General features: G+C 47.2%; 1 protein-coding gene, 1 long non-coding RNA gene and 1 pseudogene across 2 annotated transcripts in view; 1 reads left to right on the forward strand and 2 right to left on the reverse strand.

Annotated features, from left to right (window-relative positions):
- LOC143386336 (pleckstrin homology domain-containing family N member 1-like) overlaps positions 1 to 5676 on the reverse strand; it is a 7056-nt gene extending 1380 nt beyond the window's left edge. Inside the window, exons 1-13 of the mRNA XM_076841502.1 lie at positions 5668 to 5676; positions 3140 to 3286; positions 2974 to 3054; positions 2827 to 2899; positions 2549 to 2676; positions 2345 to 2440; positions 2177 to 2257; positions 1532 to 1601; positions 1243 to 1391; positions 975 to 1130; positions 621 to 764; positions 324 to 464; positions 1 to 152 (exon numbers count right to left, since the gene is read on the reverse strand). The exon at positions 1 to 152 is cut by the window's left edge and continues 76 nt beyond it. Coding sequence (XP_076697617.1) covers positions 1 to 152; positions 324 to 464; positions 621 to 764; positions 975 to 1130; positions 1243 to 1391; positions 1532 to 1601; positions 2177 to 2257; positions 2345 to 2440; positions 2549 to 2676; positions 2827 to 2899; positions 2974 to 3054; positions 3140 to 3286; positions 5668 to 5676 — 1427 coding nt within the window. The remainder of the gene's footprint in view (positions 153 to 323; positions 465 to 620; positions 765 to 974; positions 1131 to 1242; positions 1392 to 1531; positions 1602 to 2176; positions 2258 to 2344; positions 2441 to 2548; positions 2677 to 2826; positions 2900 to 2973; positions 3055 to 3139; positions 3287 to 5667) is intronic.
- Positions 5677 to 5759: 83 nt separating this feature from the next.
- Positions 5760 to 9024, reverse strand: LOC143386353 (kelch-like protein 17; annotated as a pseudogene).
- A 2329-nt stretch (positions 9025 to 11353) lies between these two features.
- On the forward strand, positions 11354 to 60500 carry LOC143386361 (uncharacterized). Its single transcript, XR_013089572.1, has 7 exons — positions 11354 to 11464; positions 31289 to 31536; positions 38053 to 38090; positions 39805 to 39940; positions 46878 to 46952; positions 49601 to 49680; positions 60382 to 60500. It is a non-coding gene; the product is annotated as an uncharacterized LOC143386361 (long non-coding RNA).
- The last annotated feature ends 448 nt before the right edge of the window (positions 60501 to 60948 follow it).

The raw sequence follows: 60948 nt of genomic DNA on the forward strand, positions 1-60948 counted from the left end.
AGGGCTCCTTTCATGGAGACCAAATGGGGAGCTGGGGGGCCAGGAGAGCTGGAGAGTCCAGAGCAGGGACCAGTGACAGGCACAGACACAGGGACCAAGGGGAATGGGCTGCAAGGCTCTGGTCCAGGTGAGCTTCGCACTGCACTGAGGAACTGCCAGGAGAATGGGGGTAATGTGAGGCCCTGGGTGAGGGCCACCAGGGAGCACAGGGGTTCCCGCCCCGGGCACCCCCTTAGCCTCCCATCATAGCAAACCTCAGGGTTTGGCCTCTCCCTGACTTCAGGCTGTGGCACATTCAGCCCTGTCACCAGCAGGCAACTGACCTCATCCAGGCCCCTGAGATCTGCGATCCTGCGATGGGAAGTGGCAGGTGGGTTGTAGGGATCAGCATACAGCGGGGAGTGTGGTGCCTCCAGGGGCTGCTCTGGGGCCTCTGGGCCACACTCCAGGCCCAGCCTGCCCACCTGAACGAAGGTGTAGAAGAGACAGTCCTTGAGTTAGAAGTAGCAGAACCTCTCTCTGCATGAAAGAGGCCTCGGGACCTGCAGGCCCAGCCAGGCTGAGAGACCAGGCCAGGGAGGCAGGGCAGGAGGGAAAGCCACCCTGCAGGGCTGGGCCACCTTGGTCAGGTGCAGATGCATGTGTGGTGGTACGGCAGGACCAGGCAGCTCCCCTCGGGCCTGGCCCCTGGACCGGCTGCTGCGCTTCAGATCTGCTCTCCATTGGACAATGCTGGCACAGTCAGTTTCAGAATTGGGCTGGCCCTGTGGGGGACCAAAACCTTCCAGAAAGTTCTCTTGGCCCTTCCCACTCAATTCTCTGAGGCCCCATGGCACTCCCTCCAGTCTAAGTCCCCCCAACCCAGGAACCAGGGTCCAGGCTCAGGTTGACGAGGCGTGGGAACCAGTCTCCCAGGCACACAGAAGCCTCATGCTTCCTACCCCTCTTCCTCAGCCATTCCCCCAGGTACTCACAGGTGCAGGCTGGGTAGGAGCAGGGCAGCCTGCAGTGGACAGCACTGAGGACTCAGGGAGGGAGTGGCTGGTGTGCTTGGAGGTGGGCACTGGGCACCCTGAATCCCAGCTGGTCCGTCCATCAGAGGAAAGTGAGCCTCGGACACCACCTGTGACCTGGGCAGTCAGGGGATGAGCTGGGTGGCCAATCCCTCTCCCCACCCACCTATGTCTGGACCCACCCCTCTATCCCCAGGGCCTGAGCCAAGGTCCTTCTGCTGCCCCTCACCTGTGTGGGCCCCTGCAGGCCTGGGAAGCTCTCAGGGTTAAGCAGCAGGGGGCCCCCATCCTGTCTGGAAACCGTCTGGAGGCAGAGCAGCCAGTGGCGGTAATCTTCATGACTGGCACACACCACCCGGATGGTATGGATGAATCGGCCTGTACACAGACTCCATGAGGTGGGGCCTGGCAGCACAGGTGTACCCCACAGAGTCCCCATAAAGAGCTGGGCTGGCCACCAGGCTCACTCCCCTTCCCCCTGGTGCCAAGGCAGGGGCGGAGTCTGGGTCAGAACGGACCTGAGATCAGGAACGAGCAGGTCTGCTTCTCTTCCAGGTTGATGTGGATGGCAGTGAGTGGCAACTCCCCCTGTGGGCAGTGAGTGAGGCCTATGCCTTCCTGGGAGCAGCTCCAGCCCCTGCCTGGCCCCATCCCCCAGTCTTCCAGAGCTGGGCTGGGCACCCAGACAGTCCAGCACCAAGGCCAGTTCCCTGAGGAAGTAGGGCAGCTAAAGTCTCTCCTGGGGACATCATCACCCAGGTCTGCTCACCAACTCACATAGCAGATGGGGAATGACCCCCAGGCAGGGAAGCCCCTGTGTGTCTCCTAAGTGTACACCAGTGACGTGCTCACTGGCATGTATGCACACTCCCATCAGGCAGCAGGAGCACATACCAATGACTCCCAGGAGGGTCCCACCTCATGCCACCTGCCCAAGGGCGATGATCTGGCTGGTGGCTGAGGGCCCTTCAGGATGAGGAAGGTGCTCCAGGGAGGAACTCTTTCACCTCAGAGCTGAGATCAGGCTGACCAGGCAGTGAGCCAGATGGGTGGAGCCCTGTGCTCTGTCCCAACAGGCCTTGATATACAGGTTCTCCCTGAGTTGCCGCCCCCACTACACACAGCATGCCTCCCTGGGCAGGTCCACCCTGGGGAGGGCCCACCTTAAAGGCAATCCCATCTGGTTCCTCAGAGAAGATGGCCAGGGATGTTGGGTACAGGACCAGGAGCCAATCCCATTGCTCCTGCAAGGGGTCAAAAGATAGCATGGGTAGGGCTGGGCACCATGGGCTGTCCCACCTCCCCCTTTACCCTGCCCACATCCTCTCCACCTGTGAAGGCAGGTGCTGCAGCTTGACCCTTGAGGCACAGATGGCACTGCCCACAGATTCACGCCCAGATGCCCTCCACAGCCAGGTCAGACGGCACTGCAGGGACCAGGGGAGCTCATCCCCTGAGGGGCCCTGTGGAGGAGGCCATCAGGGTAGGCTGGCAGAGAACGAGGGGGGAGGGGCTTGCAGGTTCCTGACACTGACCTGTGGGGGCACAGAGTGGCAGTGCCGCAGTCCCCCGACAAGGGCCATCTGCTTTTCCAAGTGGTAGAGCCAGCAGCGGAGCTCATCTTCACTGGGACAGAGAACGAGGAGTGGGGCGGGCAGTGGTCCTGGGGGTGGAGGAGCAGTGTGGGCTGAGGTGGGCCCAAGCTTGGAGCCCCAGAGTCCAAGCACAGGCCCCTCTCCAAGGGATCTGTGCAGATTGATCCATGGCCCTGGCTGGGAGGCACCCTTCTAGGAGGCCAGTGTCCTTCACATACCTGTGATCTGGAAGCCATGCTCTCCAGTCTCCTCAAGGGGGCAGATGCTCAACTCCACCAGCGGCAACAGCCCCTGCCAGAGAACAGGTAGTAGCAGTTGCAGAAACTCTCAGGGGCCTTTCCCCCACCCTTGCCCAGGCCCCTTACCTGGAATGTGAGTCCTGCAGAACTGTGAGCCTGGAAGTAGAGGTGGGAAGGGAACAGCTCCAGGTAGCAGTCATTGGTATCCTGGGGAGAGCAGATGCCCATCTGAGGGACTGGGGCAGACAGGATGGTGGGGTATGGGTCCCTGAGCATGCCCCCCAGCCCCCACCTGGCTGTGCTGGAACCACAGCTGGACCTTGGCATAGTGTACCACCTTGCCCAGGTTCCTCACGGGCACCTTCCGCCGCCCCTTCTTGAACACACTCAGGATGGGCTGCTCCAAGTTCTCCGGCTGATTCTCCAGGCCTGGAAAGTCCTAGGGGAGTAGGGCTTGGGGACTGGCCAGATAGGGCCAGCAACCCCAATCCATTACTCAGCCACCCATATAGTCCTGATCTGTCCATGCCAGGCCACACAACACACACAGGCAGATGCACACAGCCTGTATACATGGAATGGTGGCAGAATACACAATATGCACACAATACAGCTCCCCAGTCCATGCTACCTGGTCTAGCAGTGACAGAGAAGTTGGGACTTGGTGGAGTCAACCCTTAGCTTCACCACCTCCTGGTTCTGCAGCTCTATTTTGTTTGTTCAATCTCCCCAGACTTTTCAAAGGAGTTTTGGGGTGTCTGGGTGAGATAGTGCATAAAACCCTGCCTTTTACCAGTAAACTGGTAAATGTTTAACACCTGATTCTATAAGCAAAAACAGACAAAAAAAAAAAAGCAAAAACCCGAGCCCTAATCTGTAATATACACCAATTTCCTTGGTGTAATATTCGCACTGCAGCCTGCCTGGATACCAACATGGGTTCTGGGTGCTCAAGTGCTAGTTGCTCTAGCATACCGAGCATGGGCCTCAGTCTCTCACACAAAAACGGCAATGACTAAGGGTTCTCTGCGACCTGCCCCTCCACTCTTCCTCCCTCTCTTTCTCTCAAATCAGGCACATGTCTGAATCGGGCTGTTCCCTTGGCTGGGGCCACTCAGCACTGACTCTCCACATCACAACCTTGGGGCCTTTGCTCAGCTCTCACCTTCTCCCTGGCTGCACACTCTTCTAAAATTCCAGCCTTTCCTGTTCTAGTTGGCTGCCTTACCACAGTCGACTTACTCTATTTCTACTTAGTCATCCTGTCTATCTGCCACTGCTGAGTCTCCAGGGCCTGGAACGTGCTGCGGGGGGGGGGGGGTCAATGTATTATGCTGAAGGGAAGGAAGAAGGGCCAATGTCTACACAGCACTTAGGTAGTCCTGGCAGAGAGTTTGTTCTCTACCAATGGGGGCTTTGATATCAGAGCCAGGGTCAGATAGGAGTCAGGTGCTAAGGGACTGGAGAGGACTGTGACCTACTAGCTTAGGGGCAAATTCTGTTGGGGGTCACATTTGGGTCACCTGCAGGGCTGCTGTGTCCTGGCCAAGCCAAGCTGCCCCTTGGGCAAGCCTAGGAATGTGAACAGACAGATCAGAGTTCCCCCGCTTCTCTGCCTCTGGGTGGGGCCTTCTGCACCCACACCCAGTGTGGGAAGATTCCAGATGACACTCTCGAAAAAATAGACCATGAATCCGTAAGGGCTATGCCACTGGTCCTGGGGCCTAGGTCAGCCTTGGGGCCCGGGCAGGACAGTTAGGAACTGCAGTAGGGATGGAAGCATGGATGCTGTCCAAGCCTGGCCAGGGCCCTCCCTGGCCCCTATCTCCCAAGGCTCAAGGGGTCTTGACCCTTTTCCAAGGGAGGACCACTAGAGGCACCATGCCTCATGGGACTCCCTCCAGGGTCACACTGCCTATCCTGGGCTGAACAGAGAGAGTCAGGGTCTGAGATGTAGCCCCTTCTCTGAGGCAGCATACTTTCTGAAGCCAGCAGCTGACTACAAGAGCCCTGAGACCTTAGACAGGGGACAGGGGATGACACGGGGTCCCAGCCTGGTGGGACAGTGAGAAAGGTAGGCTCTGGGAGCCCATGCCAGCTGCTTCAGTCCTGACCCAGAGTCCGCGCCCCCACTTCCAGCATAAGATCCGTGGGCAGGGTCCCACAGGAGGGAGCTTCAGTCTAGGTTCTGCCCAAACCAGTGCCAGCTGTTGGGGAAAGAGGCTAGGTCTCCTCTACTCAGGCAGTCCATCGTCCCACAGGGGCACCCTCAGTTCCTTCAGGAGAAGTAGCCTAACAAGTGCTTAGTGGTCACTTCCTTTCTGTGCTGGGGCAGGAGGCACCAGCATAGGTAGGATTGCAGTGGGCAGTGGATATCTGGGAGCACTTTCCTGCGAGACCCTGAAGGAGAAACTAAGGCCTGCAGTAGGTGACCAGCTGGCTCTCTGTCGCCTGAAACCCTTAACTTTCTCAAGCGACATCACCCAAAGAACTGCAACATAGATGCAACCAGTTAGCTGGAGATCTAACCTGGCACCGCCTACCCCTGAGAAGCGTGTCGAAGCTTCAGAGGCCTCGCCCAAAGGCCAGGCGCAGGGCTCACCACTGACTCAGTCCCAGTCTGGGTTTCGTTCTAGGCCAGACTTTCAGCGGATGAGCTGCCTGGTTGGGTATTCCTGGGCAAGTGTCCCCTTTGGGCCCAGCCCTAGACTGGAGGAGAGGACCCCAGGAAGGAAAAGGGATGGGGAGAGACCAGGCCTAAGAACTGCTTGGCCTAGGTAAAGAGGCTTTGGGGACTCTGATGGCCTGGACAGGCAGTACCTTTGCCATCCCCCATCAGACACAACTTGGTACAGCCTCACCTCCTGCTGCCGAGCCACCCTGCAGGGTCATGGGGGCCTCAACCCCAGCTACTACCTGCTGAGACAGGAAGCCCCATCATAGCCGCCATCTGCGTACAGGAGCCCGTGCAGGGCAGCTATGCCCAGGCAGCTGCGCCGCGTGCCCATGGACACCTCAGGTTGCCATGTGTTGGTCACAGGGTCATACGATTCCACAGTAGCCAGGTCTGAGGTCCTATCATAGCTAGGAGAGGGGTCCACTACTGGTCAAGGAAGGCCTAGCAAGCATGTGCCAAGCCCCGGACCCAAGCCTGGCCTCTATGCTTACCCGCCCACAGCATACAGCCGGATTCCTACAGCAGCCACTCCCACTTGGGCCCGGCGTGTGGACATGGAAGCTACTACGTGCCAGCGGTCAGTTCGAGTGTCATATGCTTCACAGTTGCCATGGATGGCAAAAAGACTCCCGCCACCTAGGAAAGGGGAGGTGACAGGATAGGAGGAGAGGCACTGGGAGGCAACCAGTGGGAGTCTAGCATAGCCTGAGAGCAAGAGTATTGGGACTCTGGGGGTGGATCACACTCCACAGGGCCTGGAGAGACCCTGGATGGAGGAGGAGGGAGCAGGTCAAGACCTGACCAATGTGGTGGGCTGGGCTTGTGTTGGGTATGGCCAGGGCAGGGGTGTCAGAGGAAGGGGCCGGATGGGCATACCCACGGCAAAGAGCACAGGGCCGGCATCCTCACAGTGCTGGGGCCGTGTGCGGCTGGTACCCAGTACACCTCTCTGCTCAGGCAGCAGGTGGAACTTGAGGGCCTCAATGAGCAGATCCTTGCAGTCAGGGTGATGCCTCACCAGGTTCTCAGCATCCATGTGGCCCAGCAGGAAGTCGCGGCTCATCAAGGGCAGTCGCACACACTTCATCAGCTGGGGCAGGAGTGCCAAGGTCAGGGGACCCTCAGGCACACTTGCCTCAGGGCTGAGACCCTGGCTCAGATGCCTGTACCACCTGTACGATGGGTTCTTGAGACAGATGCCTGCACTGCCCCCATGGTGTCCCTGAACGGGAGAGGCCAGGGACTCCATGAGGCACACCCAGGCTTCAGCCACCATGGTCCCTCCCCAACACCACAAGGGGTCCCGAGGCCTGGCCTTACTCTTGGAACGTGCTGCCTCCGAGTGTCCACGTCATGTTTGACCCAGCTCAGGACAGCACGGTAGACATCTTCTTCTGAAGGTACATTCAGGCTGTCACTAGAGACAAATTCCAGCACCTGGGGATAGGGGTCCTCAGGCATGAGATCTGGGGAGGGTCCTGCGAGACCAGGGAGCCCCCTGAAGGTATCTGGGAGGGAGGGTCTGGAGGTGGTGGTGGGGTCAGTGTTTCTACAGGAAGGGGCCCAGCAGGGTCAGGAGCTGTGGATTGGTTCCTGGGGGCCTAGATCCCAAATAGTCTTGGGGACATGGAACCAGGACTGGGGTTTAGGAGCAGAGGCTGTTAAGGATGAGATGAGATGAAGAGTCCAAGGCAAAGACCTGGGTAGAGCCAGGAGATGGGAACAGGGTTGGGGGTGCCCAGGCGACAGGTCACAGGGTGGGCATGGGTCAGAAGCTTGGAATGAGGCCTGGGGAACAGAGAGCAAAGGGTGAAGGAGGGTGCTGGGGTGGGAAGGGGCAGGGTGTGGGTTGGGCCCTGTGGGCAGGTTACCTGCTTCAGCGGCAACAGCATGAACTCCTCGGTCTTGGCCACGTCCACAAAGTGCAGCACATACCTGTGTGCTGCATTGAGCAGGTCACTGCAGGAGTGCGTATCGGCAAAGCCCCGGATGCCCAGGCAGTTGGAGGGGTCCAGCTGACTCAGCAGGAACTTGCAGCAGGCATCCCGGACGCCGTTCAGCTGCAGCAGGCTGGCAGCTGGGAGCAACGTCTGTGGAACATGGAGATGGGGTCTGGTGGGAGGTGCCCAGGCTGTGAAAGTAACTGGAGGGTTTGGGGAGAGGCCTGTGAGGGGCCAGGGCATGGGGAGACCTGGCAGGAGGCACACTGCCTCACCTGTACGTTGCCCTCGCCTACTACAATCTCAGCCGTATATGCAAACTGCACCAGTTGGTCCAAGGCCTGAGGGTCAATGTCATTCAGTGTCACATGAGTCTGGCGGCTCTCACTCATCTCATCTGTGGGGACAGTAGTCAGGCTGGTACCTGTCCCGGGAGAGCTGCAGAGAGCCCCCAAGTGCCACCCAGACTGTGGTACTTGCTTGTGAACATGGCATGGAAGTAGGGGCTACAGGAGGCCAGCAGCACCTTGTGTGCACGGATCTCCTTGGCGGCCACATGCAGGATGATGTCACATAGGAGGCCACGCTGCCGCATTGGGCTCATGGCTACGAAGGCATCATGGTAGTGCAGCTTGGAGTTGTGGGCCACACTGTGGCCCTCGCGGCTCAGTAGCTGCATGGCACCTTCCATGGGGGCCTGCCTGGGCCAAGCTCGCTCTGCCTCTGGGCTGCAGGTGGGCAGGGCCAGGTCAGGGTTAGCCCTGTAGGGGGCTGCTCACCCACCTCCTCTGTACCACCAGACTTCTGGGTATGGCCAGGGCAGCCAAGTCAGCCATCTGTCCAGCAGTCCAGTGGCCATAACGTCTGCATCAAGGCCCACCTAGTAATGCTGCCCGCCTGGAGCAAGACCTCCCCTCCTGTACAGGGAGCTACCCTGGAGCCAGACCAGACTCTCTTCTAAGCCTACTCCCACTGGGGGATCATCCAGACACTGCTGCCCTGACTGTCCAGCTTCCTCTGCCCACCTCCCTTCTCAGCTACTAAGTTCACCCATCTCTTGTTCCCCTTGAGAGACAGGTATCCTCGACCCTTCTAAGGATAGGGCTCCTGCCTTGCCAGCCACCCTTCCCATCCCTCAGCAGTACTGGGAATGTGGGAGGTGTACGCAGGGAACCGGCCAATGCCTGCTTTAAAGCAGACCCCTGGCCCCCGGTACAGCAGGTGGACCTCCCGTTGTGGAGGAATTCAAGGGCAGGCAAGGGGCTTAGGGCCTCTCTTTCCTGCCCCCCCCCCCCCCCGCAGGACTCAGGAGTTCCCAGAACCGCTGCCGTGGCCGAAGGACCGAGGGGCTCGGACTTCACACGACCCAGGCCTGTGGCAGCCTCTCGGGCAACGCCGTTCTCCCGAGTCCCCCGGTCCCTCCATCGGTCCTCGGCGCCGCCCGCTCTCCGCCCTACTCACGCCGGCGGCTGCGGCGGTGGCGCCTCGGGCCCGGGGCCCCGGGCTGCCGTTCTCCGGGCTCTGCGTCCTGCCGGCTGGGTGCTCGCCGCGCGGCTGCATCAGCTCAACCACCGAACTGCCGCTGTGAAGGGCGCAGGACAAACGAGAGCGACTGCTGGAAGGAGGCTCAGCAGCGGTGGCCCCTCAGCGTCGCGCGCCTCCCCGGCTGCAGACAAGGTTTCTCGGCGCCGCCCGCCCCATCTCTCGCGCTCCCACCTGAAGCCATGAGGGTGCGAACGCGCCCTCCCGCCTGGAAGCCACCGGCTACGCAGCGGAGAATCGCAGAGCCAGCCACAGGGCGGGGCTCGGCCGGGGGCGGGGCCGACCCGGAAGTAGTGCTGTAGCGCACGGCTTTCTGGGGCCGGAAGTGTGGCGCTCGCGGCGGGCTCGGCGTCATGGCGGAGGCGAGGAGCCGCAGGAGGTAAGTCTGCCGTGTTCCTTGCGGGAGCCTATGCTCTGGCTTGTCCTCACCTCTTTCGAAGGCTGGGGCTAGTGGGCTGGTGCCTTGTGACCCTCCATGACCCGCAGGCGCCTGGCGGAGCTGACGGTGGACGAATTCCTGGCCTCAGGCTTGGACTCTGAGTCCGAGTCCGAGTCCGAGGGCTCCCCGGAGGCGGCGACGCGGGAGCGGGAGTCACGCGGATGTGGAGCTGCGCGGTGTCTGGAGCCCGTCAGGGTCCCCGCGGCACGGTAAGCCGGCGCGCCTGGGTGGCTTGCTGTGTCAGCCTTCCTCCGGGTGGGGCAGGCGTTGGCGGGTGACACAGAGTTGCGTTTCTGACCCAGTAGAGTTCGGTGTGGGGCGGACCCTTCTGTAGCGCGCAGGGGGCGGTCAGGAACCACGCGAGGGGCCGGAGGGAGGTTGAGCGGAGAGCCGGGCCGGCTCCGTGCCTGCAGACCCAGCCACTGGGAAGGCTGAGGCAGGAGAGCCCAAGTTTGAGGCCAGCCTGGGCAATTTATCAACACCCTGTCTCAAAGCAGAAAGGGCTGGGGATGTAGCTCCGAAGAAGAGCGCTTACCTAGCGCTTGAGGAGCCCTGGAGTCAGTCTCCAGTGTCCTAACTACAGTAACAAAGTGGATGCCAAGTGGCCAAACTTGGGAGGGCGACAGCCTGAGTTTTGAGTGACAGCCCGAAGGGGTAGGCTGTGTGGACCGTACAGCAGGAACGGAGAAGGTCTTGAAGTGGGAACCCATGAGGAAGGGGTGACTGGTAGGAGAAGTGGGAAAGTAGTTGAAGATGCACCCAGAGGGTGGGTGATGAGGAATCAGGTTAGATCACCCAGTAAAATGGGAAGTTTCCTCAGAGCGAGAGCTGTGAAGCAACATCCTGTGACATTTTTTAAAAAAGGGAAAAGGTCACTCCGGTTTCTGTGCCAAAAAGGATCATAGGTGAGGAGGGTGGGAATGGAGAGGCCATTATGGTGATTGAGAATTGAGAGATGTGGTGGTTTGCAAGGAGACTTTGGTGGTTTTGAAGATGTTGTTGATGAGTTATAGGGACAGGTCTTTTGTGGGGACTGCATGGTGCCAGCACAGCAAGTCTGGGGAGAGCACAGGTTGAGTGTCTGTGTGCTAGAGGTTAAAGCAATGGGGAGAGGCTTCTGGGTACAGGAGTCCAGAAGAGAGTTATGTTTTCTGAAAACTTAACATTGTGGGAAACCTCCTGCTTGTTGTTGATGGCTGCTGTGCAGGGAGCAGAATAACCTTGTGGTCTCTCTGAGGAGGCCCACAAGTGGCTATGTGGACAAGAAGCCAACCTCCTGCTGGTTTTTCACTGGCTTACTGACTCCTGCCTTCTCAGTAGGCATAAAGGCAGTGCCTCTGAGCACAAGGACCAGCTCTCTCCGCTGAAGGAAAAAGATCCAGAATTCTACAAGTTCTTGCAAGACAATGACCAGAGCCTGCTAAATTTAGTGACTCAGACAGCTCTAAGGAGGAAGAGGAGCAGTTTCACTCCTTGCCAGGTGCACTGGAGGTGAGGACAGCACAGGCCTGTCCATCAGGGCACCTGTGGCTTCTACACCCTCCCCCAGCATGACTCTTCTGTGCTGGGGGAGGGCGTACAGAAGGTCACCTGGGTTCATGGGTCACCACTGGGCTGGGTAGAGAGTACAGGGAAGGTCTCCTGGGGGTCATGGGTCTCCAAATGAGCCAAGGGACAGCACTGGACTGGGCAGGGAGTGCACAGAAGGTCACCTGGGGTTATGGGTAACCACTGGGCTGGGCAGGGAGTGCAGAGGAGGTCTCCTGGGGGCCATGGGACAGAACTGGGCTGGGTAGGGAGTGCAGAGGAGGTCTCCAAATGAGCCAAAGGACAACACAGGGCTGGGCAGGGAGTGTAGAGGAGATCTCCAAATGAGGCATGGTGTATCTGGTGTAGGAAGCAAGCAAAGATGACGAAGGAGAGGATGGGGACAGAGTTCCTGGAGGACCTCAGCGGAAGAAGAATGAGTCTGTTCCTGTGACCCTGGCCATGATGGAGAAATGGAAGCAGTCTGCAAAGGTGAGAAGAAGGAGTGTGGTCTGAGCAGCTGGACCCCGCCATGTGACAGCATTGGACTGGGCAGGGAGAACACAGGAGGTCTCCTGAGGGCCATGGGACAACACTGGGCTGGGCAGGGAGTACAGAGGAGGTCTCCTGGGGGCCATGGGACAGCACTGGGCTGGGCAGGGAGTGCACAGGATGTCTCCTGGGGGCCATGGGACAGCACTGAGCTGGGCAGGGAGTGCACAGGAGGTCTCCTGGGGGCCATGGGACAGCACTGGGCTGGGTAGGGAGTGCAGATGAGGTCTCCTGCAGGCCATGGGTAAGCACTGGGCTGGGCAGAGAGTACAGAGGAGGTCTCCTGAAGGCCATGGGACAGCACTGGGCTGGGCAGGGGGTGCACAGAAGGTCACCTGGGTTCATGGGTCACCACTGGGCTGGGTAGAGAGTACAGGGAAGGTCTCCTGGGGGTCATGGGTCAACACTGGGCTGGACAGAGAGTGCAAAGAAGGTAACCTGGGGTCATGGGTCACCACTGGGCAGGGTAGAGAGTGCAGAGAAGGTCTCCTGGGGGCCATGGGACAGCACTGGGCTGGGCAGGGAGTGCACAGAAGGTCACCTGGGGTCATGGGTCATTACTGGGCTGGGCAGGGAGGGCAGAGGAGGTCTCCTGGGGGCCATGGAACAGCACTGGAATGCGCAGGAAGTGCAGAGGAGGTCTCCAGGGGGCCATGGGACAGCACTGGTCTGGGCACAGAGTACAGAGGAGGTCTCCTGGGAGCCATGGGGAAGCACTGGGCTGGGCAGGGAGTGCAGAGTAGGTCTCCAAATGAGCCATGGGACAGCACTGGACTGGGCAGGGAATGCACAGAAGGTCACCTGGGGTCATGGGTCATGACTGGGCTGGGCAGGGAGTGCAGAGGTCTCCTGGGGGCCATGGGACAAAACTAGGCTCGGCAGGCAGTGCAGAGGAGGTCTCCAAATGAGCCATGGGACAGCACTGGGCTGTGCAGGGAGTACAAGGCAGGTCCCCTGGGGGTCATGGGACAGCGCTGGGCTGGGCAGGGAGTGCAGAGGAGGTCTCCTGGGGGCCATGGGACTGCACTGGGCTGGGCAGGGAGTGTACAGAAGGTCACCTGGGGAAATGGGTCACCACTGGGCTGGGTAGAGAGTGCAGAGAAGGTCTCCTGGGGGTCATGGGTCACCACTGGGCTGGGCTGAGAGTGCACAGAAGGTCATTGGTGTCATGGGTCACTACTGGGCTGGGTAGAGAGTGCAGAGAAGGTCTCCTGGGGGCCATGGGATAGCCCTGGGCTGGGCAGGGAGTGCAGAGGAGGTCTCCTGGGGGGCATGGGACAGCACTGGGCTGGGCAGGGAGTACAAGGCAGGTCTCCTGGGGGCCATGGGACAGCTCTGTGTTGGGCAGGGAGGACAGAGGAGGTCTACTGGAGGTCATGGTACTGCACTGGGCTGGGCAGAGTGTACAGAGGTGGTCTCCTGGGGGCCATGGGAGAGCACTGGTCTGGGCAGGGAGTGCAGAGGAGGTTTCCAAATGAGCCATGGGACAGCACTGGGCTGGGTAGAGAGTGCAGAGGAGGTCTCCTGGGGGCCATGGGACAGCACTGGGCTGGACAGGGAGTAGAAGGCAGGTCTCCTGGGGGCCATGGGACAGTGCTGGGATGGGCAGGGAGTGCAGAGGAGGTCTCCTGGGGGCCATGGGACTGCACTGGGCTGGGCAGAGTGTAGAGAGGAGGTCTCCTGTGGGCAATGGGACAGCGTTGGGCTTGGCAGGGAGTGCAGAGCAGGTCTCCAAATGAGCCAAGGGACAGCACTGGACTCGGCAGGGAGTGCACAGAAGGTCACCTGGGGTTATGGGTAACCACTGGGCTGGGCAGGGAGTGCAGAGGAGGTCTCCTGGGGGCCATGGGACAGACCTGGGCTGGGTAGGGAGTGCAGAGGAGGTCTCCAAATGAGCCAAGGGACAACACGGGGCTGGGCAGGGAGTGTAGAGGAGGTCTCCAAATGAGGCATGGGACAGCACTGGGCTCGGCAGGGAGTGCAGAGGAGGTCTCCTTGGGGCCATGGGATAGCACTGGGCTGGGCATGGAGTACAAGGCAGATCTCCTGGGGGCCAAGGTACAGCACTGGGCTGGGCAGGGAGTGCAGAGGAGGTCTCCTGGGGGCCATGGGACAGCACTGGTCTAAGCAGACAGTACAGAGGAGGTCTCCTGGGGTCCGTGGGACAGCACTGGGCTGGGCAGGGAGTGCAGAGGAGGTCTCCTGGGGGCTATGGGACAGCACTGGGCTGAGCAGAGAGTACAGAGGAGGTCTCTTGGGGTCCATGGGACAGCACTGGTCTGGGCAGGGAGTGCAGTGAAGGTCACCTGGGCGCCATGGGACAGCACTGGGCAGAGGAGAGAGTACAGAGGAGGTCTCCTGGGGTCCATGGGACAGCACTGGGCTGGGAAGGGAGTGCAGAGGAGGTCTATGGGGGCCACGGGACAGCAGTGGGCTGGGCACGGAGTGAAGAGGAGGCCTCCTGGAAGCGATGGGACAGCACTGGGCTGGCAGGGAGTAGAAGGTAGGTCTCCTGGGGGCCATGGGACAGCACTGGGCTGGGCAGGGAGTGCAGAGGAGGTCTCCAAATGAACCAAGGGACAGCTCGGGTTGGGCAGGGAGTTCAGAGGAGGTCTCCAAATGAGTCATGGGACAGCACTGGGCTGGGCAGGGAGTGCAGAGGAGGTCTCCTGGGGTCCATGGGACAGCACTGGACTGGGCAGGGAGTACAATGCAGGTCTCCTGGGGGCCATGGGACAGCACTGGGCTGGGCAGGGAGTGCAGAGGAGGTCTCCTGGGGGCCATGGGACAGCATGGGGCTGAGCAGAGAGTACAGAGGAGGTCTCCTTGGGTCCATGGGACAGCACTGGGCTGGGCAGGGAGTGCAGTGAAGGTCACCTGCGCGCCATGGGACAGCACTGGGCTGAGCAGAGAGTACAGAGGAGGTCTCCTGGGGTCCATGGGACAGCACTGGGCTGGGATGGGAGTGCAGAGGAGGTCTTCTGGGGGCCACGGGACAGCAGTGGGCTGGTCACGGAGTGAAGAAGAGGCCTCCTGGCAGCCATGGGACAGCACTGGGCTGGGCATAGAGTACAGAGGAGGTCTCCTGGGGGCCATGGGACAGCTCTGGGCAGGGCAGGGAGTGCAGAGGAGGTCTCCTGGCGGCCATGGGACTCCACTGGGGTGGCCAGGGAGTACAAGGCAGGTTGCCTGGGTGCCATGGGACAGCGCTGGGATGGGCAGGGAGTGCAGACGAGTTCTCCACATGAGCCATGGGACAGCATTGGGATGGGCAGGGTGTGCAGAGGAGGTCTCCTGGGGGCCATGGGACAGCACTGGGCTGGGCAGAGACTACAGAGGAGGTCTCTTGGGGCAATGGGACAGCAATGGGCTGGACAGGGAGTGCAGAGGAGGTTTCCAAATAAGCCATGGGAAAGGACATGGCTGGGCAGGGAGTGCACAGGAAATCTCCTGGGCACCACGGGACAGCACTGGGCTGGGCAGGGAGTGCAGTGAAGGTCACTGGGGCGCCAAGGGACAGCACTGGGCTGGGCAGAGAGTACAGAGGAGGTCTTTTGGGGGCCCCGGGACAGTATTGGGCTTGTCAGGGAGTTCTGAGGAGGTCTCCTGGTGGCCATGGGACAGTACAGGGCTGGGCAGAGAGTACAGAGGAGGTCTTCTGGGGGCCATGGGACAGCACTGGGCTAAGCAGCGAGTACAGAGGAGGTCTCCTGGGGTCCATGGGACAGCACTAGGCTTGGCAGGGAGTGCAGAGGAGGTCTTCTGGGGGCCACGGGACAGCACTTGGCTGGGCAGGGAGTTCTGAGGAGGTCTTCTGGCGGCCATGGGACAGCACTGGGCTGGGCATAGAGTACAGAGGAGGTCTCCTGGGGGCCATGGGACAGACCCGGGCTGGGTAGGGAGTGCAGAGGAGGTCTCCAAATGAGCCAAGGGACAACACGGGGCTGGGAAGGGAGTGTAGAGGAGGTCTCCAAATGAGGCATGGGACAGCACTGGGCTTGGCAGGGAGTGCAGAGGAGGTCTCCTTGGGGCCATGGGATAGCACTGGGCTGGGCATGGAGTATAAGGCAGATCTCCTGGGGGCCAAGGTACAGCACTGGGCTGGGCAGGGAGTGCAGAGGAGGTCTCCTGGGGGCCATGGGACAGCACTGGTCTAAGCAGACAGTACAGAGGAGGTCTCCTGGGGTCCGTGGGACAGCACTGGGTTGGGCAGGGAGTGCAGAGGAGGTCTTCTGGGGGCCATGGGACAGCACTGGGCTGGGCAGGGACTGCAGAGGAGGTCTCCTGGCGGCCATGGGACAGCACTGGGCTGAGCAGGGAGTGCAGAGGAGGTCTCCTGGCGGCCATGGGATAGCACTGGGGTGGCCAGGGAGTACAAGGCAGGTCTCCTGGGGGCCATGGGACAGAACTGGGCTGGGCAGGGAGTGCAGAGGAGTTCTCCAAATGAGCCAAGGGACAACACGGGGCTGGGCAGGGAGTGTAGAGGAGGTCGCCAAATGAGCCATGGGACAGCACTGGGCTCGGCAGGGAGTGCAGAGGAGGTCTCCTTGGGGCCATGGGATAGCACTGGGCTGGGCATGGAGTCCAAGGCAGATCTCCTGGGGGCCATGGTACAGCACTGGGCTGGGCAGGGAGTGCAGAGGTCTCCTGGGGGCCATGGGACAGCACTGGTCTAAGCAGACAATACAGAGGAGGTCTCCTGTGGTCCCTGGGACAGCACCGGGCTGGGCAGGGAGTGCAGAGGAGGTCTTCTGGGGGCCACGGTACAGCACTGGGCTGGGCACGGAGTGCAGAGGAGGCCTCCTGGCGGCCATGGGACAGCACTGGGCTTGGCACAGAGTAGAGAGGAGGTCTCTTGCGGGCCATGGGACAGCAATGGGCTGGCCAGGGAGTGTAGAGGAGGTCTCCAAATAAGCGATGGGAAAGGACCTGGCTGGGCAGGGAGTGCAGAGGAAATCTCCTGGGGGCCATGGGACAGCACTGGGCTGGGCAGGGAGTGCAGTGAAGGTCACCTGGGCGCCATGGGATAGCACTGGGCTGGGCAGGGAGTACAGAGGAGGTCTCATGGGGCCATGTGACAGCACTGGGCTGGGCAGAGAGTACCGAGGAGGTCTCCTCAGGGCCATGGGACAGCACTGGGCTGGGCAGGGAGTGCAGAGGAGGTCTCTTGGCGGCCATGGGACAGCACTCGGATGGCCAGGGAGTACAAGGCAGGTCTCTTGGGGGCCATGGGACAGCACTGGGCTGGGCAGGGAGTGCAGAGGAGGTCTCCAAATAAGCCATGGGAAAGGACTGGGCTGGGCAGGGAGTGCAGAGGAAATCTCCTGGGGGCCACGGGACAGCAATGGGCTGGGCAGGGAGTGCAGTGAAAGTCACCTGGGCGCCATGGGACAGTACTGGGCTGGGCAGGGAGTGCAGAGGAGGTTTCCTGGGGGCCATGGGACAGCACTGGGCTGAGCAGGGAGTACAGAGGCGGTGTCCTGGTTGCCATGGGACAGCACTGGGCTGGCAGGGAGTAGAAGGTAGGTCTCCTGGGGGCCATGGGACAGCACTGGGCTGGGCAGGGAGTGCAGAGGAGGTCTCCAAATGAACCAAGAAACAGCTCGGGTTGGGCAGGGAGTCCAGAGGAGGTCTCCAAATGAGCCATGTGACAGCACTGGGCTGGGCAGGGAGTGCAGAGGAGGTCTCCTGGGGTCCATGGGACAGCACTGGACTGGGCAGGGAGTACATGGCAGGTCTTCTGGGGGCCATGGGACAGCACTGGGCTGGGCAGGGAGTGCAGAGGAGGTCTCCTGGGGGCTATGGGACAGCACTGGGCTGAGCAGAGGAGGTCTCTTGGGGTCCATGGGACAGCACTGGGCTGGGCAGGGAGTGCAGTGAAGGTCACCTGGGCGCCATGGGACAGCACTGGGCTGAGCAGAGAGTACAGAGGAGGTCTCCTGGGGTCCATGGGACAGCACTGGGCTGGGAAGGGAGTGCAGAGGAGGTCTCCTGGGGGCTATGGGACAGCACTGGGCTGAGCAGAGAGTACAGAGGAGGTCTCTTGGGGTCCATGGGACAGCACTGGGCTGGGCAGGGAGTGCAGTGTATGTCACCTGGGCGCCATGGGACAGCACTGGGCTGAGCAGAGAGTACAGAGGAGGTCTCCTGGGGTCCATGGGACAGCACTGGGCTGGGAAGGGAGTGCAGAGGAGGTCTATGGGGGCCACGGGACAGCAGTGGGCTGGGAACGGAGTGAAGAGAAGGCCTCCTGGCAGCCATGGGAGAGCACTGGGCTGGCAGGGAGTAGAAGGTAGGTCTCCTGGGGGCCATGGAACAGCACTGGGCTGGGCAGGGAGTGCAGAGGTGGTCTCCAAATGAACCAAGGGACAGCTCGGGTTGGGCAGGGAGTTCAGAGGAGGTCTCCAAATGAGTCATGGGACAGCACTGGGCTGGGCAGGGAGTGCAGAGGAGGTCTCCTGGGGTCCATGGGACAGCACTGGACTGGGCAGGGAGTACAAGGCAGGTCTTCTGGGGGCCATGGGACAGCACTGGGCTGGGCAGGGAGTGCAGAGGAGGTCTCCTGGGGGCCATGGGACAGCACTGGGCTGAGCAGGGAGTACAGAGGAGGTCTCCTGGGGTCCATGGGACAGCCTTGGGCTGGGCAGGGAGTGCAGTGAAGGTCACCTGCGCTCCATGGGACAGCACTGGGCTGAGCAGAGAGTACAGAGGAGGTCTCCTGGGGTCCATGGGACAGCACTGGGCTGGGAAGGGAGTGCAGAGGAGGTCTTCTGGGGGCCACGGGATAGCAGTGGGCTGGGCACGGAGTGAAGAGGAGGCCTACTGGCAGCCATGGGACAGCACTGGGCTGGGCAGAGAGTACAGAGGAGGTCTCCTGGGGGCCATGGGACAGTTCTGGGCAGGGCAGGGAGTGCAGAGGAGGTCTCCTGGTGGCCATGGGACTCCACTGGGGTGGCCAGGGAGTACAAGGCAGGTTGCCTGGGTGCCATGGGACAGCGCTGGGCTGGGCAGGGAGTGCAGAGGAGGTTTCCTGGGGACCATGGGACAGCACTGGGCTGAGCAGGGAGTACAGAGGCGGTGTCCTGGTTGCCATGGGACAGCACTGGGCTGGCAGGGAGTAGAAGGTAGGTCTCCTGGGGGCCATGGGACAGCACTGGGCTGGGCAGGGAGTGCAGAGGAGGTCTCCAAATGAACCAAGGGACAGCTCGGGTTGGGCAGGGAGTTCAGAGGAGGTCTCCAAATGAGTCTTGTGACAGCACTGGGCTGGGCTTGGAGTGCAGAGGAGGTCTCCTGGGGTCCATGGGACAGCACTGGACTGGGCAGGGAGTGCAGAGGAGGTCTCCTTGGGGCCATGGGATAGCACTGGGCTGGGCATGGAGTACAAGGCAGATCTTCTGGGGGCCAAGGTACAGCACTGGGCTGGGCAGGGAGTGCAGAGGAGGTCTCCTGGGGGCCATGGGACAGCACTGGTCTAAGCAGACAGTACAGAGGAGGTCTCCTGGGGTCCGTGGGACAGCATGGGGCTGAGCAGAGAGTACAGAGGAGGTCTCCTTGGGTCCATGGGACAGCACTGGGCTGGGCAGGGAGTGCAGTGAAGGTCACCTGCGCGCCATGGGATAGCACTGGGCTGGGCAGGGAGTACAGAGGAGGTCTCATGGGGCCATGTGACAGCACTGGGCTGGGCAGAGAGTACCGAGGAGGTCTCCTCAGGGCCATGGGACAGCACTGGGCTGGGCAGGGAGTGCAGAGGAGGTCTCTTGGCGGCCATGGGACAGCACTCGGATGGCCAGGGAGTACAAGGCAGGTCTCTTTGGGGCCACGGGACAGCACTGGGCTGGGCAGGGAGTGCAGAGGAGGTCTCCAAGTAAGCCATGGGAAGGGACTGGGCTGGGCAGGGAGTGCAGAGGAAATCTCCTGGGGGCCACGGGACAGCACTGGGCTGGGCAGGGAGTGCAGTGAAAGTCACCTGGGCGCCATGGGACAGCACTGGGGTGGGCAGGGAGTGCAGAGGAGGTTTCCTGGGGGCCATGGGACAGCACTGGGCTGAGCAGGGAGTACAGAGGCGGTGTCCTGGTTGCCATGGGACAGCACTCGGCTGGCAGGGAGTAGAAGGTAGGTCTCCTGGGGGCCATGGGACAGCACTGGGCTGGGCAGGGAGTGCAGAGGAGGTCTCCAAATGAACCAAGGGACAGCTCGGGTTGGGCAGGGAGTCCAGAGGAGGTCTCCAAATGAGCCATGTGACAGCACTGGGCTGGGCAGGGAGTGCAGAGGAGGTCTCCTGGGGTCCATGGGACAGCACTGGACTGGGCAGGGAGTACAAGGCAGGTCTTCTGGGGGCCATGGGACAGCACTGGGCTGGGCAGGGAGTGCAGAGGAGGTCTCCTGGGAGCTATGGGACAGCACTGGGCTGAGCAGACAGTACAGAGGAGGTCTCTTGGGGTCCATGGGACAGCACTGGGCTGGGCAGGGAGTGCAGTGAAGGTCACCTGGGCGCCATGGGACAGCACTGGGCTGAGCAGAGAGTACAGAGGAGGTCTCCTGGGGTCCATGGAACAGCACTGGGCTGGGAAGGGAGTGCAGAGGAGGTCTCCTGGGGGCTATGGGACAGCACTGGGCTGAGCAGAGAGTACAGAGGAGGTCTCTTGGGGTCCATGGGACAGCACTGGGCTGGGCACGGAGTGCAGTGTATGTCACCTGGGCGCCATGGGACAGCACTGGGCTGAGCAGAGAGTACAGAGGAGGTCTCCTGGGGTCCATGGGACAGCACTGGGCTGGGAAGGGAGTGCAGAGGAGGTCTATGGGGGCCACGGGCCAGCAGTGGGCTGGGAACGGAGTGAAGAGGAGGCCTCCTGGCAGCCATGGGACAGCCCTGGGCTGGCAGGGAGTAGAAGGTAGGTCTCCTGGGGCCATGGAACAGCACTGGGCTGGGCAGGGAGTGCAGAGGAGGTCTCCAAATGAACCAAGGGACAGCTCGGGTTGGGCAGGGAGTTCAGAGGAGGTCTCCAAATGAGTCATGTGACAGCACTGGGCTGGGCAGGGAGTGCAGAGGAGGTCTCCTGGGGTCCATGGGACAGCACTGGACTGGGCAGGGAGTACAAGGCAGGTCTTCTGGGGGCCATGGGACAGCACTGGGCTGGGCAGGGAGTGCAGAGGAGGTCTCCTGGGGGCCATGGGACAGCACTGGGCTGAGCAGGGAGTACAGAGGAGGTCTCCTGGGGTCCATGGGACAGCCTTGGGCTGGGCAGGGAGTGCAGTGAAGGTCACCTGCGCGCCATGGGACAGCACTGGGCTGAGCAGAGAGTACAGAGGAGGTCTCCTGGGGTCCAAGGGACAGCACTGGGCTGGGAAGGGAGTGCAGAGGAGGTCTTCTGGGGGCCACGGGATAGCAGTGGGCTGGGCACGGAGTGAAGAGGAGGCCTACTGGCAGCCATGGGACAGCACTGGGCTGGGCAGAGAGTACAGAGGAGGTCTCCTGGGGGCCATGGGACAGTTCTGGGCAGGGCAGGGAGTGCAGAGGAGGTCTCCTGGTGGCCATGGGACTCCACTGGGGTGGCCAGGGAGTACAAGGCAGGTTGCCTGGGTGCCATGGGACAGCGCTGGGCTGGGCAGGGAGTGCAGAGGAGGTTTCCTGGGGACCATGGGACAGCACTGGGCTGAGCAGGGAGTACAGAGGCGGTGTCCTGGTTGCCATGGGACAGCACTGGGCTGGCAGGGAGTAGAAGGTAGGTCTCCTGGGGGCCATGGGACAGCACTGGGCTGGGCAGGGAGTGCAGAGGAGGTCTCCAAATGAACCAAGGGACAGCTCGGGTTGGGCAGGGAGTTCAGAAGAGGTCTCCAAATGAGTCATGTGACAGCACTGGGCTGGGCAGGGAGTGCAGAGGAGGTCTCCTGGGGTCCATGGGACAGCACTGGACTGGGCAGGGAGTACAATGCAGGTCTCCTGGGGGCCATGGGACAGCACTGGGCTGGGCAGGGAGTGCAGAGGAGGTCTCCTGGGGTCCATGGGACAGCATGGGGCTGAGCAGAGAGTACAGAGGAGGTCTCCTTGGGTCCATGGGACAGCACTGGGCTGGGCAGGGAGTGCAGTGAAGGTCACCTGCGCGCCATGGGACAGCACTGGGCTGAGCAGAGAGTACAGAGGAGGTCTCCTGGGGTCCATGGGACAGCACTGGGCTGGGATGGGAGTGCAGAGGAGGTCTTCTGGGGGCCACGGGACAGCAGTGGGCTGGTCACGAAGTGAAGAGGAGGCCTCCTGGCAGCCATGGGACAGCACTGGGCTGTGCATAGAGTACTGAGGAGGTCTCCTGGGGGCCATGGGACAGCTCTGGGCAGGGCAGGGAGTGCAGAGGAGGTCTCCTGGCGGCCATGGGACTCCACTGGGGTGGCCAGGGAGTACAAGGCAGGTTGCCTGGGTGCCATGGGACAGCGCTGGGATGGGCAGGGAGTGCAGACGAGTTCTCCACATGAGCCATGGGACAGCATTGGGATGGGCAGGGTGTGCAGAGGAGGTCTCCTGGGGGCCATGGGACAGCACTGGGCTGGGCAGAGAGTACAGAGGAGGTCTCTTGGGGCAATGGGACAGCAATGGGCTGGACAGGGAGTGCAGAGGAGGTTTCCAAATAAGCCATGGGAAAGGACATGGCTGGGCAGGGAGTGCAGAGGAAATCTCCTGGGGACCACGGGACAGCACTGGGCTGGGCAGGGAGTGCAGTGAAAGTCACCGGGGCGCCAAGGGATAGCACTGGGCTGGGCAGAGAGTACAGAGGAGGTCTTTTGGGGGCCCCGGGACAGTATTGGGCTTGGCAGGGAGTTCTGAGGAGGTCTCCTGGCGGCCATGGGACAGCACAGGGCTGGGCAGAGAGTACAGAGGAGGTCTTCTGGGGGCCATGGGACAGCACTGGGCTAAGCAGCGAGTACAGAGGAGGTCTTCTGGGGGCCACGGGACAGCACTTGGCTGGGCAGGGAGTTCTGAGGAGGTCTTCTGGCAGCCAAGGGACAGCACTGGGCTGGGCATAGAGTACAGAGGAGGTCTCCTGGGGGCCATGGGACAGACCTGGGCTGGGTAGGGAGTGCAGAGGAGGTCTCCAAATCAGCCAAGGGACAACACGGGGCTGGGAAGGGAGTTTAAAGGAGGTCTCCAAATGAGGCATGGGACAGCACTGGGCTCGGCAGGGAGTGCAGAGGAGGTCTCCTTGGGGCCATGGGATAGCACTGGGCTGGGCATGGAGTACATGGCAGATCTCCTGGGGGCCAAGGTACAGCACTGGGCTGGGCAGGGAGTGCAGAGGAGGTCTCCTGGGGGCCATGGGACAGCACTGGTCTAAGCAGACAGTACAGAGGAGGTCTCCTGGGGTCCGTGGGACAGCACTGGGTTGGGCAGGGAGTGCAGAGGAGGTCTTCTGGGGGCCATGGGACAGCACTGGGCTGGGCAGGGACTGCAGAGGAGGTCTCCTGGCGGCCATGGGACAGCACTGGGCTGAGCAGGGAGTGCAGAGGAGGTCTCCTGGCCGCCATGGGATAGCACTGGGGTGGCCAGGGAGTACAAGGCAGGTCTCCTGGGGGCCATGGGACAGAACTGGGCTGGGCAGGGAGTGCAGAGGAGGTCTCCAAATGAGCCAAGGGACAACACAGGGCTGGGCAGGGAGTGTAGAGGAGGTCGCCAAATGAGCCATGGGACAGCACTGGGCTCGGCAGGGAGTGCAGAGGAGGTCTCCTTGGGGCCATGGGATAGCACTGGGCTGGGCATGGAGTACAAGGCAGATCTCCTGGGGGCCAAGGTACAGCACTGGGCTGGGCAGGGAGTGCAGAGGAGGTCTCCTGGGGGCCATGGGACAGCACTGGTCTAAGCAGACAGTACAGAGGAGGTCTCCTGGGGTCCGTGGGACAGCACTGGGTTGGGCAGGGAGTGCAGAGGAGGTCTCCAAATAAGCCATGGGACAGCACTGGGCTGGGCAGGGAGTGCAGAGGAAATCTCCTGGGGGCCATGGGACAGCACTGGGCTGGGCAGGGAGTGCAGTGAAAGTCACCTGGGCGCCATGGGACAGCACTGGGCTGGGCAGGGAGTGCAGAGGAGGTTTCCTGGGGGCCATGGGACAGCACTGGGCTGGCAGGGAGTAGAAGGTAGGTCTCCTGGGGGCCATGGGACAGCACTGGGCTGGGCAGGGAGTGCAGGGGAGGTCTCCAAATGAACTAAGGGACAGCTCGGGTTGGGCAGGGAGTTCAGAGGAGGTCTCCAAATGAGTCATGTGACAGCACTGGGCTGGGCAGGGAGTGCAGAGGAGGTCTCCTGGGGTCCATGGGACAGCACTGGACTGGGCAGGGAGTACAAGGCAGGTCTTCTGGGGGCCATGGGACAGCACTGGGCTGGGCAGGGAGTGCAGAGGAGGTCTCCTGGGGCCATGGGACAGCACTGGGCTGAGCAGGGAGTACAGAGGAGGTCTCCTGGGGTCCATGGGACAGCACTGGGCTGGGCAGGGAGTGCAGTGAAGGTCACCTGCGCGCCATGGGACAGCACTGGGCTGAGCAGAGAGTACAGAGGAGGTCTCCTGGGGTCCATGGGACAGCACTGGGCTGGGAAGGGAGTGCAGAGGAGGTCTTCTGGGGGCCACGGGACAGCAGTGGGCTGGGCACGGAGTGAAGAGGCGGCCTCCTGGCAGCCATGGGACAGCACTGGGCTGGGCAGAGAGTACAGAGGAGGTCTCCTGGGGGCCATGGGACAGCTCTGGGCAGGGCACGGAGTGCAGAGGAGGTCTCCTGGCGGCCATGGGACTCCACTGGGGTGGCCAGGGAGTACAAGGCAGGTTGCCTGGGTGCCATGGGACAGCGCTGGAATGGGCAGGGAGTGCAGACGAGTTCTCCACATGAGCCATGGGACAGCATTGGGATGGTCAGGGTGTGCAGAGAAGGTCACCTGGGGGCCATGGGACAGCACTGGGCTGGGCAGGGAGTGCAGAGGAGGTTTCCTGGGGGCCATGGGACAGCACTGGGCTGAGCAGGGAGTACAGAGGCGGTGTCCTGGTTGCCATGGGACAGCACTGGGCTGGCAGGGAGTAGAAGGTAGGTCTCCTGGGGGCCATGGGACAGCACAGGGCTGGGCAGGGAGTGCAGAGGAGGTCTCCAAATGAACCAAGGGACAGCTCTGGTTGGGCAGGGAGTTCAGAGGAGGTCTCCAAATGAGTCATGTGACAGCACTGGGCTGGGCAGGGAGTGCAGAGGAGGTCTCTGAAAGATGAGAGTGATTTATCATTCTTTAAAACCCTTTTTTAAGATGTTGAAGCTCTGCTTCAAGAAAGATAAAACTGTCACTGTCATGTTGTAAGCTGCAACTAGCTCACATACACAAAGGAAATTGCATTAGATTTACCCATCTCTATTTTCTCATCTTGTATAGCAAGATTCTTCAAACAGCAAGTAATCTAACCTGTCAAATATTATGCAATAGATGAATTTCCTGTCATTAGTCAGTTCAGGAACTATTAACTTAGAAGTCCCATGACCAGGGACCTCTGCATTTATTCTATGGAATCAGGACCCCTTGCATTCTTTGCAAGTGTTCATAGAGGAAGAAGAATAATTTTTTTCAGCTATCTGTCTTCAGATACAGACAGAAACTGGCAAGAGAGCTATAGTAAGAAAGGAGGAGAGGCCAGAGGATTTGGAAGCTGACAAGGGAGAGGTAGCTGAGGCCTGAATGTGCAGGATGATGCTTAGGCTTGGGTAGGAGGAATGGGAGTCAAAGGGTGAGAGATGCCCAGAGGCCAGCAGGCAAGAGGGCAGTAGAGAGAGGTAGAAGATGGTTTTTTTTTTTGCGGGGGGGGGGGGGGGCATCTGTGTAGTCTCTAAGGAGCTAGTGGAAAGAGAAGAAAATTCAGATTCACACAGAAAAAAAAAGTAGTGCCTGTGTTATTTCTGTTATTTATAATTAACAACAAATACAAGATGACTTTTTTTTTAAAGAGAGAGGGAGAGAGAGAGAGAATTTTTAATATTTATTTTTTTCTTTTTTGTTTTTGGCGGACACAACATCTTTGTATGTGGTGCTGAGGATCGAACCCAGGCCGCACGCATGCCAGGCAAGCGTGCTACTGCTTGAGCCACATCCCCAACCCAAGGTGACTTTTTTACTTTGGAAAGCTAGCTTTTATTGACTAAGGTCTGCACAACAGTGTTCCAGGAAAGGGTGTGGGAGGGGAGAAACCAGTGTAGAAAGGAGAAGGCAGGACTTCTAGCACTCAGGGTCAACCCTCCCCTTTTCTTGGTCTGTGGGTTAAGGTGGCAGGTAGTGTGGTGTCATGAATGTGGGCAACGGCTGGCTTCTGCCCTTTCAGGAGTCGGGTGGGATTCCTGTTGCATTCCGTGTTCCTTGAGATAAGTGGATCAGCTGGGTCTTGGGAGTCTTTTTTCATTTAATTAATGCTCAGTTAATGTGCCCAAGTTCCCATGATATTATGTTTACTATGCCAGGATGAGAGAGGCATGGCGTCTGCCTTCATGGGAGATCTGGGGCATTTTGGCCCCTGTGCATGATGATGGGAGTTGCTAGAGGTCAGCAGATACTGGATTGTGACCCTGGGACAGGAGCCTGGTAGGAAGAGTGAGGAAAAAGGAAATTTCACCATCCTGCATGGAAGAAGTTGTACCCACCAGGAGGAAACTAGAAGACAGCTGTGGTGGCACATGCCTGTAATTCTGATTACTCAGGAGGCTGAGGCTGGAGGATTGCAAGTTGGAGGCCAACCTTAGCTCAAAAAAAAAAAAAGACTGGGAAATGTAGCTCAGTGCCCCTGGGTTCAATCCCCAGTGCCAAAGAGGAAAAAAAAAAGAAAAAAATGGAAATCTCTTGACTGGTTAGGGTGGTCATAGGGTGGTACTTCTGCGAGTACCATGGAGCTGAGCCCAATGGTGGGAGGTCTCTGGCACAGTGGCTCCATCTGGGCTCACTTGGAGGACCCTGAGGATAGCAATAAGAATTTTGCCTCCCCAATTTCTTTTGGTAAGATGTGATCTGAGTGGTGTTGTCCTTTTCTTCTTTGCCAGTACATGTGATGCTAGGGATGCTGTTGGTCATTGGGTTTCCATTTGAGATGCTTCCTGTGCTTCCCTATGGCTCTTGCAAGGCCCTTGACTACAGGAGCTCAAATGGGTCTGGTAGGCTGTTGCTGTGAAGAGCATGATCTGTAGAGGGGAATGGGCAGTGGGTCCCATTACACTGCTGTCCCTACTGTTTTTGTGGGTATAAAATCTCCAAAAGTGGTGGTGGTTTAAGGGGTGTAAAGGTTTAAAAACAAAAAAGACCCTTTTAGTGAGAACATTAGGGTAGAGAAAGGAAATTGGGAGGGAGAAGAGGAGGACAGAGGGAATCCTGGAGAGTGAAATTGATCAAATGATGTTCAGGTCAGAATTTGACACAATGAAAACCACTGTTCTGTATCAAACACACACACACACACACACACACACACACACACACACACACACGGCCCCTTCTTCCAAACCTGTCTTCCTTGCTAATACAACCTAAAATCTTAATTCACAAAAAACGAGTAGTCAGGTCTTTAATTTTCTCTCTTGGTTTACTTTTTTCTAGGATTTATTCCATATTGATTTTATTAAAACAATTAAATAGAGGCTATTTGGTAGCTGTTTTTTTTTTTTTTTTGTACCAGGATTAAGCCCAGGGGCACTTAACTACTGAGCCTCATCCCCATCCCTTTTTGATATTTTATTTAGAGACTGGGTCTTGCTGAGTTCCTTAGGACCTTGCCAAGTTGTTGAAGCTGGCAAATGTACCACTGTACCCAGCTACTTGGTAATTTCTTATAAAGCCATTCTGTACAGAAAGATTTTAGGATTTGCTGTTTTGATATCCTAATTGGCTATTCAGTTGAAACAATTCTGTGGCAAAGCTCAAAAGCATATTTATTAGAAACTTGATTTCTTTTTTTTAAGTTGTATTTTATTTATTCATTTATTTATCTTTATGTGGTGCTGAGGATCGAACCCAGGGCCTCACACTTGCTAGGCAAGTGCTCTACCACTGAGCCACAACCCTAGCCCATGGAAACTAGATTTCTTTAATTGGAGAGAAAAGATAAACCAAGTAACCAAATAGGATAACAGAATTTTTTTTTAATATATATACTGGGGATTGAACCCAGGGGTGTTATACTACTGAGCCAAAATTTATTTTTGTCTTTTGAGACAGGGTCTTACTAAGTTGCTGAGGGCTTTGATTTTGAATTCAGCCTCCTGAGTTGCTGGGATGACAGATGTACACCACCATGTCTGGCTCTTTTTCTTTCTCATTTAGGGACAGCATCTTGCTAAGTTGCCCAAGCTAGCCTGGAACTTGCCATCTTCCTGCCTCAATTCCCAAATAACTGGGATTACAGGCATGCACCACTGTACCCGGCAGGTAATAGAATCTTGAGGACAGCAGTGGAGTCTGAGGTGAAATGCGAGTGCCTATAAAGTCAGTGTTCCTTAGGCCTGCATACATGTGAGGTGCCATGGTTCTTGTTAGGCCTCCCCTCTTTCTGACTGCTAGGCACTTAGTAAGTAAGGCTTTTTTAGTGTTTGCATCTATATGCTGCAAGTTGGGTGTTCCCTGTGCCTTGGGGTCTGTGTCTGCAGTTGGGAAGACCTTGAGGGCCTCCTTTGACTGTTTTCCTGGTGGGGGCGGGCAAACCTGTCCTGATGTTCTGTTACATGGGGAGGCATGATGGGAAGCTCATTTGCCACTGTAACCCTTAGCTTTCCTGGGTGCTTTTCATGACTTAAAAGCTGAAAGAACAGGCACATTTAAGCCCTCCCTTGCCACTAATGCCCAGAAGTCATAACTATACTGGAAATTAAGAAATTAAGTTCCCTCATTTTTGTATTACTGTAGCCTGCTGTTTTCAACCTTATTAAAGGGTAAATTAAGTTTATAGATTTCAGAAGGCCTTTCTATGTGACTTCTCCCTTAGTGGGAGTGGGGACAAGCCTGTTTTATCTTAAAATTTAATGTAAATTTTATCTTGTACTTGGTAATGTTTCCGACTCTCTTAACATAAGCACCTCTGTCTGCCAGTCGGTTAGTACAGTTGATTTTCCAGAAGCTGCCTGGTGCTTCTCCTGGGCATCCATGCATGGACATGGTGGAGGTGCCAGCTTGGAGGAGCTGAAGTCCTACCCTCTGTGCTGAACTGGAAGGCAGCTTGGGTGGGCCTCGTGGCCTCTGAATTGGTGTCCCCATCTCTAAGAAGAACATCATCTGTTATGAACAAGGTAGCCAGTGAGGCATCCTACAGATGTTAGTTTTCATAGCAATGGGCGAATGAGATGTAGCAGGGGAAGGATGTCACTGTCGTAGTGCAGACAGTGTGCCAGAGCTTGCTGGAAGGGGCACAGGTTTCCTGGGAGGCAGCTGGGGCTCAAAAGTGTTGGATAAGTGGCCCTCCCAGGTAGGGGCAAGGCAGGAGCTGTGGCCCAGGAGGTGTGTGTTTTCCCTGGCATTCTTCATGTCCCCAAGATTTTCCTAAGGATGCTGACTTGTAATTACAGAGAGCTGTAATTGAGAATTATAGGTTGAGTGTTCTTAATCCAGAAATTCACAACCTGAAATCCTCCAAAATCCCAAACTTTTTTTTCATACTGGAGATTGAGTCCAGGGGAGCTCTACCACTGAGCTTTATCCCAAGCCCAACTCCCCTTCTCTCTTTTTTTATTTTGAGACAGAGTCTTGCTGAGTAGCTCAGGCTGGCCTCAAACTTGGCAATCCTGAGTTCCTGGGGTTATAGGTGTGTGCCATTGTACCCAGCCAAATTCAAAACTTTTTGAGTACCAGTATGACTCTACAAATGGAAAATTCCACTCCTGACTTGATGTCACTGGTCATAGGCAAGACAGGCATATTGTGTAGAATTATCTTCAAGTTATGTGTAAAGGATGTGTATCAAACATAAATGAATTTCATGATTAAACTTAGGTCCCATCCCCAGGTATCTCATTATGCATATGCAAATATTCCAAAATCCAAAAATATCAGAAATTTAAAAGACTGATGGTATTTCGGAGAAAGGATATTCAACCTGTATTTAATCAAAACTTTTTTTTGAGAACTTCCTATATAATAGGGGTTATATTATTGGTTGCTAAAGCTAAAAAAGTCAAGGAAGATGCTATCCTTCCTCCAGGTGCTTTCATGTTATGACTGAGCCAGAAAAGTGATTTGATTATAGCGTGGTGCAGGGGGTGACATGACAGGAGGATGGGTATGGTGGGGTTTCAGGGTGCCACACAGTCTGGACCATAGGTACTCATTAAGGATGAGCCTGAGCAAGCCTGTGGAGGGGAGTGTGGCTGGCAGAGTCTGGGTCTTAGGGACCACGGGTGGCTGTTGTTCAGGGGTATGAGCAATGGAGCAGGGAGCTGGTCCCCTTGGGGTGCTGTCTTTGTGCTGGCCTGCCTTTTGGGATGGGAATTGCCTCCCCCCGCCCATGCACCAGGTAGGGTGGGGGGCAGGCCTGTTGCATGTGGATCACATTTCTCCATAGCTCTGGATAGTTGAGGCTGCATTACAACCAGTTTCAGTTTTTTTGTTCTGATTCAAGACTTTTGGTTTTGCTTTCTGAGGCTAAACTTCAGTTTTGTTCTCATGGTTTTAGTAAATAGATTATTGCTCCAGCAGACATGTTTCATGTAGTGTTTCTCTTTCTTCCCATGTCTTTTTTGTTTTGCCTATATTGGCTTATTTTTCTAGTCAGTAGTACATTTCTTCTCTTTGGGTTATTATTTTTTTTTTTAATTTTTATTTTTTATTAGTTGCTCGAGACAATACAATGAACTTGACATATCATATTGGGTTATTTTCTTATAGTAGCACCCTTGTGTTTAGTGTGCTTGAACAAGTCCAGTTGGGGGTTGGGTAGCTAAGTGGTGAGTGCTTGCCTGACCTATGACACCAACCACTGAGGAAAGTCAGGAAAATTTTACCCTGTGGCTCAGCTTTGCTTGCTTCTTGCTGAAGAGCGATCCCTAAACTGATTTGCTAATGTGTTTTCTTTCCCCTTTCTCTCTCCTGATTTACATTTAGAGTGGAGTCTAGTAATAATGTAGTATTTAGTCCTTGTGTCTTTACAAGCATTAGTTCATTAGTGGTGAACATGTCCCTGAGGCCTGGCCACTCTGTGGAGAACATAATGGTTAGCCCAGCACCCATTTCATCTTGACTGTAAGTACAGCTACAGACTGCTTAGGGAGTGCAAGCCCTTGCCACAGTTACCAGGAAATGATGTCGTTGGCTGCTCTGGAGGAGACTTTATGTAGCTCCTCTGCTAGAACCACTGTAAAGCTTTTGAGTGTGAAGCCAGGAATGGCCAGTGGCTATTTAACAGGTGTGTGTGGGGGGCTTGTTTCATCTGTATATGCTCCGGGAAGGGCTGTGAATCCTGGGATGCAGTCAGCCCCTGTGGTGGCACAGGTGGACTCTGTTCTTGATGGGTTGCCCCTGATAGAATGGGAGCAGTGGTAAAGTCACAGGTCCTCCCTATGATTTCCATGTTACAGGATATTCTGGTGCTCCTCAGACAGGTCTCTGGTGTTGGGGTGACAAGCTTCTTGAGGGTAGAGTCACTTTTAATCTTCATATTTCATACTCTGCCCAAGATGTGCCTAGTTAAAATGAGATGAATTCATGTACAGAAGGGATGAGACCTGGTTTGAATTCTGGTTCTTCTCTTAGCTGACTGTGATTTTAAGTTACTTATTTTCCTTAAATCTTAGGTTCTCAGCTGTGAAAGGATGAAGGTGGAGTTCTGAAGATGGACGGGGATGGAGCCCTGCAGCACCTATGAAAAGCTCTAGGTTTAAAGAGGAGGGCTCTGCCATAAGCCAGCATTCCTCTCCCCTTCCTGAGCATGGTTTCACACAGGGAAAACATGGCTTGTTAGCAAGGTGACTGCTGGACACTGATGGGAGATCAGCCTAGTTCTGGAAGGATATCTTGTGGGTGGACAGAGTCTTAACACAGGGTAAGATCTGAAAGCCAAACTCACAGTATGTATGCAAAGTAAGCTAAACTAGACATCCCCTCTGTAGCTAAATGCATTCTCCTGTGTGATTTTGTGTGTGTGTGTGTGCGCGTGTGCGTGCGCACGTGCGTGCGTGCGTGCATGCGTGCGTGTGCATGTGTGCGTATGTGTTGCTGGGAACTGAACCCAGGGGTGCTGTATTTCTGAGCTATAACCCTAACCTGCTTGATTTCTAATTAAAAAAAAATTTTTTTAATTGTAGATGGACACAATAATTTTATTTATTTATTTATTTTTACATGGTGCTGAGGATTGAGCCCAGTGCCTCACACATGCGAGGCAAGCACTCTGCCACTGAGCCACAGTCCCAAACCTTGATTTCTAATTTTTAGATACAGGGTCTTACTAAATTGCTGAGGCTGGTCTCAAACTTGTGATCCTTCTGCTTTAAACTCCTGAGTTGCTGGTAGGACAAGTGTGTGCTTCTACACCTGGCTAGATATCCCCCCCTTTTTTTTAATTAGTTATACATGACAGTAGAATGGACTTATATACTTTAATGTATCATACATAGATGGGATATAATTTCTCATTTTTCTGAGTATACATATTGTAGAATCACATTTTTTAAAAATAAAGCAACTTTGCATTTGAAAAAATTAAATTTGGGGCTGGGGATGTGGCTCAAGTGGTAGTGTGCTCGCCCAGCGTGTGTGAGGCACTGGGTTCGATTCTTGACACCACAGAAAAATAAAATAAAGATGTTGTGTCCACCTAAAACTGAAAAATAAGTAAAAAAGAAAAAGAAAGAAAAAAATTCTTTCTTTTCTTTTTCTTTTTTCTTTTTGATAGTGGGGATCAAATCCAGGGGTGTTCTACCACCAAGATGTGTTCCCACCAGCCCTTTTAATTTTTATTTTGAGAAAAGGCCGTGCTAAATTACCTAAGCTAGCCTTGAACTTGTGATCCTCCTGTCTCATTCTCCTGAGTTGTTGGGATTACAGGTGTGTATCACTGCACCTGACTTAAGTCCTTTGTTTTCTTTCATTATTTAGCAGGAATAATATTCTCCAATTTATTCAGGTCTCTATTCAGATTTCACCTCTTTGCAGGGGTCTCCTCTAAACACCACTGATTAAAAAGTCAATGCCATCATTCTCTGATCCCTTACCTTGCTTTTCCTTTAATCTGCTATCTGTCTCAATAGGTTTGTCTGTTTTCAGAATATCATACAACGTTTGACCTTTGTAGTATCTTGGTATTTGCTTCCTTCACTTAGCATAACGTTTTTGAGGTATATCCATGTTGTAGCATTTTTGCTGCTGATAATCCATGTGTATGTATTTCACAGTTTATCCATTTTCTGTTCATAGGCATTTGGATTGTTTTCATCTTTTTTTGCTATTGTGAATAATGCTACCATAGATATTTGTGTACCAGTTTCTGTATAGACATGTTTTCCTTTTTCTTGAGTATATACATAGGAGTGAAATTGCTAATCATATGTAATTCTCTTTTAATTTATTTTGGCCAGCAGTTTTCTAATTTCTTTACATCTTTGCTACCACTTATTTTGGGTTTTCTGATTAAAACTATCCTAGTGGGTGTGCAGTGGTATCTCATTGTGGTTTTGGTTTGAATTTCCTTGATGACCAGTGATACTGAATGTCTTTTCATGTTTTTGTTATGCATTCGTGTATGTATGTATGTGTGTGTGTGTGTGTGTATATATATGTGTGTGTGTGTGTGTGTGTGTGTGTGTGCAAATATATATATATATATATATATATATATATATATATATATATATATGATGTTTTAATTGTGTTGTTTATTTTTTTGTTATTGAGTTTTAAGAGTTCTTTTTTTTTTGAATAGTAAAGCCTTTCATCTTTTTTTTTTGTACTGGGGTTTGAACCCATGGTTGCTTTATCACTGTGTTTCACAGTGTTGGAGCACTGTGGGGTAGGGCTCAGATTTTACAGCAGAAAGAACTGTGGATGACTAACCTTGCAGTTGCTCTGGCCTCTGCACCCATGACTCTTGTGCATTTCCTGTGAAAATTTCACCCCACCCCCACCCCCATCTTCTAAAGCCCGGGAGATCTTTCTACACGTAGCCACAGGCTTTACCTGGTACCTGGACAAGGGAATGATGAGAAAGGGGATTTGGGATTTTTTAGGGGAAAATTACTTGGCTTTGAGAAACTTAATGGAAAATATGTATTCAGTGCAGCTAGGTTTCAGGCACACACTGGAATAAAAAATTAAGCATTGTTTCATCTCTAAAGAAGTTGTCTAGTGTGAACCATCTGTGTGCAAATAAATGGTTTCAATTACTGTGGAAACAGCAGCAATGAAAGGTGCCACAAAGAATGGTGGGTAGTATAGAACATGCAGTGGTAGTGTAGATCATGCAGCCAGTGGAAGTGTTCAGGAGGACGTTGATCAAGGTGGGTTTGGAAGACAATGAGAAGCTTGCCAAATAAACAAGAAGGGAGATCACCAGGGCAGAAGAACAATGAATGGTCTGTCTCTTAAGAAGATTTGGAGCTAAGAACCAAATCCAGAGACTGGGTGTATTTTGCTTCAGTTCCACCTTATACCTGCCTGTCATGTGACCTGGTTTCTTTGCTTTTACTAAGGGAAAGAAATGGAAATCCCCATGTCTCCCTTTTGTTTGGCATAGAAAACTGAAATGTCTAAAATTGTGATCTTGGGCTAAGATTATTTAGTTATCATCTAATCATCAGTGATAGAGTATTGTCCACAATAAACAAGGCACTGAGTTCCATCCCTGGCAATAGGGGTGGGGTTAGGGAGAATTGTGATTGTGTCTAACTTGGATAATAAAACTTGTAGAGCCTGAGATAGATGTACACTATTAGTTTAGTGACAGATATAGGGTCAAATAAGACATTCACATTGGTCAGGTTCCATTTCAGTTGCTCTACATTTGAGTCATTACTTTTTTTGCCCCCTTGCTGGGTTCATTGCTTCTCATTCATTAATTCAGTGCTTACTGAGTTGGTTCTAAACAGCTGTGCAGTCTAACAGAAGTACAATTTTTTTCCTGTCTGGAGCTTAAAGCCTTAAAATGTGAATTAACTTTGGAAAACATAGGCTGGTATCAGTTTATGAAGAGCTAGTCTAAGAAGTTAGGACTTAATAATTTGCACCCCCAACCCAGGGAGAATGCCAATGAGTTCTTGGAATTTATAGCCTAAGGCAAGTCCTTTTTGATTCCCCTGTTCCTTGACTTTATTTATTACAGGAGGATAATGCCTTAATGTGTTTGAGTAAATTTTGAAAATGTATACATAAAGGTAGTTTTATAAGCTTTGCATTGTGTGAGAGAGTAGTTTGTAAAAATGTGGACTCAGGGAGCAAAAGAGCATGGTATCTCCATTATTTATGAGCTGTGTGATCTTTGGCTATTAAACTAGGAGTATCTCCTTATATGGAAAATGATAATTTAAATCATTGTCACATAAAAATTACTATAAGGAATAATGAACAAATTCAAACAAAAGTATACAAGTAGGTCGCCTTACATATAGTATTATCCACAATTGGATTGTCTGGTGACCTCCTTTAGTGGGTCTGATTTTTCTAATGCCCTTGAACATTGCTGCTGTTTCTGTAAATTTGTGCATCAAAATCATTGAGAGGGCATCTTAAAAATATACATCTCTAAGGGTTCTAGTTCTGCAAAGAGTGTTAGCCTCATTCTTTCCTTTAAACTTTTTCCCCTTAAGGTCTTTTTTCCTTAAACTAAAAAGCTTGAACATGACACAACAAAAAAGCACATGAAAGGTAGAAAGAATCCAGACTGTCTACGACTTAGGGACTTGAGATAAGGCATGATGGTGAATCCTCCGGATTTCCTTAATGATGCCTAAGGACACAAAACTCATAAATTGTGTAGTTATAGAATGGGTATTGTGGGAACTTCTGATCAGTAATGGCTACAGTTATAGGAACTCCCCTCCTGCCCTGCTTCCCTATCCAAAAAAAAAAAAAAAACTTAAATGTCTGTTTCCCTACTGTATCCAATACCAAGGGGAAGACCATATCCCATACACCTAAAGCTACAGCAGGGCAGAGCAAAAAAATTGATCTTCGCACTCTGCTTGTTGGAAGCAGGCAGTGTTCATCAATACCCCTGCCAGGTGGTGTCAACAGCAGGGTGCTGATCTTCCATTCCATGATTGACAGAACTAGGTGGTAGTCTAGAAGAGTACCAGGGAATATAAGTAGGGGTGGGGGTTGGGGGGTCCAGGCTGATACTGAGCTTCCATTCCCATCCTTCTTCAACAAAGTGGTAGAATCATCCCTCATCTCCCCTTCCCCTGGGTGCCAGTGGGGCTGAGAGAAACCTGATCTTACACCCTCAACTGGCAGAAATGAGGCAGTGCCAGTGAGTGCATATTTTCTTTGGAAAGGTGTAAGCAGGGAGGTGAACTTGCTCCTTGCCATCTGTAACAGGCAGTGAGACTCATGCATTCTTTTTCCACTCTAGCATTTGGTGGGTCCCAGAGGGAAACAGAATCTACATCCCCCATGCTACATTTCAACATGCCTACTAACTAAAGACATCTGGAATAAAATGAAAAGAATCAGGAAAATCGAACATGAAGGAGAATAGCCAGTAGCACATGTCAGCACTGAGATGAATTAGATATTAGAATTATGAGAGGAATTTAATACTTCAACAAGGAATTTATTTAAACAATTAAAAAACATGAAATCTTAGGAAAAAGTCTTGTGGACGTAACAGGAGACCAGTTTTGATGTTCACAGCGTGATGGAGATGTTGTAGATCTTGGTTGTGGATACTTCACCAAACAGTGTACTTACAATAGGTATTTTTTTTCCTGGATCTAAAGTTTTTTTTTTTTTAAAGTTTTAATTTTAAATAACCAAACTTTATAATTTTATACATGATCCAATACAATATTAATAAAATTAGCACTTCAGCCTCCAAGAATTGGTATGTGATGGAGATAGTCTTGAAACCAGAATGGGTGCTTTTATTTGAAGTAAATTATACCTTAATAAAGTTGATTTATGAAAAATGCATGGGGCCAGTAATTCAAATGTGGAGCTTCTGGTTCAGTAGTTCTATGACAGAGTCCAAGCATATATATTTTTTTATTTTAATAACTCATCACATGATTTGAAGGCAGCTGGAGGCTCTGAGGAATACAGATTTCTCCAGAGGAATCTAGGCTAGTTGTGAATTCATTAGAATATAAATCTGTTAGCAATCTGTACAAATAGAAACTTGTTCTGGTAAATTATGAATTACCAGATAAGTACCTGCAGAATAAACAGAAAACATAATTACAAACGGTTAAGTGTATTATCCCCATATGGAAGTCTGTTTCTTTTATTGGGCAATGTTGTGAAAAATGTTATGTGGTCACCGAATTGGACGGGGGGGGGGGGGTGGGGGGAGCCGGGGGAAGCAATTTGGGGTGGGAATGGGAAAGATAGTAGAATGAATTTGATATAACTTTCCTATGTTCAGATATGAATACATGACCAGTGTTACTCCACATCACGTACAACCACAAGAATGGGAAGTTGTACTCCATGTATGTATGATATGACAAAATACATTCTATTGTCACATATAACTAAAAGGAACAAATAAAAAAAGTTATGTGGTATTCCTGGAAGCTGTCAATTATGGTGCTAGGTCATAAAAAAGCTGCATTGTGGTATGTCAGGTGACTAATGAGAGAGGAGATTAGATAGAGTTATATATTCTAATCCTATTGGCTTTGTGTTAGGGGAACTATTCGTGGGGGGAAAATAAACATTTGGAATTTTCAGCCTATATTATAGGTGATAACACTTAAAAATTTGTGTATGTATTTGTCTTCAAATCTGTATGATTTCTAAGATGGGGTAGCTTTTTTTTTTTTTTCTTTCCTAATGTAGAACCATGACTGAATTAGAAGGCAAATACAGTATTATTCTGTTTTAGGAACAGCACTCTGGTAACATTTTGAAAAATGTAAATAAGTCTTATGTAAGTGAAGGTATTCAAGAAGTTCTGGGTGTGGCACAGAAGGGATGGGTACTGGGGAACCTCTAAAAATATTTTAAAGTTTCATTTTCTGCTGTTCTTTAAAAGACAATAAGCCATGAATACAACTGTGGAACCATAAGAAATACTCATAAAAAGTGATTTCTGCTGGGTGTGGTGGTGCACACCTGTAATCCCAGCAGCTCAGGAATCTGAGGCAGGAGGATCGAGAATTCAAAGCCAGACTCAGCAAAAAGCAAGGCACTAAACAACTCAGTGAGACTTTGTCTCTAAATAAAATACAAAATAGGGCTGAGGATGTGGCTCAGCGGTTCAGTGCCCCTGAGTGCAATTCCAGTATCTCCCCTGTCTCCCAAAGTGATTTCTATATGTGCTGGTATCCCTGGCTATGGATCTAATGTGCTTGTTTGTTTAGCAAACCTAGGAGTTAATAATGAGGAGTCATTTTTGTTTCCTTAGGTGGCTCTGGGATCTATGAGATAACAAGAAATACCATGGTATGTGCTTATCTCTGTGTCTCTTGCCCTTTCTATGGAGATTCCTAACTTTTCAGGCTCCCTGTTACCTGTCTGTGTTTGACAGCATGATTTTTAACCATGTGTAGTATGTACAGCCACTTTCAGCATCACCATTCTTTGACCTGGGGAGGAACACAGCCAGTTTGCTAATCATTAATCCCTGACTGTGGAAAGCAGTTTACTCAAGAGTGCATCCTGATTCCTACTCGAGATGAAGCTTCTTTTATTGAGAGCAAAAATAAACTCAAAGTGGTTTTTCTTTGGGGGTAGGGGTGGGAGTACGGTTACCAGGGGTTGAACTCAGGGCCATTCAACCACTGAGTCATATCCCCAGTCCTATTTTGTATTTTTTAAATTTAAATTTTAAAGAAAGGGTCTCACTGATTCGCTTGGTGCCTTGCTTTTGCTAAGGCTAGCTTTGAACTCAAAAGTGGTTTTTGAAGTAACCATCATAACCACTTTTCCCGCTTGGTGCCTGTACTTGCCCTTCTATGGTGAGAACAACTTAATATGTTTGGAAAATAATAAAGGCATTGTATCTAAAGGGAACTTTAGAATTACATGACTTTCCTTAATTCTTGGGCAGTCTCAGGTAATCTCAGAAAGCGTGGTCACAATAAATCAGCGGAGGCTATCATAAATGGAGGAAATCTATCCCATTATGCCTGCCCCATGCCATTTTCTTATCTGTCACTTAGGATTTCTAGACTACTAAAGTTTTCTGGTTGTATTAATGGAATGGTTGTATTTATTTCAAGCTCTGTTACTTAAGCAACTTTCTAATAGTCATTTGTACACTTTGTAGTTCTGAGAACACACTTTGCTTTAAATGAAGGTCTTGCACCCATATTCTTATGGGAGCAACTAACATTTTTTGAGCAATTCCTGTGAATGCTTCCCTTTATGTAGATGATTCTCAGAAAGCTAGGTTTTAGAATAATTCCCTATAGGTGCTACTATTTTACTCTAAGGCCTTTGAGCTTTTATTGTTTTAAGGTTTCAAGTATTGAACCCAGGGGTGCTTAACCACTGAGCCAGGTCCCCAGCTCTTTTATTTTTTGAGATAGGGTCTCACTAAGTTGCTGAGGCTGACTTTGAACTTGGAATCCTCCTATTTCAACGGCATGCACCATTGCATCTGGTCTGAGCTTTGATTTCTTAGAAATAGTGGAATCTTTAATGAAGTCCAATGAAGTGTTTTTATTCAATAGATGATTGATTATTATTGATTTTAATATAAAATCATTCCCCAATAATTTTTCTTTCTTTCTTTTAAAAACAGACTTTGAAGAAAAATTTCTTCTTCAGGATAATTTTTTCCAAATTTCTTCTTGTAACTCTTGATTAAAAGAAGAGGATTTTTGGATAGTATGGGAACAGCTGACTCCTGTAGGTTTAGAAGGAATTGGCATTTAATCAAGTTTCTGGGGACAGACCACTCATGCCAATTTATATTGGCATAGAGCCCTCCCTTTTTTCTGTGGAGCGTGTGGCTTATGATTCCACATATAGGCTGGCTGAACGATAAGCCATTAAACATTAACAAAGCACCTACCTGTGTAAGGCACAGTACTGGCTATAGGGATATTTAGAAGGTTCATTTTCTTCCTTTGAGGACTTTATTTATTTTTTTTAAAGAGAGAGTGAGAGAGAGAGAGAGAAAATTTTTTTAATATTTATTTTTTTATTTTAGTTATTGGCGGACACAACATCTTTGTCTGTATGTGGTGCTAAGGATCAAACCCGGGCCGCACGCATGCCAGGCGAGCACGCTACCGCTTGAGCCACATCCCCAGCCCTTTTGAGGACTTTATTATCTAATTGTAAAGGTAAGATGTAAATGCCTTAAAAATGAATCAACAGTACAGTAATTCTTAAATATTTTTAGGTTTTCTAGTGTAGTGGTTCTTGGATGTTAATGTGCCTCAGAATCACTTGGAAGCCTTGCTGAAATACCGATAGTCGCCATGTGCCGTAGCCCACACTGTAATTCTAGTTAATTAGGAGGCAGAGGCCAAGAGAATCTCAAATTTGAGGCCAGTTTGGACAACTTAGACCCTGTCTCCTCCCCTCATTATCTCTCCTTCCTTATTTCTTATTCTTATTGTATAAGATTCTTCTCACCACCTCCCTTTTGTGGTTCTGGGGATCAAACCCAGGTCCTTTACTCATGAGCTACACCCTCAACTCTGAATTTCTAAGAAGTTCCCAGATGCCACTGGTGTTCCTGGTCCAGAGACCACACTTAATGAAGCTCTAGCCATGTGCATTAGAATCATCCAGGGACTTTAAAACACACACACACACACACACACACACATACACACTCAAGACCAGGTAAACGAGGATTGCTGTATGATGGGACTTTCAATGTATTTTTCTTTTTTTAAAGCTCTCAATTATTTGTAGTAAGCAGTCAGATTGGGGAGTTAGTCGTCTCACATGTAAGGGGCATAATTTTAGATTTAGAGTACATGATATTCCTGAGAAGTTATTGATTCTGATCTTAAAGAATGGTAAGAGAAAAGAAAGGTATGTTTTATGTTCTTATAAAACTAACACTGAGAATAAGTCAACTAGTTTTCTAGTGGTTTCTTGGGGGTAGGCAGAGGGGCTTGTGAGGCAGCAAGGGGCCAGTGGGTAGGATTGAGGTGCATGCTACCACTATCAGTAAGGAGCATTTGCTAACTGCCTTCTGAACTTCCTCTTAAATAGGCTAGTACTTACCCTAACAGACTTTCTTGTAAGTGCATTTGGAGTGAGGCATGGCTGTGGACTATGAAATAGTGATAGGCTGAACATTGAAAAATGACTGTCATTTTTACATTTCATTTAAACTATATTTATTCATGTATAAAATAAGGTACTGCATATAGTTGCTATAGTTCAGTGTGTGTGTTTGTGTGTGTGTGTGTGTGTGTGTATAACAATTTTAGAAACATTGTTTTTTACATGTTGATCCCTTAAGTTCTAGCTGTGGGTCCTACATACAGTGTGTGCTCAATAAATCCATGTTTTTTAAATGAATTGGAAAGGCTATCTTTTCGCATTAAGTGCCCCTACATTAGGAAGGACAGAGAACACTTGTTTCTGAGCTTTACAAAACAAACAAGCCCCTGCCGTTTTAGGTTTCCTAACCTAGGCAAGAAGTCTCATAATTAAAGGAAATAATAAATAATGGAAATACATTTTCTCTATGTGTACCAGTCATAAGCTGCCTGTCATCTTTAGAGTTCTTTTCCTTTTCAGTCCCCATTGATATTTAATCATGTAAAATTTAGTTAATATTTTTAGATTTTTGTTTTTGACTTTATTAAGTTAAATTGATTATAAAATAACAGAATATTTTGTGTTTAATTTCTTGGAAATAGAACTTTTGTTATAAATTTCGTAGGGCTCAAAACTTACAAAATAAATATTGAAGATTTGGTATTAAAATTTCGACCTTTTCTGTTTTAAGTCATTTGAAATGCTATGGTGAAGTGGCCATCCTGTGTTGGCATCAGGTCTTTTCTCCACCCATCAAGGGAAATGTGACGCGCAGCAGCATCTGGATTTTGGGCCCAGGGCGAAGAGGAGGAGAGATAGTAAAGAAACCTGATCAGATCATTTGATGCTAATTTCACAGGTGGCTGGTCACTGTGTAGGGCCTGGCTGTTGCTATTTATAGAGCTGTAAGTGGATGTAGGTACACACTGGGGCCTGAAAGGATGGTCTCACTCAGAGTGTAGTGGTAAAAGTGGGAAAGTAGAATCTAGGGATAAATGGTCATTGGTGAGTGTCATTGCTAGAGTTAAATGAGACTCAAGTGGCTGTCATGATTTCCACTCTGAATTCATTGCCATTCTTGAGTACTTTTGAAAGCAAAAAACAAAACAGATCAAAGCAATCACTGATAGGCTCTGCTTTTTAAAAAAATTTCGTTGATATTATAATCAGGTAGACTTGATTTCAGTTTCAATTAAAAGAGCTATCTACAGAGCTATAAATTAATTCAATTTCAAAAGGACTTGATCATTTTCAATGCTTCCCTCTCCGATTCCCTATCTTTCTGATGGCTTAGTTTCACAGCATTGAAACTGGAGCAGGAATCTGCATCTTGAACCTCTTAGTTAACTTTTTTGCTGTTTCATTCTCCTTCCCATCCTTTTTCTTCCCACTTCTTTTGCTGGATATTGAACCCAGGTGTGCTCTACCACTGATATACATCCTCAGCCCTTTTAGTTTATACTTTAAGTTTTGAGATAGGTTCTAATTATGTGGCCCAGGCTGGCCTCCAACTTGGCAATTCTCCTATCCCACCTCAGCCTTCAGATTCATGCCTGGCTCAGTTTTTTCTTTTTCTAGTCTGTTAGTTCTATAAGATTATCCTTTGGTATGATATTTTCTCAGAATTATTTCATTAATTGAAAAATGTCTCTGTTGTTTTTATTTCTTAAAATGAAAAATACAAACTCCTTTAATTGATAATACATCTGCTTAATGCCAGCATTATTAGTAATAGTCACAGTACCTCTTGGGAGAAAAGGGGGGGTTGACTATGTATGGGGGCCAGTGAGGAGCACACAGCATTAGTTAACTGTTGTCCATAGACTGGTGGTACCTGAGATAATGCCTGGAGGGGTAGTTACTTTGAATTACATCTTGGTCTTGACCTCAGATTTGGAGACCAGCTCTCCTAAGAAAACTCTTCTTCTGTTCTGCCTTCAGCAGCCTTGCAGAGAAGTAGAATAACTTGTTGTTTAAATAATTGTTTGTTTAAAGTTTTACTAGCTAGTTCTTCTGCACAGAATTGACTGGCATCTCTGTGAGAATATTTCTAGTCTATTAAAGGCTCTTCACCACATTACTTGTAATCTAATTTCAGTGCAGAATGTAATGATAGGTTTCTGTTTTTTTCTCCTTCCCTTTCCACTTGTTTCAAAGGCCACACACCAAGCTCTGGAGAGGGAGATGCCTGTGGGCTGGAAGTTGGCTGCCCTTACTCTGGCTGGCTATATGTGGCTGCTGAAACAAGTGCCTTTGGGTCATTCATTCTCAGGTCACAAAGTTCTAATGTGAAGGCCTGAACATGGACTCTCTCCTGAATGATTTATTAGTTCCCCATCTGTAATTGGAGGGAAAGAGATGAACTTAGTGTTTCTTGAACTTCAAAATAACCCCAGGGAACTAATTAACAGCACATGCTCCTGGATGCTACCTCTGGGAGTTCAGGTTCATGTCTAAGATTAGGGCCATATTTTAGAACCATGATTGCTCTGAGTGCGAGGATCTCATTTAGTCCTGATGATTTTTTTTGTACCTACCAGTGGAAGAATGATTTTAGACCACAGAAAATTTTTTTGTAGTTATAGTCAATTCTCAAGGATTTACCTCATAGATGTTTTTAATCACATAAACCTTTAGCTTAGGAAGGTCTCAGGTTATATTTTCAGGCAACCTTTTTGGTATGTACCCAGATACTGAAAGATAATAATATATATATATATATATATATATATATATATATATATATATATATATATATATTATTTTCAGAAGAACTAATTTGGATGGGAAATCTGCCATTTGAAAAAAGTTCTACCTTCTGTTACTGTAGTCAAGTACAACTGTTGGAATTCTCTGTTGGAAAAGAGCAGTATGATATGTTGCCTTGTGTTTGGGCAGTTTATTAGGGTCAGCCAGTATAGTAGCTCTTAACATTTGGGCCATGTTAAGAGTAAATTTGATTTTTAACTGACTTTTTCTAACTCTACTGTAACTTTAGAAAATTAGAAAACAAATTCTTAGGGACACATACATATGCACCGTTTAATACAGCATAATATATGTAGATTTTGAGATGTCCTCTTAATAGTATATTTTAGATATTTCAGCATGTCATTATTTTAGGAGCTTTCTGTGGAGTAGGTATGTCTTTCTGTTTTCTCTCCAGACATCTTTTTCCCTAACTCCTTTCCTCCCTGAATTCTTTCCCTTATTCCTCATGCTCACGGGAGAAAAATGAAAGCACACTGTTATCATTATATGGTTGGATCTGCTGAGGGAAATATATAGTTAAAAATAAATGAGATTTTGCCTTCCATTTAATAATAGGTGTTGATAATTAAGGTACCTCTTTGGTTATACATCTGTCTACTGGATTTTAAAATGTTCCTACTCAGAGCAATTTGCCAAGCTACATTAGTGAATTTTTCTGGACTATAAAGGAAAATTATAGAGAGTGTAATGTAAAGGTAGGCTATGTTCTCCAACAGAAAAGCTAGTTGCCACATGTATTTCAATTTGAATTAAGCCAAATGACATAAAATTAAAAATTCAGTTTCCCAAGTACATTAGTCCAGTTCAAGTGCTCAGTAGCCACGTTGCACAAGTAGCTATAGAGCATTTCAGCCTCACAGCAAGTTTTGTTGGCTGGCCTTGAATGGTATCTATAGGTGATACCTGTTTATTTTTATTTATTTTATTAGAATTTTAAAATGATTTTATTCCCTGGATATTATAAATACTAATTTTTAGAAACAAGGAATAGCTCAAAATTATTTCACGTGTATATATCTTTTTTAACTTTCCTCCCAACTTAATTTTTAAGATTTTAAGACTAGTGAAATAAAGCATGTATCAACCTGGGATTGCTAGCATTTTGCAATTCTTGAAGAACATTTAGAAAATTCTTGATAATAGTACAAAGTCCAGGGATGGGGAGGTGAGGGTGTGGGCTATTATCTTACTTGGTGCTTACCCAGAAGATGATGGAGGAGGAACTGTTTGTTTTTATAAGACACTCAGAAGAAGCAGAGTCAGTTTCTTTGGAGAATATAATTTTAGGGTATAATTACAGTATTAATCCAGGAAAATTGGGAACCATCAGAAAGAAGAGATAAGGGAGAAGGATGGAGAGGAGCCAGCATAATCCTTTTAGTTGTTGGGGACCTTTACTATTCCTTGCCATCTCTCTCCTGAGTCCTTTCCGTGCCCTGTAGTTATGAGGTCATGTTCACTCAGCACTGAAAGCACCTAGTGAGGAACACAGGCTCTCGACTTGTTGGTCTGAGAGGCAGGAAAGTGGGTGATTAAGAGCTCTGACGTGGAGCCAGATGGCTGGAGCTTGAGAGTCCAGTTCTGGCTTTTTTACTGTCTGCGAGAGTGTAGCAAGTTATTTAACTCCTATATATCTGTTTATCTGTAAAGTGAGACAATTTTACTATCTACCTCTTCATGTTCCCATAATGGATAAGGAATGAAGAGATAAAACTCACTAAAGACTATATTGTTAGTATTGCTAACAACTGTTATATAGGTAACTTACGTTGGTAAGTGCCCAATAAGTATACGCTTCTATATTTATTATATCAGGAAAGAAGACATTTAAACAAGTAATTGCAGTAAAGCTGGATGAGTTTTATAATAGGCTAAGTTCAGTGTTCCATGATCATATATGTCAAAATGACCTAATTCTTGATAATTATTTAACCAAATTTAGCTTAGCTTTTAGTATGGCTGGTTTTTGTTTCAAACTATACTTTAATGGTTTCTTAAATCAGATCTTATTATTTTTATGGTTTTTGTTCTTTAAAATTTGTTTATTACCTCAATGTGATAAATGTTTGAAGGCTCCAAGATATTAAGTAAAAATATTGTCCTGATCATTCTGATAATATCATAACTGTCACAGTTCTTGCCCAGATGCTTTACATTATATACCAGGTTGCCAAAAACATAATAAAATCCTCTCTTAGCAATAGCCTCTGGCTAATCAAAATAAAATCAGTCTTCCAGACTTTTACAGGGGAGTTTGGTTAGCTTCGAGTATAATTAAAAAGCATATTATTTGATACCTATTAAAGACAGGAAATTGTGAGGTGCAACTGGTTTTTGTATATTGTGGGACATTTTCTTTAACTGCATATAGAAGCTGCTAAAGTGAGTTTTCAAGTAAAAAATATGAAGTACACCTATGTAAGAGCTGAAATAGATTAAACTTAAGTACCAACAGGTACACCTTTATCGAAGCATCATTTACTTCTCAACTTTCTAGTATGAGATTTTCTTAAGGACTCAGTTTGCCTCATGAAGCATTAAAATAGATTCTTGCCTTTGTGTTTCTTGGGTCACAATGATAGGAAATGAAGGGCTAAATTCCTTTTAGTTAATATAAGTTACGTGTTTTGTAATATGGAGAAATGTCTGTAGTTATGAGGAATCTCTTTGTTTCATTGAAATCTGAATTTGGGGTAAAGGTTAGGGAGTTCAAAAATAAATGAGCAATAGGTAACAGGAACAGAGTGCTTGGTAAGGTGTTTCTGGACTTGATACCCAGGTATTCATCACACCAATTGCTGATTCTTGGTGGCTCCTACGTGCCAACCTCTCATAGTGTTGCTGCTGACTTATTGCTTTGTTTTACTTATGTTTTAAGGAAAATAAATTACAAATAATACGTGAGGTATCCAAGCTATATATTTTAGAAATTATAGAGCTTTAGAAACGTGACATGTTTATTCAGGAAGAAAACCTAAGGTTTAATTTCTATGTGGGTCGGTCCTATTTAATGACGATGCTTTTCTATTTCACTCCACATAGTAAATATTGGATCACAGTAATAGATGAATTTTGTATACATATGTGCCACCTTTAGGTTTATTTAAACACATGGCTATAGAAAAAAGTCCAAGGAATCCAATTCTATGTACAGTTATAAAAATTTTTAAATATCTGTGATTGTTTGCTAGCAGGTAAGCTCACATTTGTTTGATTTTCTTCCAGATTCATGAAAAACTCCACTATGAGAAGCAGAGCCCGGTGCCCATTCTCCATGGTGCGGCGGCCTTGGCCAATGACGTAAGTGTGCCTTTCTGAGCTCACGGGACGTGTCTGCCGCAGGCCTGGCAGAGGTGGAACTCATCCTAGTGCAGACAGATGTGTGTGATCCTACGAGTGAAAACCAGAAGAAGTTGCAAATGTTTCCAAAAGCCCTGTTATCACTGAGCTTATGCTGATATTATGTTGATTTTCATTCACTTTCCTGTTCTAAAAATTGTGCATGCAGCTACCCCTTTGTTCTGCCTTAGTAACGACGTAATAGAAATTTTAGGCTTCAAACTCTATGGAGAGAAAGAAACTGTCAGGCATTGGTGTTCTGAGAAAGTCACAGACAAGGGGAAAGCTTTGGAGAAATAAAGACAAATGAGATAGTTATATTGCTGACAGTACTAAAAAATGACAGGTACTAGGATAGGAGTGAGGCATATGAAATACATAAAAAGACAGAATTGTTTTTAAAATGGATTGTAAAGCACAGTGATGATTTATGGATATTAGACCTTTCCAAATTACCTTCATAACCAAAAAATAAATTTTAGAAGCAGTTGGCATTGATGGAGTACTTAATTTCCTATAGCTATAATTTTATTTTAAGCCTGTGGGAGGGGAAACAAACTTGCTGATTCCTACTGTTAACTTTAGGATTCGGATTAATTGAGAGCACACGTGGATAAACTATAAAGGACACTCAGCTAGACGAGAAATGTGTTTAGTGTGTGGTAGTGATATCCTGTAACTTATTTGTTGCTCTTAATTTTTTTTCCTGTATCACCATAAGGCAAACTGTAGTTCAGTTTAGTAAAATGCCAGGACCATAATATAGTAAGAAAAAAAGAATTTAACATCTTCAGAAGTTCATTTTCTTTGATGTTTTGTATCCTAATTTAGAAATTAAAACATATGTAATAACAATCCAGTTATGTGTATTGGTTTAGTCCTCAAATATTTTCCATTCTATATTTTTATCTCCAGACATATGTTTCAATACATGTGTTTAATGAGGAAGCTTACTTCTGCATTGTAAAACTAAAACTTTTGAAACAAAGGTGAATAAAAGTATATATATAGTTACATAATTAAGCTGCAGCTAACATTTGAAAAAGGCTTTAAAACCAGTTTTCAAACAACTACTGCTGAGGGTTTTAGGAAAAAATTGTGTACAGACCTATGTAATTGAGCCCCAAGCATAGTACATAGTAATTTTTTTTTTAAATTAGAATATGAGATTGAGAATAGAACTCAGGGGTAGAGCACTTGCCTAACATATGGGAGGCCCTAGAGTTGATTCCTAGCACTGCAGAAAAAGTAAAATAAAATAAAATAGTAGACCTTACTATTAAATATGATCAACACAGTATTTTAATTCACTATAACATTATACGTAAATGTTAAACATATATTATTATGTATTAAGTGAGTAAAGAATATGAAGAGCCTTTTGTATCTTTTTGTAAGTTAAGAATTCTATAAAAATGTTACCCTGAAAAAGTAAAAGCAATTTTTGTAATGTTATTTGTCAACTTTCTCTGATTTTATTTTCTGTACGAAAAGTCCATTTCCAAAGATAAGAACCATTGTTTTTAGCATAAAAGAAACAGTAGGGGCAAATGGAAAATTCATGCAGTATTTTAAGATAAAATGCTTTTATATACTTTGAATTATAAACCATATGTTGCGTAAACTTTATCTTTTTTTTATTTGTGTCTTGATTTTCTTATAGAATTATATGATCCTTACTGAGAAATTTTAATAGGAAAGTCTCAAGTTTTTATTTATAACTGGCAAAAGATAAGACAGTTGTACGTATTTATGGTACACAGTGTGATATTTTGAGACACATACACACACACACACCCCTACACACACACCCCCCTATACACACACTCCTACACACACCCACCCCCCCACACACACACATATGATTAATTAGCTTACCCAACAACTCAAACATATACCATTACTTTGTGGTAAGAACATTCAAAACATTCTTATTGAAGAATATGAGGCAGATTCAAAGTTCCAGTTCTTTCTTCATATCAAATTGACAAATGGGAATTGTTGATCATTACAATAAAGTACAGTCAGCATTTTTGGTGCCAGAGTAGTTCTCCATTTATTATGGGTTTATGATTAACTTGGTTTTTATTTAATAGACTTCTTAGTCTGTGTAGATAAACATAATAAATGTTTCAGGTCATTTACTCTATTAGGATCATTCTAGTTCGTTTTACCCCAGTTATAAACAGCACAGCTACTGTGGATTTTTGGAAACCCTGTGGATTTCACCACCTCATTCAAAAACTCTCCATCTTTTTTTTTTTTTTTTTTTTTGCACAGTGTCTAAACTTGATCCAGTTCTTTTTACAAATGGTCCTTTGTCTACGTGCAAAAGACCATTCACACAGATGAAGTGCTGGGATTTGCCCTCACTGCAATAAATCAGAAGTGACGTGGCTGATATGATCTCGCAGGTTGTACTCAGCCCAGAGCCTGGGCTTGAATCTGCTCTTCTAAGGACCAGAAAAGAAGAGCACTGATTGATTTCTTTCATGCTGACTTAAATACTGGAAAGTAATAACCTTGAGCAAAATAGATTCTTAGTTCTGCACAGAACCTCACAATGCTCTTGCTAAACGTTACTCATGTCAATGTAATCTTCCTTGCAGCTGGCTGAAGAGCTTCAGAACAAGCCATTAAACAGTGAGATCAGAGAGCTGTTGAAACTACTGCCAAACCCAATGTGAAGGTGAGGACATGTTACTCCTGAAATAAATACCTTCTGAAAGGGCCACTTTCTGAGTCTTCAGATGAATTGTGTTTCAGGCATGAATTTTCAACTGAATGTATTTTCAAATAGTACACAGTATTTTATTAGCCCGAATCCTAGTAAGGTGAAAGAATTATAATGTTGTGACAAGTACTACCCATTACTTTAACTGGGAAACTCAGTATTTAAGTTGGCTTAAGATAGTGCAGCTTCAAGTTCGTTTTCCTTTACAGTGAAATTAAGAATACAAAATACAGAACCACAATGATTTTGTTTAGGTTCATTTAACTTGGCCAGTTAATGATTACTTTAATATATTTGACAAATATCTCTATTTTTCTGTAGGATTATTTTGGCACTCTTCTTTCCCCCTTCCACTGCCCCATTTTCTATCCTTATACTAATTCATGTTTCAAAATATCATGCCATTTTATAGAATAGAGCAGTTGTCCAGTGTCAAATATGTCTTAAAATATTGATAGACTTCAATTCTGTCTTGCCTGCTTCCTCAGAGTTTATTATTTATTCACTTATTTATTTATTTTCTGAATGTGATTGGTTTGGAGAAGGCATTTCACAATTGTCTTGCTCTTATTCTAAGGTTATCAGTACATAAAATTCTATAATGCATACATTGAGAATTTGAAACTACTGCAACTGTGTGTAAAATGGTTTCCATGAGTCACAATTACATATGAATTTTATAATTGCATAATTAAAATGATCAGTTGTCTTATGATGAATACTGATAAGGATAGATAGAGTGTTGAATGAAAACTTATGTTCAGGTACAAAAACTTATTTTTGCCTTCTTGGAGAAATATCCCTTTGAAATTGTGCTGTATTTGCTTTTAAAATTTATATTTTTAAAAAGTTTTTGAAATCAGGGCTGAGGTTGTAGCTCAGTGGTAGAGTGCTTGCCTAGCATGTGTAAGGCACTGGGTTGTATTCTCAGCACCACATATAAATTAATAAGTAAAGGTCCATCAACAACCAAAAATTTTTTTTTAAAGTTATTGAAATGAAGTATAAAATGGGCCATAGTATCTAATCCTTATAAGTACATGAATGTATTGAAGTCAGAAGTAAATGGACTATGAATAATAATGTGAGGGTAATTAATTTCTAAAGGTTTAGGAGTCTAATTAAATTTTATTTCTAAAAGAACAAAGATCAAATTAGAACAGAAAAGTTGCTTAATATTAAAAAGAAAGGGTGCCACATGGTTAAGCACTCCAAGAAGGAGATTTGTGGAGACCACTGTCAAGATTTCTTTAAATCTTGAGATTTAAAGCTCTGTTTAGTATCAACCGTATGTAAAAAGTTAGTATCACCAGAGCAGGGTGAGGTGAGTTATGAGAAGCTTGTCAAATCCCTCTCTGAGATTATTAACTTGGTTCAACGACATTAGAAACTAAAGAGGAATGTTTCAGATTTTTTTAAAAGTGACTTTGGTATTCTACTCAACATTGTTTGAAATGGAATGGCTAAAAATAGATTATACAAGAGGTAGATTGGCATTTGGTTTAAAAAGGAGATATGACTTAGATGGTATTATGAAGATCCCATTTGATAAAATTTAATAATTGGTTAAATTTAATTGTATGGAATGTATTTTATATGGATTATGTTGTTTATTTTTTCATATTTAACAGTGCGACAATAGAATGGATGAGAGGTCAGCGTAAAAGATGTATATTAAATATGAGTAAAAAGCAGATGATATTTCAGACACATAATGTTTCAGTTGGCAATGACAATCCGTGATTAGCCAGTGTTGGGGAGGACATATCTTTCTTCCATTTTTCACCTAACATATTATACAGCTTTCCTTGAAGTCATTTGTATTAACTGCCATCATTTTGAATGTCACCTATAAGAAATTCTTTAAAAAGCTCAGCCCTAAAATACATGTTGGACATTTTTCAGAATAAAATCAGTCAATTCTTTTGGTCCTAGGAATTAAATTAAAATATTTGCTTTATTTTCCCTCTTTTAAAACAACAGCAAAGTACGGTAGAATATGTTATCTATTCACGGGCTATTAGTTGAACTGACAGTTGAAATATGAATTATGTAATTCTGGTATGTTAATTTGAGTGTTGTCTGTCATTTTTAGCAGATAAAAAATTATTTACTGTTTAGATGATTATTCTATTTTAAATATTTTATTCATAGTAACTGAAAGAAAACCTGACATATGCTTACCAAGTAATTTCACCTTTTTTTAAATATTCTTATTTGTAGATGGACACAATACCTTTATTTTATTTATTTATTTTTATGTAGTATTGAGGATTGAACCCAGTACCTCACACATGCAAGGCAAGCACTCCACCACCGAGTCCCTAGCCCCAGCCCTAATATGACTTTTTTTAAAACACTCAGGTATAAACAACCAAATATGCAGCCACTATAGAAAAATAATATGTGTATTCCTCAGATTTGCTAATAACTCTTTTCAAAAAGCTTTAGAACTTTTCTTTGGTGATTTGTAAATGTTGCTAGAAATAGATATTTTTTTCAGATATTTATTCAATGCCTACTGTGTGCCAGGCCCTCTGGAGATACGACTTGTAGTAAATAGATTAATGAAGGCATAGGAGAAATATTGGGTTGAAAAAAAGGGAAAACAAATGAAATGATGTGAAACATATAGGAATGGTGCTAATCCAAACTTTGGTTGAGGAAAACTATAGAGGAAGGCCTGAAGGTTGAATACGGGGTAACCAGAACAGAACAGGGGCATGTGGAATGGGTCGTCGGCAGAGTGTGAAGAATAAAGGTTTTAGGGCAAATGCATAGTATGTGAAGTCTCTTAAAGTTCAGCATGACTGGACAGTAGCCTGTGAGAGAGGACAGGGCAAGGGTTTGGAGCAGGAAGTCAAGCCTTTTGAGTTGGGCTTGTCCCACAGAATCTGGCTTATGCTTGTAGTTAAGGATTATTATTAATAGGCCTTCTTTTACTTTCAGTTGCTTCCTTATTTATGTTTTATTATATGACCACCCTAATTTTGAACATGGTAAGTTTGGATTTCATCCAAAGTGTAGTGAAGAGTCATGAAAGGTCTTAAATAGGACAGTGACATAATCACTCCATACGTAGAATATGGAACAGTTTTGAGGGATGAAGGGTGGGTGGAATGAAATACTGTAATCAAGGAAGGTCAGTTGGGAGTCTGTGGAAATAATGGAAGAGGAATATGATTGTGGCCCTGATGAAGGAAATGGGGGACAGGTCATTTTGAGGGATAACATTAGTACATGATATTTGGGGGAGGAAATAGAAAAGAAAAATCCCCACTAGAATGGATTCCAAATAGGATAAAGCCTGAAGTATAAAAAAAATTGGACCATGTGCTGGGCATGGTGGCACATGCCTGTAATCCCAGTGGCTTGGGAGGCTGAAACAGCAGGATCAGGGTTCAAAGCCAGCCTCAGCAATGGCGAGGCACTAAGCAACTCAATGAGACCCTGTCTCTAAATAAAATACAAAATAGGACTGGGGACGTGGCTCAGTAGTTGAGTGCCCCTGAGTTCAATCCCCAGCACCCCTTCCCACCCCCGGCCAAAAAAAAAAAAAAAAAAAAAATGGACCATGAGATATTAGGTCAATGGTAGAGCTCTTGCCCAGCATGTATGAGACCCTAGGTTTCAGCCCCAGTACTGCAAAAAGAAGAAATTTGCAACAAAACAACAACAACAACAAAAAGATTATTTGATCATGGGATAGAGAAGTGTTCACAAGAATAGAGACAGACAGACACAGACAGAAACACATACACATGCTCATACCCATAGGAGTTTTTTAAAATCTCTGAATGAGTTTAGAATGAGTACTTTATATAAATGATTTATGATTTTTGTCCTTAGTAAAATGTGAAACTTTAATTTTATCTTTTAAAAGTTTTCTTGATAAAGACAAAAGCAAACATATATTCTTTTTTGATGATACATAATTGTGTTTTTAATTCAAACTGTGGACAAAGTTCAGAAGCCACATTTCTCATTGCTTTTAATGAAGATTAATAACTCTTACTCACTGTTTTTTCTGTGAATTATATGTTCATATACCTTTGGGGAATAACTGTCCTTAGCTGGCTGAATTACCTTTCCATTTTTTCCTAAATATCAATATTAAATGTACATTTTCCAACATAAATGTGATCATAGAATATGCTACTTAACTGTGGGTTTGTTTGGTTTTAACATTTGGGTATTTTGTGAACTACTCTTGGGATGAATATAATTATCTGCTTAATTTATCACTTATAAGTGGGTCTTTCTGTCATTTCTGTTTTTCTATTATTTAAAAAACACTATGATGTACATTTTTTGTATATTACAGAATTTTTTATTTTGGTACCAGGGACTGAACTTGGGGCCATTCAACACTGAGCCACATCCCCAGCCCTATTTTGTACTTTATTTAGAGTCAGGGTCTCACTAAGTTGCTTAGTGCCTTGCTATTTCTGAGGCTGGCTTTGAACTATTGATCCTCCTGCCTCACCCTCCTGAGCTGCTGGGATTATAGGTGTGTGCCACTGCACCTGGCTATATTACAGAATTTTATGGAATGTTGAATAAAAATATATTTTTTATCATATCAGTAAATTGTTGTACATTCATATTTAAAAATTTGGGTGGTTATTGCTAGCTTGTTCGTTTTTGGAAGGGGGTACTAGGGATTGAACTCAGGGGAATGCAACCACTGAGCCACATACCCAGCCCCATTTTGTATTTTATTTAGAAACAGGGTCTCACTGAGTTGCTAAGCACCTCGTCTGCCACACGACCAGCATTCTAGCTTCATACTAGAGGTTCCAAACATAGAAGTTAACTAGTGAGCTCAAAATAAAGACACATAAACTCAATTTACCTTTTTCTTGCCCAGCTCAGAGACAGCCCTTCCTGGCTCCTGCCTCGATCCACCTGGCGGTAGCGAGGTTTACACAAAAGACCAGCAGGAAAGAGAGGAAGAAGCACGCCAGAGAGTGGGCTTTTATGGGGGAACAAAAAATTCAGGGGAAAATTCCATCCAGTGAAGGTCAAGGGAGACAGCATTCCAAAGTCAGGGTCAGTGATTGGTTTCCAGGTCAATGGTCAGCCACACCCCCACAGGGACAAGCCCCCCCACCTGGAAAGGGTGGGGAAAGCTCTGACTCAGCTGGTCTGAGCGCCTCACACCCAGTCAGGGAGGTATCTCGGTCACGTGCGAGAACGGCTTCCCACAACCTCGCCTATGCTAACCATGGGATTTTCTAATGTAATACTCAGATATTTTTTAAAAATCCACTCTGATGCAAGAGTTGTGGTATTATCATTTTATGCATTGTGTTTAGGTTTTACAGTTTGGTTCTGACACTTTTGAAAAAGAAATTGTAGTCAGGAGTGGTGCTGGGCCAATCTGTGCAAGACCCCATGTCTTAAAAGAATTAGAAAAGAGGGGTTGGGGTGGTGGCTCAGTGGTAGAGCTTTTGTGTAGCATGGGTGAGGCATTGGGTTCAAGTCTCAGCACTGCATATAAATAAATAAATGTCCATTGACAACTAAAAATTATTTTAAAAAAGAATTAGAAAAGAAATCAAAAATATTTTCATGGTTTTCTTGAGTGATGCAATGCTTATAAGTAGCATCGAAAACATTAATACAGTCCCTTAGTACTAATACCATCTGGGAAGAAAACTTTTTGATAGTTCTTTCAGATTCTTGTGTTGTCATTAATCTGATTTTCAACCTCTTCTAGAGTTGTTTTAATTTTTCCTAGAAAACTTAACACTCTTTTTATAGATTTTTAGATTTATTAGTGGTACTCTGCATTTTTTCCTACTTGATTCATATCTGAAGTTCTATCTCATTTCCCAATACTACCAATGTACATATTTTCTTTTATCTTTTTTTTTACTGTGCATAGCAAAAACTGTTTGCCTAATCTCTCAAAATAACTGACTATTTAACATCAATTCTGTTTCTCAGTTTTTTCTTCTTTTACCTTCCTTTGATTTCTATTGGTTTGTCTTCCCCTCCAGCTTCTTCAGCTGAGTACTTGGCCTGTTTATTCACACTGTTGAATTATAGAAGCATATATAAATTTTACATGTTTTATATGGCATATAAAAGCCTTATATAAATTAAATATATATGTAACATATAAGCATTACATAAGCTATATTAAAAGCATAAATGTTAGATAAAAACAATATAAAATCATAAAAGCTGAGTTTGATTTTTGAATTTGATAAGTTTCCATGGTTATTGTTTATGTCCTATTGGTATTGATGTTAAAAATTTCTCAATAGTCTCTAGCAAATATTGATAAGTTTACTATCCTGACTTGTTTAAATTTTCTGGATTTGTTTGGGTTTTCTTCTTGATGTTTTAACTGTATGTTTACTTCTAGTGTGATCAGTATTAATCACAGTATTCAACCTGTTTTATGTAAAATCTGTCAAAGACATTTTTTGTTTGATCTTTTTTTGTAAATGTAACTATATGAAAGTAATCTTTACATAAACATGGTCCTATACAAGTTTATACACAAAGTTGCATATAACTCTCTTTTGAGTATTAGGAACAATGAAGCTCAAAAATTTGCACTCAGAAACTAACTAAACTGGACATTTAACATGTTTGTGCGTGTTGTGTTTTAGGGGTATTCTGTGTTCTGTAGTCAACAAAGAATGCAAGTCTGTTTTTCTTATGGCTGTACCAGAGAGATGATCTTGTTTGTTTATAGCACATAGCTTGGAACATAGGGGATTCCCAGTAAATTGAAATCAATGGAAATTATTAAACATTTGGAATTTTTATTCCATTATAATCTTTTACATCTCTTATATCTTCATATAAGATAATTCAGCATATTCATATACCTATTAAGGTTTTCATTCATGTTCTTTAATTCATAATAATATAAAGTCATGATTCTATTCATTTCACTTTTTCATAATCACTTGCTTTGAAGGGTTGCCAATACTTGTCTCATATAGCCTGTTGCTCTTAAGTCTTTAACAGAGAAAATGATTTGCCAGTCCATAAAAATAGTCTCAGCTGAGAAGATTTTTAAAGATGATACCAACATAAATTATCAATTAACACATCCAAAAATAAATTATTTTTATAAGTCAAAAGTATCTACAAAGTCCTATTGTTTCGATCTTTAAAGTCTAGGAAAAACAATAAGACATAAAAGAAATGACAGATGGGGAGAAAAGGAAAAGTTAATGAGTAGCCAGATGCTTCCTGCATTAATGGAGCAATTTTGGTCTATACAGAAATTTTGTTTCTAGGAAAATCATTGTCACTCACTAACAACTAGGAACCACTTTTAGCCATCAAATTGCTGCAGTAAAGGCAAATTAACTGGTATGAGTCATCATCCAGGGGCTCATTTGGATAAAATAGTGAAGTGACACTATCTTGAAAACATGGTATTATAATTTAGGAAGTCAGGGAGAATTTGGTAGGATAAAATAAATTTTTTTTGTAATTTTTTAGCTTTCGAAAGCATTCACTTATCAGAAATTACTCATTGCTAGAGCATGCAGGATGGATGAGGCTTCATTAAAGCATGCTAAAGGAAAAAGTTAAGCTTCCTTCTGGAGGGATAAATCAGTGTTCCTTATCCTTATGAGCTGGATACTCAATTCTGTGAACCTGACAGATACTTAGAACTTAGAGTTGACTCCAGGGGGTCTGAGGCACTGAAAGCTTGGAGCCAGATGAGTTACAAGGCCTAGTGTTCAATTTCCTGCAGATCCTTCTGAGCAACAGGTAAACCCATCAGTTGTGATTGGTGGTTATGGCATATGGAAACACAATTTTCATTTAAGTTGCCTTTTGACAGGAAAAATCTATATATTGAAAAATAAAATCATCATAGTTAAAACAGGAAAATGGAATACAAAATGACTTTTAGTTGTCCATAGTAAAAATGTTGCTAAACAACAGTATTTGTAAAGCAGACCTATTACAAATAATAAACTTGAAGTCCATAAAGTTATTCTGGAATCCAGATATCTCCTTAATTTTGGCTAGTGAGAAAAGATGTGTACAGCTGGTACTCTTAATATTGCATATACTATTGCAAAAATGAAAATTGCTTTACTTACAAATATTTTCATTAGCTATTTGTATTGTTCTTACTACATGCCAGGTAAAAGATATTTTTGCTGGGTATGGAATCCTAGGTTAAAAATATTTTTCAAGTATTTTGAGATAATAAGATATTACTCTATTGTCTTGTGGCTCATATTATTTATTATGAGAAGTATGCTTTCCTTTTTGATAATCATTCTTTCATATGTTATATACCACGACCTCCACCTTGCCACCTTTGGGCGATTTGAATAATTTTCTCACTGTGTTTAAGCAATTTGATCTTATGTTTCTTTTGCTTTGGTACTTTGATCTTGACTATGTGGGGTTTTTTTTTCCAATATCAAATTTGGACAATTTTCTGCCATATTTCTTGAAATATTTTTCATCACTCTACCTTTCTTTGGAAGTGCCAATTACTATAGTAAGTCACTCAGAGTTGTCCCACAGCTCGCTAATATTCCTTCCATCATTTTAAAACATTTCTTCTCTTTTGTGTTTCTTTTTGGATATATTGTATTAATTTGCCTATTAGTTTACTTTTTCAGTATCTAACTTACCGTAATCTCATTTAGTGTAATTTTTCTATTTCATACATTACATTTTTCATCTCTAGATGTTTGCTTTGAATCTTTTTTTAACCATATTTCATATCTCCTGTTTCAGTCTCACAGGTATTTGAACATTTAGAATATAACTATTATAACAACTTAATTTCCTTATCTACTGTCTATTTACTTGTGTAATTTCAGGGTTTGATTTTATCTAGTTCTGATACCTGTGTAATTTGGGGGCTTGCTTCTATTGCTTTATTTTTTTCCCTTCATTATAAGTAATATTTTCTGATTTCTTTGGATAGCTGGCAACTTTTGATTGAATTTCAATCATTGTGGGTTTTCTCTCATGAAGCTGGGTAATTTTGTGTTTCTGTAAATAAAAATCTCAAGAGTTTTTCTGTTAAATAGTGAAGTTATTTGGAAACATTTTGATCCTTCAGAGGCTTGTGTTTAAGCTTTGCTAGATGACACCATAGCAACACTTAATCTTGGGCCTATTTTTAACTGTTGAAGTCTATGTGACAACTCTTCTCAATGTGTTGTGTTTTTCCCTCTCTCAGGTGAGAAGAACTTCTCCTGCTTCAGGGATCGTTCCTTGTAGTTCAGAATGTATTACTCTGTTATTACTCTGTTTACTATTGCTATAATAAAATACTTAAATCTGCGTGCTTATTTTAAAAAATAGGGTTAGTTAGTTTACAGTTTTGGAAGGTGAAAATCCAAGATTGGGCAGTTCCATTGTTTGGGCCTCTTGGAGTTTGTAAAGGACTCCTTGGGCTTCATTAAAACAGGTAGATAAACAAGAAGGGAACAGGTCATGTGTAGAAGAGGCCAGGTGCCTGGGTGGTCTTGAATTTAACAATCCACTCTCAAGAGCTAACTTCTCTTTTGAGAATAATCTGTTCCCATAATGATACCCACTTTGACCTAATTCCCTCCCAGTAGGCACTAACTCTTAAAGGTTCTACTACCACTTAATAGTGCTTTGGAAGGTAGACCTCTAGTACATGAGCCTTTGGGGTACAAACCACATATCCAAACTATAGCAGAAGAGTTTTTCAACCTTGGCACTGTTTTGACATTTTTGGCTGGATAATTGTTTTGGGGGTAAGAGGATTGTTCTTTGTGCTGGTATTTAGGAGCATCCCTTGCCTCTGTGCACTAGATGGCAGTAGCAACCCCAAAATTGTGACAATCAAAAATGCCTCCAAACATTGCCAAATGTTCCCTGGAGAGTGAAATCACTTTCCCTTAAGAATCATGTATTTAATTCTTTCTGGTAGTATTTATTAAATTAACACACAATTTTACATATTTATGGGCTACAGCGAGATACAATGATCAAATGGATAATTAGCATGTCCATCACCTTAAACATTATCATTTCTTTGTGTTGGTAATATTGAAAATTCTCTTTTTTAGTTATTTTGAAATACTCAGCACTTTATTTTCGATTGCATTCACCCTGCTGCATTATAGAACATTAAAACTTAATCCTCCTATATATATTTTTGTATCCATTAACCAACCCTCCTCTTCCCAGCTTTTAGTAATCACTGTCCTGCCCACTGCTTCTATGAAGTCAGCTTTTTTAGTTTCCACATATTATTGAAAACATGAAATGTTGGTCTTTCTGTGCCTTGCTTATTTAACACATAATGTCCTCCTCACCTGTTGCTCCAAATGACAAAATTTCATTCATTTTTGTAGTACATGAGCCTATATTTCATTATGTATAGATATCACTTATTCAATGGTGGACACGTAGATTGATTCTATACCTTGATTTTTGTTAATATTGCTATAATAAACAGAACATACATGACCCTGGAGATAGAGGTGCAGCTAGGTCGCACTGCCAGCTTCAGGTTCTGCTTACCATCCTGTTTATAAAAGACCCCTTTCAAGAAGTTGATTTGCTACCACCAGGCCAAAATCAAAACACTATTTCTGTTTTCTTTACAGTTTGAAGTGTTTGCCCTTTTGTGTTTGATTAATTGTTTTTACCAACTTTTGAATTCTACAGGCTTTACTCTCTGTACATGATGCTGTGGCTCAGAAGAATTATGATCCTGTACTGCCTCCTATGCCTGATGATATTGACGATGAGGAAGACTCTGTAAAAATAATTCGTCTAGTGAAGAATAGAGAACCACTGGTGAGTTTGGCCTAAGTTGTGCAGTGCACTTTTATATTTCTTTACTTTAAAAAGTTGGTGATGCTATCTTCCAACTCATTGTCAATTTGATTGCATGTTTCAGGCTAAGTAACTATTTAAAAACAAAAAAAATTAGCTTCTAATACCTCCATATAGAAAAACATTCCTTCAACTTAAATGAAGAAATTTAAAAAGTATTTTTTGGGTTTTCATTTTAAAAAAAGTATTAAGATTTTAAATGTCATTTTCAAATGAAAATATGAAATCAACTAAACTAGTCCAAACTAAAAGGTAGCAAGTGATAGGTGCAAAGGAGATGTGGGCAGACTTGGGGACCCACATGCCATTGTCTCTTCCATGTACATTCCATTGGTCAAGGTGAGTCAGTGGTCCAGTTCAGGATGCAGTGGGGTAGAGAAGTAAAGGACACCCGTC

The sequence above is a fragment of the Callospermophilus lateralis genome, unplaced genomic scaffold, assembly GCF_048772815.1.
Source record: "Callospermophilus lateralis isolate mCalLat2 unplaced genomic scaffold, mCalLat2.hap1 Scaffold_109, whole genome shotgun sequence".
Classification (NCBI taxonomy): Eukaryota; Metazoa; Chordata; class Mammalia; order Rodentia; family Sciuridae; genus Callospermophilus; species Callospermophilus lateralis.